A 70,810-nucleotide genomic window follows, 5' to 3' on the forward strand; every position below is an offset into this window, starting at 1 on the left:
AAAAAATCAAAAAAGGAAACAAAAACAAATACAATGCAAACTAAATCAAGATAATGTATCCTAGGCATAGTTGTGCAGTTTTAGCTGCCAGCACAGCTGCTTTCCCAAAAGATTGGGCCTTTTTGAGATTTAGAAAGTGGAGGTGAGATGCACTAGAAAGTGTGAGGTGCCTGTTGCTTTGATGCAGCATTGTCTGACCTCCCCACAAAATGAGTGCTGGTTAAATAACTGAAGTCGCCTAATCTCCCTGCAAGTAAATTGGACTGAACTCTCAATAAATGGGTCACATAGGGACCATTGCGGAACATAGCAAGTCTGAAGTCATGCATTCAGACCACCTAGGGCTGCATAAACACCCCCTAATACATCTAAAGCTCATTTCCTCCTCCACTCCAAGAACCCTGGGAACTGTAGATTCTGGGAATTGTAGCTTTGTGATTGCTAAACTAAAGTTACAGAATTACAGAGTTGGACGGGACCATAGCTGCCAAGTTTTCGCTTTTCTCGCGAGGAAGCCTATTCAGCATAAGGGAAAATCCCTGTAAAAAAGGGATAACTTGGCAGCTATGGACGGGACCCTGAGGGTCATCCAGTCCAACCCCTTTGCAATGCAGGAATCTCAGCTAAAGCATCCATGACCATCCAACCTCTGCTTAAAAACCTTCAAGGAAGGAGAGTCCACAACCTCCCAAGGGAGTCCGTTCCACTGTACCATCAGAAAGTTCTTCTTGATGTTCATTAGGAATCTCCTTTCTTTTAACTTAAAGCATTGGTTCAGGTCCTACCCTCTGGAGCAGAAGAAAACAAGCTTGCTCCATCTTCCATGTGACAGCCCTTTTGATATTTGAAGATGGCTATCATATCTCCTCTCAGTCTCCTCTTTTCCAAGGCTAAACATACTCAATGCCCTCAACCGTTCCTCATAAGGCTTGGTTTCCAGACCTTTCTTGAGGATTCTTGTGGAGACTATGCTTTTGTAGCATCCTGCAGCCAATCAGAAGCCGCGCAGGACGTTTGGCTTCCGAAAATCGTTCAAAAACTGGATCACTTCTGGTTTTTGATCATTCGAGAGTCGAAACGTTCAAGTTCAAAGGCTTCCGAGGTTCCACTGTACGCTTTAAATGTTTGGTGTGGGTGCAGCCCAACTCAGTGCTGTCTGCACCAGCCTTTACCAATGGTTGCCCTCTGCATAGGCAAAGGCTGTTCCATGCTGGCCACCAGTGTCCTTCTGGCATTTGAAACTGGGGTCACAGCCAGGATTTGCCAGAGAGTCAATCCAGGACTTTTTGCAAGAAAAACCTGCGTGTATCTCTCTTCCTTGGGACACCTGTGCGTTTTTTTAATTTTGAGCACTGGCTGAGCATCCGCCTTTCTTTTCCATTGGTTTGTTTATTTATTTATTCATTCAACCCTGTAAGAAAGAGCCACAGGGATGCTTTTCTAGCCACGTGTGGTCATGTGCGCACACGCACAACCACGCGAAAGAGCTCTCAGCTTTCTCGTTGCGCAAAACTAAACATATGATTTCACTGGAATCACTTAAGATAGTGACGCGCCGGCGTTGAGCTCTGAGGTGTCGGCTCGGCTGCGCGTGCCAAATTCCATCCCACTTAATTATATCCTGCCTTGGCGATTCTCCTGGCAAAACCTGTTCTCATTCTACTGCTAACGATCGGTTAGAGCGTGTTCCACCCCAGAAGCAGCTGCCTTTCAGAGCTAGGAAAGAAGACATGACCCCCAGGGACACAAACGGTAATTTATATCCTTGCAGGCCTTTTTTTTTCTCCTTGCCAGGGCCAACCTGTTGACTGCAGGAGGGCAGTGGCAGGCGAGGGTGTGGGTGTCTGAATGTGGTTAAGACAATTTTACCTCTTTGAGAGTTGAGTAGGCGATGTTCCAGAGCGAGAGGTTCCAAAAGTTGCAGAGGTAAAAGGTCTCAAAATGTAGAGCACCGCAATTTGGATTTGGGCGAGATAGTTGTGCTGAGCATTGTTTGGACCCAACAAAGCATTCTGGTCCTGTTAGAAGATCTCCCTCCCTCCGTCCTTTGATGATGGCTGAGGGCACCCACCTGCATCACTGCAGCATCCACAGGTGGGTTGCGTGGTGCCGTTTCAGACTTGAGTTGTTCAGTCAAAACTCTGTGCACTGGCAGGGCCGTGCAATCCTCAGGTGGAGTTGTAGGACTTGAGGTAGCATGAGACTTTTTCAGGTTGGGCCTCTGTGGCCACATAGGGCCTTCTTGGAGTGAACAGTGATTGGTAGCCTGGAGATGACTCTGCAGGATGAAGTGATGGTTGTGTTCTCTGGCATCTGTAGTGTTATAGCCACGACGTTGCGGTTTGTTCCTGTAGTGGTTTTCCAGTGGCCCACAGAGTTTCTGGAACAATCCAGAACGAGCTCCGTTGGCCAAGATCTTGTGTAGATACGCTGCCGTGCTACAACTTGTTACGAAGCTTCAGTGTGGCAAGTGAACGTGGGAATCCAACTTGGATGCACTTGGAGAGGAGATAGGTTCAAAGCAGTATCATGCCACTTTACACAGGGAAAGAATCCTGGGAACTGCCGTTTGCCTCAGGTGCTAAGAGTTGTTGGGAGACCCCCTTCTCCCATCGCAGAACTATATTTCCCAGAGTTCCCTGAGTAAGAGGGATTGACCATTAAAATCAGGCATGGGCAACCTTGGCTCTCCAGATGTTTTGGAACTACCACTCCCATGATCCCTGACCACTGGCCCTGTTAGCTAGGGATCATGGGAGTTGTAGTTCCAAAACATCTGGAGAGCCAAGGTTGCCTATGCCTGATTAAAATGCTCCAGGAATTGTATTTTTGCGAGGAGAATTGGGGACTCCTTACAACTCTCAGGGCCCTTAACAAACTGCAGTCCCCAGGACTTTTACAGGGAAGCCGTGACTGTTTAAAGCGCCATGGTGCTGGTTTAAATGCATAGAGCAGATTAGGCCTTAGGTGAGCTTGGGAGGCTGTGGCGCCTTTGCTCCTGATTTCTCTCTGCCTGGAGTTTCCCGGGTTGTCTTTCCAGTCTGGTGTTCCGCATACTTTCACTCAGGTGGCAAGCAACCCACTTAGATATTATTGAAATACTGAGTAGTATATAAATGCTTTAAAATACACACATAAGGTCTAAGAAATCAGCAGAGACAGCAAACAGATCCCCCTTTTTAAGGTGTATTCAGAAGAGAGGGGCTGTAAAGGAAGAGGAGAATGGGACTTCTGTACCTTCTGTTTAAAGATACTTGTGTAGAAGAGGGGATTCTGCGCAAAAGTGGGGTAGAAAGAGCTGGAAAAGGTTTGTTAAGGGTGCTGAGAGTTGTTAAGATGCCCCTATTCCCCCCACAGAGCTCCAGTTCCCGGAGAGGTTTAGCATTCAATCCCCCTTCCCATGGAATTCTGGGAACTGTAGCTCTGTGAGGGGAATAGGGGCATCCTATCGACTCGCCATATAGTTCCCAGGATTCTTTGGGGGAAGCCATGGCTGTTTAAAGGGGCATGAGGCTGCAGGTGAGGCCTGGGTGGAGACAGAGATAATGCTGGGCAGAGCCAACAAATCCTAGTTTTGTCCCCATCTTCCTCTCTGCTGAGTTCTGCAAAGGGAAGCCCTGAGATTCAGGAGGGAGAGGAGGAAGCTGGCAGGCAGTACCACACCCCCTGCATGGGTTGTAAGTAAAGAAGCAGGCAGATGGGGGGGCAGCCAAGGCCAGTTGGTGGGGCACTGACCCATTTCTTCTAAGGGGCTGGCCTCCACTGCCCAGCAGTACTCTCTGGAAGGGAATTTGCAAGCCCCAAAGCCATGCGGCTGGTTCGTCTCCCTGGAGCGCATTTCCCTCCGCCGCCTGTTTCCCTGCTGCCTGGCTCCTAGCCATGGGCAGACAGCCAAGCCCAGAGTTTACGCTGGGCATCTTGAAAGGCCTTTGAAAAAGAGGGCTGTTTCCCCAGCAACCAGCGACTCAGCCCTGCGAGAGCTGTCCAACTCAAAAGTAAAAAAGGAAGGAGAAGTTGGGAGGGAGACGCCAACAGGCGGCTAGCTTTGGAGAAACGCCAGGGCAAACCGCAAGGACCCCCCCCTCTGGCCTCCCCAAAGTTTCCTGCTTCCCCCGGGGGACGGTTGGCCCTTCTGGGCTCAAGGGGTGTAGCAGAACAGCACCTGCCCCTCAAGTTGACCAGACTATTCCCCCCCAAAAAAAACACCTCTCAGCGCGTCTGTTTGGGACAACGACAGCGTCTTTCTCTTCCTCATTGGGGAGCCAAGCCCCACTAAGGTACGTAAGACTTGGGAAGTCTTTCTCCTCTGTGCAGCTGCAAGTTTTGGGCCATGGCTCCCACCTGTGGCTCTTAGTGGTGGGAGCCGATGAAGTCACCATTTAAAGCCCCGCTTGAGCACTTGCGCGCTTGACCCGTTGCAGACGGATGTTTTTATTTTTGTACACTTGCTGCTTTTATCCCTTTAGCTTCCAAAGGAAAGGACTCCGTCCTATCTGCTTGGCCTTTATTCCCTTCAGCTCAAGAGAGCTTTGGTTGTAACCCTAGAGGCAGCTGCGCCGTCAGGGCAAGACTTCAGGGCGGAAGGATAGGACCCCGCTAAAAGGAATGAGAGGAGAGCTCCCCCCAACCCAGCCCCCCCAAAAAAACTTCCACACTTTGTAATGAGTGAAGTAATCAGCATTGGCTGTGTACACAGCGTACTTTGAAAGAGCATTACCCCTATCTCCTAAACAAAAAAAATGAATGCTGACAACTTAAGTTTCCCCATCCCAGTACTACAGTTCCTAGCACTCACTATGGTTCCCAGGGAGTTGAAGTATAGGAATGTGCTATAAGTATGTTTATGGTGTGTACACAGCCTGTGTTGATTAATTCACTCACGTCAAAATGTGGAAAGCCAGCTTTGCCAATTATCATCTTAACAAAACCCCTTTGGGTAGTATTCAGCATGTCATATGCACTCAGAGTAGGCCTATTGAAATTAATGGACATGATTCATTTAAGTCCTTAAATTTTAATAGTTCTACTCTGAGTATGATTAATGTTGAATGCAACTCATTAAGTCCAGGATCTAAAATTACCTAATTGCACTGCTGCTGCTGTTTTTTGTGACGTCTTTTGCAGGGCAGGGTTGAGAGGAGGCTTTTGGTTTCACTTTCTGAAAGGCACTCTGCACATGCTCTGGGATAACTTTGCCTCTTGCAGTGCTTCAGTTAAAAGCCATGTCCCAAACCAAAGCTGAATCAACTTATTATATTATTATTATTATTATTATTATTATTATTATTATTATTATTGAAATCTGTTAGGTCATCTGCCTAAAACCAAGCAGTATTGTGGAAAGTTGTGGGGTTTCGTGCAACCTAATCATCTCCCTGCTCTGCCACTTTATTCTGCTGTAGCTTATATCAATTTCTTTAAAATAAAAAAAAGTTTGCAAGCACAGCTGTGTTCCCCTGTACCAAAGCCTTATTCCTAATTTCTAAAGGTTGTGTTTTCTTCCCATTTTACACATGGGAAACTGAGAGTGAGCCACTAACTTGTTAATGGCTAACTTGTTTTATTGCAGGGCATGCATACGCTATGGGTATTATTTTATCTATTTATATAAATTTATATACCACCTTTTATTTTTTTAAAAAAAACTCAGGGTGGATAATCATGCGTGTGAGAAATTTCAGGCACACACAATGCAGACCTGCAGCTCCCCAACTCGTACGCATGAACACAGCATGAAATACCTGCATCTGCAATTGCTACCACAATAGTTTAGACATAGTTTGCACAATAGTTCCCTCTCTGTGTAGGGCAGAGGTTTTCAACCTTTTTGAGTCCACGGCTCCCTTGACCAACAGCATTCTTTCTGCGGCACCCCTGTAGGACTCAGGAGCCCAGTTACGTCAGCCTTTGCCTGCAGAGCTGGCAGCCTCTCACCCTTTTTCGAACACCGACCCTTCTGGAGTGTTCCCTCAGCTTCCTCTCCTCTCTCCTTGGGAGTCATCCGGGCAGCCACAGCTGCCACCCTTGGTCTCTGAGCTTGCCCTCCCCCCCTGCCCCAGAGAGAGGTGCCTCCTCACACTGCCCCACAGGGGCCTGGGACTTGCCTGTCCATTCCCAACAGCAAGGGATGGCGGACTGGCTGGCTGGGCTCCCTTGCCCGCTTGCTAGCTTACTCTGAGGCCACCAGCTCCTGGCAACCAGAACCCCCGGCCAGCTCCAGAGGCGCCATTCGCCTGGGGAGCTTGTAGCCGGGGCTGCTGCAACAAACAGTTGTGCAAGTCTTTGGGAGGCAGAGACATGAGGGCATCGGAGGAGAGAGGGAAAGAAAGAGAGACAGAGGCCAGCGTTGTCTGCGGCAGCCCTGACCATCATTCAAGGCGCCCCAGAGTGCTACGGCACACTGGTTGGAAACCACTGGTATAGGGAATTGGCTGCAAGTGTTCCGGAAGATACTGGTGGATGATTGACTTACCCAAGGCCTCTCAGTGAGCAAGTGCCAGAGTTAGTACTTTGTGCAACAAGCAAACGCAGAAAAGGAAACTGTAGAAGCAATTAGCCACAAAACAACAGGTTGGTCTAATGATTCATGTGGAAATAGGAGCATTTCACACCCTGCCAGGCTCAGGACCCCACAGGTGTAGCCGATCTAGTTTTCTCCCTCCTGCACCAATCAAAGCCTTCATTTATTGAGATAGCAGCCAGGCTTGCCTTGCCCCTGGGTTCCAACAGCCCTCAAATACCAATCCCCTGCCCACTTTGCAGGTGAGGAGGGAGGAGAGGCGGGACTTTGACGCGAACAGCAGGCCCAGTGGAAAAACAGCTCCTTGGCTAGAACAGGGAAGGCTTTTCCCTTCCCCATTTGCATCAAACTGGAGTTGATCCGTGCGCCTGAATTATTGATGGAGAAGCTGCTTGTGTTGAGCTGAATGGAGTAGAGGGGGCTGGGCTGCTTGCAAGGCTCCTCTAACCCCCACCCTGCAGCTGAAAGGCAAGGCCAGGCTGCGGCAAGCACATTCCTTGCAGAAAGTCCCAGGTTCAATCATCCACTTTTTTTTTTAAAAAAAGGATCAAGTGATGGGAAAGACCTGCTGCCAGTCAGAGCATGAAATACTAGCTAGGCACACTTAGTGACCTGGCAGCGTAGGAGACGGTGTCTCCCTCTGTTCCAGCCACCCCACAACCCCACCTTCCAAACACCGCTTTGAGATTTTGAAAAGATTAAGCGGTTTGTCTGTGCTTTTAAAGCAAGGCATGGGCACAGATCAAGAACGTGGCACAGAGCTTCTGAACTCGCAGGTGGCGCCAGTGCTCGCTCGAGAGCTTTTGCTAAACATGAAGACAACTTTCCCCCACCCCGAAGCCTTTTTCAATCTGCAAGTCCGCAGAAAGCACTCTATATCTTTAAAGCACACTTGAGGCACATTCTTTCCCTCAAAGGATTCTGGGAACTGTAGTCTAGCCCTCACAGAGTTACAGTTCCCAGCAACCCTTCCCAAACTACAGGGCCCATAACTCTTTGAGCGAGGAAATGTGCTTTGAATGTGCTTTAAAGACATAGCTGTATACGCAGCCCTCGCCTGCTCTACCTTCTTCACGACAGGTCTTCAGATATGTGGGGAGCCGCTATCGTATCTCCCCTTAATCTTATCTTCAGATTAAATTTACCCTGCTCTTTATAGGACTTGGACCACACATCCAAACCATACGTTTAAAGCAGCCTTGAATTTAAAAATGCTTGAAATGGGATATAGGCAAACTTGGAGCATCTACTCAGAAGTAAATTTACTCACAGCTGGCCCCCATTTGCACTGCACATTTAAAACACTCTTGAACAGCCATGACTTCCCCCAAATATTTCTGGGAGCTGTAGTTTGTTAAGGGAAGCTTTTAAATGTTTGATGGATTTCTGTATTTTAGTGTTTTGTTGGAAGCCGCCCAGAGTGGCTGGGGGAACCCGGCCAGATGGGCGGGGTATAAATAATAAATTATTATTATTATTATTATTATTATTATTATTATTATTATTATTAAGGGTACCCCCCCCCCACAGACTTACAATTCCCAGAGTGGTTTAGCAATCAATTCTCTTACTAGGGAACTCTGGGAATTGTAGCTCTGTGAGCAGAATAGGCACCTCCTAACAACTCTCAGCACCCTTAACAAACCACATTTCCCATAATTCTTTGGGAGAAGCCATGTCTTTATTATAATAGTGCTTTAAATGTATGGTGAAGATGTGGCCTGTGTATACAAGCACGCTGCTATCACACTTGCCTTTCTCCTTTGGACACGTCCCTCCCTGTCAATGTCCATCTTAGAATGGGATGCCCAGAGCTGGGCACAAGATGTTCTTGAACTACAACTCCCATCATCCTCAGCTACTGGGCCTGCTAGCTAGGAATGACGGGAGTTGTAGTCCAGTGTCTTCTAGTCACCTTAGCTTGAGAGAGACTGCCAGGAACAGCCTTTGTGATTCAGATGCATCGCCAGCAAGTGCAGTTGTGGGGGGGAAATGCATGCAGAGCAAAATAGTTCTGAATGACTCAGGCAAGTGAGTCTAGGCCACACGCTGACAGGATTAATAAAATCCCACTGAGTAATTTGCCAGTTTGGCCTGGGAGGGGGGGGAGGTGGCAGGGAAATAATTGCCCTAGATGTGACAATTGGTCAGGCCACGAGCAGGGCAGTCGTTGAGTCACTCCCCAAAGAAAATGGCCGTGCAGAGTCAGTCCCAACAATCATCCCACTGGAATGGAGGCATATTACATAAGGCTGCTAGTAACTATAACTTTTATTGTTTGGATTAAATAGAGCAAAGTGGAGTTTGAGATGGTTGAATAAGAGCAAGCACAACATCCACAATCCCTAACAGAGGGAGATGGCGGCAGCAGTTTGTGCACCAGAGAATTCCAAGGTTAGATTACTGCAATGCGCTCTGTGTGGGGCTTCCCTTGCGCTCGACCCAGAAGCTGCCGTTAGCTCAGAATGCTGCAGTGCAGTTTCCCTCTGGGGGCTGTTGGAGTCCAACTCCCATCAGTTCCAACTGCCTGGACCAATGGTCGGGGACAAAGGGAGCTGTGGCCCAAAGCCGCTGGCAGGTGCTAGGCTGTGGAAGGGCTGTGATCAGCTTGTGCCGGGTGGCAGGGAGAGTTCAGGTTTCAGCAGAGGCTGCTGGAACAAGGAAGCAAGAAGAGCAAGTGTAGCTTTTTCTGGGCAGCCTGAAAGCCAGCAGGCACTCGCATCTGCCTGCAAGGTTCAGCTGAGCACGGCGTGGGAAGATGGTGCTCGCGAGGTGGAGAGCAGAAGTGGGGAAAAGGGCTGTCAGAGGCCTGCTATTAGCAGAGCTAGAGATTTAATCTTAGGCCAGCATTGTGTTTCCTAGAAGCGACACCAGGGGGCGTGCTTCTGCATGAGCGAAGCAGTCTGGTTGGCCCTGGAAGGTAGTGGCAGCAGCCGCACACAACGCAACCTTTCAAGGGACCTGCACGGCGCACCTCGTGATTGCACATGATGGGTCAAGAGCAGGCAGCTGCGGGTCACCCTGGGTGATGAGGCGCTTGGGAAGAGGCATGAGGACTAGCGCTGCCAGGGAAAGCTTACCTGAAGGCGTCTGCAGGTGCGCTGCAGGTGTAGAGGCTCATGAAAGAACATGTCGTTCCCAGGGAGCTGTGTTTTGGAGGCAGTTCCCTTGGCAAGTGGCCATGCTTTTTTTATTTCCTGAGATAGGAAAGGCTGTGCCTTGAATAGCTGGGTGGCAGGCAGAAATTCCACAGGTGAAGCCCCCCCCCCCCCATCTCCATGCAGTCATAGTATGTGGCCAGCCTGGCAAAAAAGTGTAAGATGTTGCCTTATACCTGGCCAGACCATGGACTCATCTAGTTTCTTATTATCTACACCAGTGTTTTTTTAGCCAGGGGTCCTCAGGGGTTGGTGGATTACAAAACCCATCATCCCCAGCAGCTTTGCCAATCGTGTGGGATGATGGGAGTTATAGTCCAACAACATTTGGGGCCCCAAGGTTGAAGAACACTGGTCTACACCAGCTGGCAGGGGCTCTCCAGAATTTCAGGTGGGGGACATTCCCAAACCTATCTGGAGATGTCATTAGGGATTGAATTGTGCAAGCCGTACTTTTTCCCTGTTGAAGTTTCTAAGGGATAGGAGAATTCCTCGTAGAATTGCCCCACTAATTCAGCTGTGTTAAAGGCACAACAGTGCCAGTGTGGCGTAATGGTTAAAGCGTTGGACTAGGACCTGGGAGTGCCGGGTTCGAATCCCCACTCGGCCATGAAGCCCACTGGGTGACCATCTCTTAGCCTAACCTACCTCACAGGGTTGTTGTGGGGAGGAAATGGAGAGGAGGAAAACCACCTTGAGATCCTTGGAAGATAAAGGTCGATCTGGTACAGACAACTCTGTATTATCTGATGTAGATCACAGAACTAAAGTTCCCAGCCCCCTTAACAAACTAGAGCACCCAGGATTCTTTGAGGGAAAGTCATTTGATTTAAATGTTCATTGGATGTGCTTTAAACATATAATGGTGTGCAGTGCTTGCTTCTTCTTTTTTAAGAATAAAAGGTGCTGCTACTGTGTGCCCTTGAGTATCACTCAGTAAAAAAAAAAACACCCGCTGATGGTGTTGATCTGCCAGAAATTCTAGTTTAGAAGAGAGTCCTCAATTATATGATCGGATTGCTGTTCTGTTGCAAAGATAGTCTTGGTCAGAAGAGGGCGCCGGTGGCCTTTATGTATGGCTGCAGGGTTTGCAAATGTAAACACACCTTGGCGAAGGAATCAAGTATTGAGTTTCTGTTTATGCCACCTGCTCCTGTTTTGGAGCTGGCTCCTTGGTGTTCTAACTCTGCAACACCTGCCTTTGATTCCCACCCACTGCCCCATTTGATGTCATTTTAGTTTCCCACAGGCACCTATGTGGTTTGCATTTTTTGAATCTGTACACACACACGCAGAGAGAGAGAGAGAGAGAGAGAGATAGCATTACTAATTCCTTGTTTAAAAATGAGTTTGTTTTATTTATTAAGAATATTAGAATGAGTTAAAGGGAAAGGAAAGGAAAAGATGGAGGAAAACAACAATAACAATATGGCAGCGAAATATAATTAAGGTTAAAGAACTATATAAAACATATGTAGATGGATGAACTTACTGTTTCCCTCAAATATACACTGATTCACGGGTCACTATGCTTTCAGTAAATGTGTTGCAAAGATCATTAAATTTATCCATACATAATCTTCGTCTGAAAGCGATCCATTCAATGGTTGCAAGTTGCCACGTCATCTATCCATTGAACAAAAGAGGTTGTATTTTTGTCCTTCCAATGTATCCATATCAATCTTTTGTAGGTGTAAGGGCATGTTGACCAATTATCGAGCCCCATATATTAGGTATATAATTAAAGATAATGTTATCTTCTGACATTCCCCCGTAATATGTGAAATCAACAGGTCAAGTTCCTCAAAACACATTTCAAACCAGCATTAAAGCACAGTTTGCCCTGACAATAGTGCAGTAGCCAACATCATCTGCACCTTAGTTTTCCAAAGCATGTCTCATGAAGGTCTTAGCCTGCCAGTGGAAGGATATTATTATTATTTATTGAATTTATATACTGCCCTATACCCAGAGGGCAAAGAGGGAGCCAGTCTAGCCTCTCTTGGGAGGGTCTTCCATGATCTGGGGGCAGCCACAGAAAAGGCTCTCTCATGTCACCACCAACTACGCTTCTGGTGTTGATGGGACCGAGAGAAGGCACCATAGCTGCCAAGTCTCCCGTTTTCCCCGGGAAACCCCCGTTTTTCCAGCTGTCCCCAGCCGAAAAAACGGATTTTTTTTGTTTTTCCCCAGTTTATTCTGGCGCGACGGCCATTTTGGAACTGGGTGCAGCATGCTCAGAAGCGACTTTTGATGCTGCTCTGCCCAGTTCCAAAATGGCTGCAGCGTGACTTCTGGTGCGGTGGCCATTTTGGAACTGGGCACAGCAGTATCAAAAGTCACTTCTGAGCATGCTCCGCCCAGTTCCAAAATGGCCACCGCACTACTTCCGGTATGCTACTTCCGGTCCGGTCCCTTATTTTTCAGAGAGGAACTTGGCAGGTATGGAAGGCACTCACCTGAGGATCTTCATACCTGGGCAGGTTCATATAGGGAGAGACGCTCTTGCAGGAAACCTGGGCCCAACCCTGATAATAGTAGTTGGCCGTCCTTAGCTTAACGGCTGCCATCATGTCCCCCTTTTTTCCAGCCAATGCCACCAGCGCCGCCCCCAGTGCCCCATCCCGCAGGATGTCCCAGCTGTCTTCCACCTTGAAACGCTATGTCGACGCTCCCCGCTACTCGGACACCTCGTCGTACAGCAAGGCCTCCACCAGCTATGGGAACTATTCTCCCTACTCCTCCAACCTGTCCTCCTCCTACCCAGACAAGGAAAAGATCGGCCTCAAGCCCACCGCGCCCTCCAGCTACATTCGGACATCGGGCACCGCCGCATCCTCCTCCTCCTTGACCTACGACAGGCGGCTGCTCCAGCGCCCGGACTCCAGCACCAGGCTCAGCCCCAGCTACGGACGGATCCCGGTGAGAACCCCGGGCAGTGGGGGGCTGAGCGGAGGGGCCCCCAGCTACTCCTACGGCAACGGCCCTTCCACCAGCTACGGCGCCACGTTGGGCCGCAAGAAATCCAGCAGCCACTCGGACCTGGCGCGGGACATCACCTCCATGCACCTGTCGGACTCGTACCGCGCCGACCCACCCTCTGCCCGTGCCTCGTACATCGGCCGCAGTCGCCAGGACCTGTGCCCGCTGCAGGGATATTACCAGTCGGATTACGTCAAGGACTACCTGGAGTCCTGTGGGCGCAAGGGGGGGCGTTCCCCAGGCTCCGGCCTTCACGGCTCCACCCCAGAGGTCATCACGCCCACCCTGCGCCCCACCAGCCGCTCCTCGACTCAACCATGGGACCGGACAGACAGTCGGACGGACATCTTGGCCAAGGAGGCCCAGGTAGGGCTCTGCTCTGGCTTCGGGGATGGAAGTGGGGCAGGAAGGAGGCCTTGCATTGTGGGGGCGTGAAAAAGGGAGTTGGTGTTTTGCTGCGTGTGTTGTAGGGCACAGCCCCAGCCAGAACAAGGCCTGTGCAAGGCAAGGGGTTAGTTAGGAAGATAGGAAGCTACCGTTCCAGAAGTCCGTTCGACTTCTGAACACATTCGAAAACCAAGGCACGGTTTCCAATTGGCTGCAGGAGCTTTCTCCACTCAATTGGAAGCCACGGAAGCCGCGTCGGACGTTCTGCTTCTGAAAAACTTTTGCATACCAGAACACTCACTTCCGGGTTTGCTGCGTTTGGGAGCCAAAACGTTCAAGTCACAAGGCGTTTGAGAACCAAGGTATGACTGTATTGTGTCTACATGGGGGGGGGGGTGTTGTCCACACTTCTGCTCACCCTGTATCTAGAAAGCGCGGGTCTAAGCAGTTTTCCACTGTGCTTTCTAGGCCCGGGTTTGAGCAATTTTGCCTCCCCCCCCCCACCTTTCTCCTCTGGCAAACCTGCTCTTTAGTGCTAAATGAGAAAAGCTCTGGTCTTTAAAATAATTACTAATTACTATTCTACAGCTCCTCTTAAAACTGCAGGTGGCTAGCAAACTCGGCCCTCCAGATGTTTTTGGACTACAATTCCCATCATCCCTGACCACTGGTCCTGTTAGCTAGGGGTGATGGGAGTTGTAGTCCCAAAACAGCTGGAGGGCCGAGTTTGGGGATGCCTGTCTTAGAAGAGGCATTCCCTCTGGGGTGAGAATGCTGCTCCCGAGGCAGGTGTGTGGGAACCACAACTCCCATCAGCCCCTGCTGGCATGGCCAGCAGCCAGGGATGGTGGGAGCTGTAGTTCAGCAACCTCTGGGGGGCAGAAGGCTTCCCCGTACCTGTTCTAAGGGTATCCTCCAGCCAGCCTAAGGTGTTGTTATTGGACTCCAGCTCTCATTTTTCCTGATTGTTGGCTCTGCTGACTGGGGATGGTTGGGAGCCCAACAACCTCCAGAAGGCACTGGGTTGGGGAAAGCTGCTTTTAACACTGGAACTTGCGGACATCCCCAAGAAGCTGAATGTTGGAAGGTTCAGGACAGGCAAAAGCAAGTGACTTCTTCACGCAGCGCATAGCTAATCCTAGATGGCTCTAAAAGAGGATGAGACGTATTCATTGAGAAGAGGGCTTATCAGTGGCTAGTAGGCACGGTGACTATGCTTTGCCTTTGCAGTCGGAGGCAGTAATGTTTCTGAATGCCAGTTGTTGGAAACCACAGGAGAGGGAGAGGACTCTTGTGTTTGGGTTCTGTTTGAGGGCTTCGCACGGAAATCTCTGGCTGATCAGTGTGAAAAAAGGATGCTGCACTGGATCGGCCCCTGGCCTGATCCAGCAGGACTTTTCTTAATTTCCTATGTTCAGAAGGTGACGGCGCTTTGCTATGGCACAGCAGATTCAATTGATTGCCTAAGGTTCCTTTAATCTGGTGCCCCATCCTTCAGCGCTCTTCCAAATCCAGCACCAGTTTGCTCCGTTTTGCAGGCTTAAGTTTGCTTTAACGGTTGGCTGGATTTGCTTTGCTTTTCGGGCACAGAAGTTGCTCCTTGGCTTCAGCGAGTAAACACACCAAGCAGGAGTTTTTGTCAAGTGGAAGAGATCTGGTTCTTTTTGTTTGCTTTCCTTTCCAGGCTGTCTGTGTGTGGAATAACAGGTTTCTCTGGCTTAGCATACTGTGTGATATTTTTCTGCAGGGAGCAGGGAAGGGATGGGAGTTAGTTCCAGGTACCCACAGCCCTGTTCCCCCACTTCAGAATTACTGCTGGGCAGGGTGGGAGCATTCATGTTTTGGTCATTTTGAAACTCACTCAGAGCTCAGCGCTAGGTAAATCTTGGCTCACGTTCAGCAACTTCCCATGCACTTCTGGGTCTTTTCTGCACCTGGGAGAGGGGCAGGCCTCCGGGAAATGCAGTCATGTCACGGCGGCCTGGTTTTGTCATGCCAGGGTCAGGTCAAACGTGGCCAAACTTGAGTCACTTGTTCCCACAACCAGCCTTTGCCCCAGGCTCTCTGTGTTCCTGGATCAGGAACACCTGAGCAGCCGCAGTGAGAAATATTTCTGCAAGGAACAGTGTCCGGTCACCGACGTGCCCCTCATGTTTAGGGATGCCAGGGCCAAGGAGAAACCAACAACTGTCTGGAGGGAATGGAAAGTTCTGCCGGGCATGGATTTAACTCTCTGTGGTTTCTGTTCTCAAAACGGCAGGCTTAAGCAAAGGGTGTTCAGGTTTGGTTCTTGTAATGCGACATATAATGTGCATTGGCCAGAATGTTCATTTGCGTGACAAATGCCTTTCCTTCACACTTCTTGTTCACGTTGACGGGCCGGACTTTCTCAGAAGTCAGAGGAGGTGGGCTCCAAGGCCAAGCCATGTTAGATATATAAGCTAGGCACCAAATGCCTCCTTAAAAAGAGGGTTACAGCCACCAGAATGGAACACCTAGTAGCTATTTTGGAGGCAGGCAGCTCAAAAGTCGATTTTTTTCAATATGACTTTTTGGTTCCTGAAATTCATTCTGATTGTGCAGATAAATTGCAATGGGTAGAATTCTATAGGATGTGCTGCTGGTGTGTGCAGAAAAAAAAAGTCTGTCCGGGGATCCCCAGACATGTGCCTATAGATGGTGGAGACGTCAGGTGCCATCCTGTCACCCGGGCATGTTCACTTGGTCACAAGTGGCCAATAGCCAGGTGCAAAATGCAGCTGACAAATTGCAAGGGCTGGTTCCAAGGTAAAACAAGCTTCCCGTGTGAGGACGGTGAACCCGTGGCTCTTGCTGGACTACAGCTGCCATCTTGCTGGTTGTGGCTGGTGGGAGCTGGAGTCCAAATGAAAGATAGGACTCTGCCGCGAGATAATCTTGTTCAACATGGTTTGGATTGCTATGACTTGGTGTGATTCTCCAGGCTTTCTTGCTGGTTGTGGCTGGTGGGAGCTGGAGTCCAAATGAAACATAGGACTGTGCCGCGAGATAATCTCGTTCAGCATGGTTTGGATCATAGCTGCCAAGTCTCCCGTTTTCCCCGGGAAATCCCCGTTTTTCCAGCTGTTCCTAGCTGAAAAAACGGATTTTTTTGGTTTCCCCCGGTTTATTCTGCCGCGACGGCCATTTTGGAACTGGGCGGAGCATGCTCAGAAGCGACTTTTGATGCTGCTCTGCCCAGTTCCAAATGGCTGCAGCGCTACTTCCGGTCTACTATTTCTGGCCCGGACCCTTATTTCTCTGACAGCAACTTGGCAGGTATGGTTTGGATTGCTATGACTTGGTGTGATTCTCCAGACTTTTAGACAGGGTGTCTTCCCTCTTAAATGGAGATGGCACTGGGGATTGAACTAGCGGCCTGCCCTGCCATTCCTCCCCAACACGCAGACTAATCTCTGTTGCAGGAATGTTAAAGCGCAGCTTTTATTTTATTTATTGGATTTATATACCGACCTATACCCGGAGGTCTCAGGGCAGTTCACAGAAAAAACATCTCAATATATAAAATCAAAACAAGAACAATAACCCAATAACAACCCCCCCCCCAAAAAAAGAGCCACACTTTAAAAGGGTATAGGATGTCCATCAAGTCCTGGTTAAAAAGGAGCGTTTTTGCCTGGCGCCGAAAGGTGTATAATGAAGGTGCCAGGCGAACTTCCCTGGAGAGAGCATTCCACAGACGGAGAGCCACTGCAGAGTATTATTTTGCTTCATTCCTCCTATCCTACAGCGACTTGCACCGCGAAAGCTAAATAAACGTATCTGTGTGTATCGCATGACACACGCAAACATGAATTCTAGAGCACAATACTCCCAAGGTAGCTAAGTGCAACGAGATACTACAGCGCACGATGATATTGACATAGTTACCGTGGTTAGTTATTAACTATAAATGGATAATACACCAGTTGCGCCTAAGAGGGCAAGTTCTGGGGGTTGCTCCCTTTGTCCCATCAGCACCCTGCTACCAAGACTCCTAGATCCTTTTCACATGAGAGCAGTACATGTGAAAAGGATCTAGGAGTCTTGGTAGACCACAAACTTGACATGAGTCAGCAGTGTGATGCAGCAGCTAAAAAAGCCAATGCAATTCTGGGCTGCATCAATAGGAGTATAGCATCTAGATCTAGGGAAGTAATAGTACCACTGTATTCTGCTCTGGTCAGACCTCACCTGGAGTACTGTGTCCAGTTCTGGGCACCACAGTTCAAGAAGGATACTGACAAGCTGGAACGTGTCCAGAAGAGGGCAACCAAAATGGTCAAAGGCCTGGAAACGATGCCTTATGAGGAACGGCTTAGGGATCTGGGTATGTTTAGCCTGGAGAAGAGAAGGTTAAGGGGTGATATGATAGCCATGTTCAAATATATGAAAGGATGTCATATGGAGGAGGGAGAAAGATTTTTTTCTGCTGCTCCAGAGAAGCGGACACGGAGCAATGGATTCAAACTTCAAGAAAGAAGATTCCACCTAAACATTAGGAAGAACTTCCTGACAGCAAGAGCTGTTCGGCAGTGGAATTTGCTACCAAGGAGTGTGGTGGAGTCTCCTCCTTTGGAGGTCTTTAAGCAGAGGCTTGACAGGCATATGTCAATAATGCTTTGATGGTGTTTCCTGCTCGGCAGGGGGTTGGACTGGATGTCCCTTGTGGTCTCTTCCAACTCTATGATTCTAATGTGCCGTGTGTGAGAGCTTCCTAAAAGCAGAGAGAAAGAAAAAAGGTGAGGTGTCCTGCCTAGGAAACACATCCTGGGGCACAAGCCCTAGGCATGGAGCCCTGCCTCAGATTAGGACCCCTCAATGCCAAGATTCTCAGGCCTTCTTGCCCTTGGGACTGAGTCTCCTTGGAGGACCACTTCCTCCCAGTCCTGGCAGCGAACGGGTGATCTGGCAACAGAGCTCAGAGCCTGTGTAATTAAGTCTCCCTGTCAATCTCTCCCTCCCTGCCTGGCACTCGTCTCCTGAGTTTATGTAACAGGTATAATTGTTTAATGCTCGCTTGAGAACACACACAAACTCTTGCTATGTCAATAGGCCCCCGTGGAGCAGATTAGAGAAGGTTTGGGGTGGGGCCCGCCTGGAGGTGCTCCCCAGAGTGTGCCGCGGACTGAGACAGCTGTCTCAGCACATGGTGTGTGTGCACATGTGATATATGCACACAGGAGCCTCAAGGGTGTGCTTCCCTGGTTCTTCCTCTGCGCATGATAGAGCAATGTGCAATTAGTTCGCCTTGAGGGATGCAACGCGCACAGGATGTTTGGCGCATGAGCTCACACCCGCAGCACACCGTCAGAGCACTTTTGTGCCGCTTTTAAATATGTGTGGCTTCCCACTAAAGAATGCACAGCAGAGGACCCCAAATAGTCACGCTGTTCAGTTCCCAATTTATTTCCCCGTCCGTAGCATAGCTGTCAACCCTCCCTTTTTTTGCGGGAAACTCCCTTTATTCCAAGCCACAGCTGTCAGCCTTCCCTTTTATTGCAGGAAATTCCCTTATTCCAGCGCCGTTTCCCCCTGCTATCCAGGATTGTTAGATATACCGTAGACTGTCCCCGGGACAGGTGAGGCTGCTGCTGATCCCTTATTTTCAAATCTGAAAATTGAAGCAGGCCCTTTGAAGCAGACCTTCACCAGCTTCAGGCCCACATTTTCAGTTTTGAATGGCATACCCCAGTCATGTGAGAGTGATGGCTGAGGGTGCTGCTGAGCATGCACAGAGTGAATTCCGTTCTCGCCTAAGATACTGCAACTGGTCTCCACGTGTTTAAGATTGGAGGGCAGGACTTCCATATTGTGCTTTTGAGAGCCTGTCATGTGCTCACCCCCTTTTCACATATAATCCATGCGACGGTCACCTCCAGGCTTGATTATTGTAACTCGCTCTATGCGGGGCTGCCCTTGAAGCTGACCCAGAAACTCCAGCGGGTGCAGAATGCCGCGGCGAGGCTCCTTACAGGGTCCCGGCCACGGGATCACATGCATCCAGTGCTTTACCGGCTGCACTGGCTCCCGGTGGAGTACAGGATCAGGTTTAAGGTGCTGGTTTTTACCTTTAAAGCCCTATGCGGCTTGGGACCCTCATACCTACGGGACCGCCTCTCCTGGTATGCCCCGCGGAGGACTTTAAGGTCCACAAACAACAATATTCTGAAGATCCCGAGCCATAAGGTGGCAAGATTGGCCTCTACTAGGGCCAGGGCCTTTTCAGTATTGGCCCCAACTTGGTGGAACGCTCTTTCACAGGAGACCAGGGCCCTGCGGGATTTGTCATCTTTCCGTAGGGCCTGCAAAACAGAGCTGTTCCGCCTGGCCTTTGGGTTGGACTTAGTCTGACCCCTGTGTTTTCTTCCCTCATGGCTTGGATTTATGGACGACTTAAAATGAGGCTGCATTTTAAATTTTAATATTATATTTTAATCTGTATTTTAATTATTGGTTTTTATGTTTTATTGTAATTTTATTGGTGTGAGCCGCCCTGAGCCCGGTTTTGACTGGGGAGGGTGGGGTATAAATAAAAATTTATTATCATTATTATTATTATAAATATTTTTGATAGGGAAGGACAATTGAGAAAAATTAGGGGGTCATATAACAACAATAGTAATAATAATAATAATAATAATAATAATAATAATAATAATAATAATAATAATAGCATCAGTGGGACAGTCCAGCTAATCTAAGTACAGTGGTACCTCGGATTACAAATTTAATTCATTCCGTAGGTCCATTCTTAGCCTGAAACCGTTCTTAACCTGAGGTACCACTTTAGCTAATGGGGCCTGCTGCGCCGCTGCCACACAATTTCTGTTCTCATCCTGGGGCAACTATTTCCTGGTTAGGGGAGTCTGTAAGCAAAACCTCCACAAAGAATGTTGTTTCTGTGGTTTGGAATCTCTGTGGAGAGATTTAAAAACATATTTCATAAGCTTGTTTCCTGGTTAAGTTTCCAAGTGAAGTAAGACAAACAAAAGCATTTCGGCAAACTCTCCATCCTTCTATTTGTGCGATGCAGTTTTGTGTGCGAAAACAAAGCCCCAAAACAATGTTGTTTTCTATGGTTTGGAATCTCTGTGGACAGAGGCTGTCTATCAGAGTAATACTTGCGGAGGGGCGTGGCGGCGCATGCCCTTTTTGTGAGCTTTTCAGGGGCATCAGACTGTGGGAAGCAGGATGTTGGGCAAAGATGGATCTTTGCTGCCGACCCTGGCAAATTCAGAGCTAAGGAGGTACACAGCAGTGATGCCCAGATTGGCGTTGGAAGGAGTGCTTGGGGGCAATGCTATTTTTCTAGAAAAAAAACAGGTGCTGGAACTCACCCTTGCTCTCTTATAATGCCAGTGGCGCCCGCTTGAGAGGGGCCATAACTGAGTTCTGGTGAGTTCCAGCTGGGGAAAAAACACACACCATGGCTTGGGAACAGAAAGAGGTTTCTGCTCCTCCTCCTCCTCCTCCATCACCACTCCTTTTGTGATTCAGGATTCAGCTGTGTTTGACTAGCACCCAGAGCTGGCAGCTTAGAGGAAGGAGGAGGATCCTGGCTGGGTGGAAGCAGGAAGAGTTGGCTGCAAGAGCTCACTTGCCACGGCTGGTACATTCAGTGCTCCGCCGCCACCAACTGTTTGTGAACACAGCAGAGATGACATAACCAGGCATGGGCAATGCCAAGGATGGCAGATCCAGCTGGCGTGCCACTCGCTGGGAGCAACAAAGGTGGCCCTGCCAGTCTTGCAGCACTTGCTTTTGTCCCTCCTCCATGGCCCAGCCCCTTGTTCCTGTCCACAGAGTAGCTGAAGGTTGCCATTCTAAAAGGTAGCATAGACACTCATGGGGGACAGTGGGGGGTGCCTGCTTCATCGTAAGGCAAACCAGAGTTTGTCCTCCAAAACCTGTTTTCTCCAGTGTTGAGGTTATCAAAAGAGTCAGTGGGTGTATTTCTGAGCACGCGTGGAGCGCCACTCCCTCGCCGCTGGGCAGCAATCAGCTGCCACTTATTTGGGGCGAAGGATATGTAAGCGAGAGGGCATAACCAGGACCCGAATGTGTGCTGTGGTTCTGAGCAGACACAGAAACCGGCATCAAGTAATTGAGAGAAAACTTCAGCGTTGTAAAAAGCAACTTTCTGGTCCTCAAGATGGAAAATGTATGCTTGGAACTGTGTGGTCCAGGCTAGGTGCAATCTTAGAAGCTCTTCAGCGCCGCTGGTTTTGGTGGGGAAAGCCACTCAGGACATGCTCAGGAGCTCCATTGCAATGCAGGTGGATGCAGAGTATACAAAAAATGTCTCAAGAGCTAAGCCCTAGGGAACTATTTGTTCAGATTAAGCCCTTCAGCAGACAGCGTTGCAAGGAGGGCCTGTTTGTTTGCTTGGCTGTCGCCGGTCACTTCCATAACTCAGGGAAGTTTTCCATGTTTGCAGTAAACTCAGCTAGACTAGAAACAGGGGTGGCAGAGAGCACGTAACATTCTGGGAGACGCCTGCTTTGCAAAGGTTCACGTGCTTGCTTGCATGCATGCATTGCCTTCTTGAACTCTCTCACACCACAGCAGGTAACTTTCCACTTCAGCCTGAGCTGGGCAGGTGGGCTGCATGGTGATTTACTGCTGGTTAGACCCAGCGCTTCACGGCTGGGCACACTGAGTTGGTGGAATCCAGAGGTAGGATGGCAGAGTGGACTGTACCACTTCATGGTAGAGGTGTCAGGCCAGCGGAGGGTACCATTTTTTTCAATCAGATTGGGTAAAATGAATGAGGTAGAATAACATCGTTTATGCTAATTAATCACATAAATGACGTTCGGTACATAATTTCGCCAAACAGCAGACAGTGAGACAAATAACGTAGCTTTGGTTTGGAAGGTAAAACCGTGTTGTGTGCGACAAAGGCAGGGCAGAACAGGGAACGATACTTAGAATTATAGAATCGTAGAGTTAGAAGTGGAACCCCAAGAGTCAATGTTGTCCAATCCCCTGAAATGCAGGAATCTTCTTCCATTGTTAGTCCTGCATGGGCAGAGCACGCAGCACTTCTCAAGCAATGTGTATCTGAAGTGTTTCGTTCAAGAGGCTTGTAGCCTCTAGTCCAGAAGCAGCCATTGCTCGTGGTTCGGGTGGCCCCTCTAGTTCTGCCAACTTAACGCCTCTCTGCCCACATCCCAATCTGTAGCCATGCCCCTCCCCACCTTTGAAGATGCAGGTATGAAGTAATAGCAAAGGTGAAAGTACCTCTGAGCATGTGCAGAGTGCCTTTCCTCTCACTACTGGGGGAAAATGCAACCTGGATCCCGTCACATAAAATTAAGGGGCAGGTGGTCTTTCCAGAGACTGGTGGCAGGACTCTAAGCCAAATCTGAACCCTGGCAAAATCTCTGTCGCTAACCACCCACCAAATGCCAGCGCTGTTCCTCTTCCTCACACCCCACACCCCATGCCAGCACTCTGAGAACAACCCAAAATTATTATTATTTAATGTGTGTGTGTGTGTGTAGAATTTTGAAGCTCACCGCTTATTCTAGCCTTCCTAAAGCTAGAGTTTTGGACTACAGCTCACATCAGCCCCAGCCAGCACTGTAACAGTTGGTGGTATGAAATGTCACAGAATATCAGCTGGGAGCTGCAGGAGATGGATCAATTGCAAGCAAAGCAGGATGCCTGCCCTGGAACTTCTGCAGCTGCAAGCAGTACTGAAAGCACAAATAATCACAAATAAAAAGGAACCAGAATGTCCTGGGATGGCGAAACATTCCCTCCACTGGCTTTTGAATATTACCGTTTCAATAAATACCAGTTTGGGGTCTAATCCTCCAAATCAGTCTGTTTTTGCAGACATATATTCTTTAAGGAGGTGGCTATTCTTTAGGGGGGCAGGGAGCTCCTCTGCCCTCTCCCCTCCCTAAATCCCCCCTCTCTCCTTCACTCAGAAATTCTTGCCTCTGCCTCCCTCCCTCTCTACTCCTCCTTCTGCTGGCCGTCAGCACCATCTGGCTCGGTCTGGGACAGACACCAAGAAGGCCAGCAAAGCAGCTGGGGTGCTCCTGAGGGTCCCCGTGCAAACCGTTGTCCCTTTCACCCGTGCACAGTCTCGAGACGGAAGCAGGCGCAAGAGTATGAGACGGTGTGGATAACGGGGGATTTTGTCTGCCCCAGTATCCCTCTGACTTTGTATGCCTATTCACTAGGATTGGAGGCAATCAGTTACGTGCCGTTTGAGAACTGAAAGCAACCCAAGCTAGCAGCGGATATCAGTCACGTTCTCCAGATTGATTTCCATTGTGGACACGGGATGAATAAGCAAACATCGGTCATTTCCACTCGAACATTTCTGTTTGGGTCGGAATTCTCTGTCATCCCTTCCCACCTATATGAGAGCCTGGCATGCAACCTAGGTAAGAATGAGCACAGCAGAGTCCCAGATGATGGGAGGAAAACCCAATGCATTCTTCCCTAGCATGATGGGCCTACCAGAAAAAAAAAGGTAAAGGGGCCCCTGACCATCAGGTCCAGTCGTGTCCGACTCTGGGGTTGCAACGCTCATCTCGCTCTATAGGCCGAGGGAGTCGGCGTTTGTCCGCAGACAGCTTCCGGGTCATGTGGCCAGCATGACAAAGCTGCTTCTAGTGAACCAGAGCAGCGCACGGAAACGCTGTTTACCTTCCCGCTGGAGCGGATCCTATTTATCTACTTGCACTTTGATGTGCTTTCGAACTGCTAGGTGGGCAGGAGCTGGGACCGAGCAACGGGAGCTCACCCCGTTGCAGGGATTCGAACCGCTGACCTTCTGATCAGCAAGCCCTAGGCTCTGAGGCTTAACCCACAGCGCCACAGCGCCCACCAGAACTTTCATGCAAATATAGCCACAGATTTAGAGGCTGATGAGGTGGAGGACGACATGCATTGTCTTGAAAAAGCCTCGTCTTCGAAACGTGCTGGGATACATGGGGGACGTGCGGCCCTGTAGGTGTTGCTCTGGCCACTGGGCATGCTGGCTGGAGGAGTTGGAGTCCAGCTCCCAACAAGTAGAGGGCCACATGTTCCTTGCCCCTGCCCTAATAGATACAGGTGTGTTCAGGGGTAGCATGTCACATTTTGCCACCTTAGGCGAAACAGGAAATTGCTGCCTTTCGTGTACACCACCCTTTGCTGCTGCCACTGAAACCACTTCCTAGGGTCGCATGGCTGCAGCTTCTGGCTTCTGGTGAGATTTCGCAAGGCCTCTGTGCGATCTCACAGGGCTCTCACAAGATCTCGCTGGAAGCCGCCACAGCCACATCTCCTTGCTTTCTCGGCAGCAGCAGTGGCCGGGCACCAGCAGAGACGATCCTTGGATTCCACCACATGAGGCAGCTGCCTCAGTCTGCCTCATGGACAGGCCCTGGGTTTGTGCCTCTGTGGGACACGAGGTTCAAGAACAGATGCTGCTTTTGGATGATGCTATTGTTATAAAAAGGACCCTATTCCCCCACTTTTCACCCCAGAAGCAGTCACACCCATCTCTACACACATCCTGTAAATTCCATCTTCATATGGTGCAGAGTGAGTTTATGAATGACTTCCCCACCCTGCTGTCCTGCAGGTGTTATTGGACTACAACTCCCATCATCCCCTAACCATTGGCCATGCTAGCTGGGGCTTGTGGGAGATGGAAGTCAGAGCCAGATGGAGTTCTTCCTAAGCTCTTGCATCATCTCTTTCAAGTATCCTTGGGGGGCATACCTGCCAAGTTTCTGTCAGAGAAATAAGGGACCGGGCCGAAAATAGCAGACCAGAAGTAGCGCTGCCGCCATTTTGGAACTGGGTGGAGCATGCTCAGAAGCGACTTTTGATGCTGCTCTGCCCAGTTCCAAAATGGCTGCAGTGCAACTTCTGGTGCGACGGCCATTTTGGAACTGGGCAGAGCAGCATCAAAAGTCGCTTCTGAGCATGCTCCACCCAGTTCCAAAATGGCCACCGCGCCAGAATAAACCGGGGAAAAACAAAAAAAAAATCCGTTTTTTCAGCTAGGAACAGCTGGAAAAACGGGGATTTCCCGGGGAAAACGGGAGACTTGGCAGCTATGTGGGGGGGGGGATGAATAATTTTTAGCCAGTCATGTGCCACATCCGGTGGTTGTAGTAACCTGGCAGTGTGAACGCACTGCAAATCCCATGTGACTGGTGTGACCCACAGTGCTGTCAGTTTAATGGCACGGAACACAGCCCCGGCCACACACTCCCATAAAACACACACATGCTCTTTGGGGATTTGCATTGCAACATAACCAATCCATTTCTATAACGGTTCTTATTTTGCTGCCTGACTCCGAAAAAAGACCAGCAAATAGCAGCAGGGTTCATTAAGCTCCCCTCTCTGTAACCCCAGGGCATGCCTGTATTCAGTTACCAAATAGCTCAACCAAGAAGCATGCAGAGGGCATTTGGACTGGGCTGCCCATAACCCCAAGTGACCCAGAAGAATTGCCTTGCAGAGCTGCTCCTATATTAAGCCACCCCAGGGAGGGAGGGAGGGAGAGAGGCTGGGACTTTGCCATCTTGGGGTGGGGCAGAACGAGAGGCACTTGTTGGCAGGAGGCTCCGCAGCTGAAAACAGGACCACTTTTGAAGCAGAGCAAACCTTTCCAGTGTTAGCCTAGGCTTGTTTCTTGCATCTGATCTGAGCTGGGGGCAATGTTGCCATTTTGCTCTCCCAGCCCAGCACCCATGGGTTGCCCACTGTTCTTGTAAGGCAAGGGCGGGCAGCCTCAGACCCAGGGGCAAGTGGCCCCTGAAAGGTTGCTCAGAAAGGAATGTGGCCCTCGGGTTGGAAAAAGTTCCCCACCCCTGTTGAAAAGAGAGCTGGGTTTAACCGTGGCCCCAAATGGCAAGGTCCTTCTTCATTCGACGAAGTCACTGAGCCCATTGACAGGTCAGGTATTCCAATAATACCACGCTCCAGGTTTTTTTAGACAACAGTTCCCATCAGCCTTGGGGCTGATGGGAGTTGGTAGTCCAAAGCATCTAGGGGGCACCAAGTGAGGCAAGGCTGGTATAGATAATTGAAACAATACTGTTTTTAAAAATTAGATAAAACCACTGGAAAAGCTAAAACTGACAGCACAAGCAGAAGACTAAAGTCAGTAAGCCAGCCGACCATAAAAACGGATAGATCCAATTGGGGCCCAAATTGAGTTTAAAGGCCTTGGTAAATAAGTAGGGCTTAGCTTGTCACACAGTCTTGTCTCCAAAGCTTTTCTTCAACCCACTATTGCTCTGCTGCACCTCCAAGACCTCAGCCCCTCTCAGTCCTGCCCTCTTTCTTCTCTGCACCACTGCTACCAAGTATACACACCACTCAGCCAATTGGGGCCGATGTGTGCAGGGTGTGTTCATCACTTTGGTGATCAGCAAATTTGCCAATTTCACATTCCAGACTTAAATTCCAACCTTAAGTTCCGTTCTCCATGTTTCCACATCAGTTTGCAATTTTATTTTATTTTTTTAACCCCCATGAGAACTTGCTAGCAGCTCCCATTTCTCCTAACGTGCACATGCTGGTGCACTATTTTTGCCTTTTGCACACATCTGTGCAAAGCAGTGTCCGCTGATAAGAGTGCATTTTTGTACGCCGTTTCCCCTAACATAAGCATTTTTATGCACACTTTATCCTAATATACACACCTTTTTGTATACGTTACTTGGCTGGGGAGCAAGCACTGCGAAATTCAGGAAAGTGTGAATTTCTAAGGATGGCTGTGTGTCACTTCACACATGGTGTGGGAAAATAGGAATTAGATACTCCATCCTGACTTGCAACATCAAGTGATGACCTGCCATATGGGAACAAGATCCATCACAGGTCCTACACCACTGTTTCGATCTCATTTTGGTTCAGGGCCAAACTAGATGTTTGCTGAAGTTGTAGCATGCAGCTACATAACTTGTAGTGGGTTTTTTCCCTTCCTTCCTTCCTATTTATGGCTCTGAATGCCAATATCTGGGAATGACAAGTGGAGATAGATCTCAGTTCCCACTTGCAAGATTCCGAGAGGCAAGTGGCTATTGTGAGAGCACAGTACTGGAGTAGATGGGTCTATACAATATACAATATCATAGGTAAAGGTAAAGGGGCCCCTGACCATCAGGTCCAGTCGTGTCCGACTCTGGGGTTGCGGCGCTCATCTCGCTCTATAGGCCAAGGGAGCCGGCGTTTGTCCGCAGACAGATTCCGGGTCACGTGGCCAGCATGACAAAGCTGCTTCTGGAGAACCAGAGCAGCACACAGAAACGCCGTTTACCTTCCCGCCGGAGCGGTACCTATTTATCTACTTGCACTTTGATGTGCTTTCGAACTGCTAGGTGGGCAGGAGCTGAGACCGAGCAACGGGAGCTCACCCCGTTGCAGGGATTCAAACCCCCGACCTTCTGATCAGCAAGCCCTAGACTCTGTGGTTTAAACCACAGCGCCACCTGGGTCCCTTACAATATCATACAAACCATTAAATAATCTTGATGCAAATAACATTAGAATTGCATTCCTAAGTGAGAGGGGAGGAGATCCTTGTTTTTTTGCTGGCATCCGTCAGTCTCGGGAGACGATGGAGGAGTGTGCCTTTGGGGGTGAGGTCAAGCTGTTGGACGGTTACAGTGCCTGCTATAGCCGTAGAGACTGATATAGGAGATACATGTTTTGTTGCAGCTGGGGCAGATGAAGGCGTCTGGCTGCACAGATGCACCCTAGTGCTTCTTCTCTCTGTCCTCCTCCCAGTGGCCATTTCTCCTATGGTCACTGCTACAGATACACAACTTGACTGCCTGCCTCCAGGCACCGCAGTTGCCTGTAAGGGATTCCCAGAAGGCAGGGTTGACTGTGCCAGCCTTCATGCCATGTTTGCTCTGCCAACGGGCCTGGTGCCAGAAACCAGCTCTCCACGGAGCGCATCCTTGGGGGATCCTGCCATCTTCCATCCTGTGGGCACAACCAAGCCAGCGTAGATGTCACTGAGAGGGGAGTGCGAACATGCTGAGAATGTGGGAACAGAGAACACACAGAGAGAAGACTTGCCTCCCTGTAACCATACCTGCCAAGTTCCGGCCTGAGAAATAAGGGACTGGACCGGACGTAGCAGACCGGAAGTAGCGCTGCTGCCATTTTAGAACTGGGCGGAGCATGCTCAGAAGTGACTTTTGATGCTGCTCTGCCCTGTTCCAAAATGGCCGCCGCACCAGAAGTCGCGCTGCAGCCATTTTGGAACTGGGCAAAGCAGCATCAAAAGTTGCTTCTGAGCATGCTCCCCCCAGTTCCAAAATGGCCGCCGCGCCAGAATAAACCGGGGGGGGGGACAAAAAAAATCCGTTTTTTCGGCTGGGAACAGCTGGAAAAACGGGGGTATCCCGGGGAATACGGGAGACTTGGCAGCTATGCCTGTAACTTAGGAAGGAAAAAAGAGTTGAGCAAAGCAGCCTTCAGATTTCTCTTGCCATTGGATGGATTCTCAGCCCCATCGCAGGGTAGCTCTTTGACATTTCCTCGGGATCTCTCTCTCTCTCTCTCTAGCCTATGGATCAAGCCCCCAGTGGGATCCACCAGTAGCTCTTCACCTCACCGCCCATGTTTGCAATTCTCAGCACGTTGCCTCCTGACGTCTCCGGAAATTTCTCGCCCCATTAATCACCCATCTGCATCGTCCCAGGCTGGTGAACCCAGTGGCCGTTGCCAAGTAGGAAGATCACAGCCTGTTCTTTGGGCAACCTAAGGCCAGCTAGTCACTGCCGCGTCTGCCCCACCACCACTGCAAGAGGGGTGTGTGCCACTACGAAGCCCCCTGCTTGGAGAGTTTCCGCACTGGGGGCTGCCCAGGAGTTGTATGGCAGCCAGCTTGCTTTGATTAATCATTTACTTTTAATTCTAACATTTTCTACCCTCTTGTTCTATAAAATGGCCAGGGAGGCTTCAATAAAATAAAATAAAATAATTGGAAGTCGGGATAGAATTTTCTGAAAACCTCAGTGTTGAGCTTGACTGCACTGCCTTTTTTCTAATTCCCATCTTGATCTCGACAAGAATCAAGGCTGGGTTGTTTCAGTGTTTTGGTTTGGTTTTGGCATGTTCTGCTCAAAATGCAAATAATATATGCATTATAATATTCTGCTCTAGTTGGAACAGAGATAGTTTTTGTATCTGTATATTATATTGTTGTACTCTGTCCTGGGACAGTATGGTGAAGGACAGTTAAGAAATAATATATGTCAATAAATGTATAACGTTAACGTACATTATTATACATACATGCACTCCAGGTTTCTTAAGTAACCAGCACATAAGAGATTCATAGAACCATGCATGTAATTGTATGAAAATGCATATTCAGTTATGCTGCAGAAATGCAATACTGCACAGGGCTTGATTCTTTTATGCGCATAAGATAAGGGATTTTTGTTCCGTTTGATTTTGCACACAAATAATTGGGCTTAAATTGACAGTGCACAGGTAGCTCGGATATAAACAGGTGCTTGATGCTAGAGGAGATTTGATACAGGCAAGGCTTGATTGGGTCAGAGCTGCTAAATTCCATATATAAATCTGTTTCAAATGGATTCCCATCCCTATTCTTACCAACAAATAACAGCATAAGTCATCCAGCAAACATCAAGAAAATTACAACAATGCTTGTGAGGGCAGCTGCAATAGCGTACTGTATTTAAAACGGTTGCCCCCCCCCCCATGCATTGCTGAAATAAAGCCATCTTCTCATTATAGCAGTGCGGCTGGGCAGACCCACTTTTGGGAGACCACACCAAATTCTGGGAGCCACCACCAATAAGGCTCTGTATGTGTTGTGCTCACCTGCAGCTGTGTATCCAACAGCAGTGAGGAGAAGCTCCTCTGGAAGTGGGATCAGCCTGGGACCTGCTCAGTGCTTGGATTGGGGACCTTTTGGGATCCATGGTAGAATAAAGGCAAGAAATGTAAACAAGTCGGAAGAGCTTTCCTCCTGGAGACCCGCAATTTAGGTGTTATTTTTCCCGCAATAGCCAAAGTCCTTAAGGTCTTACACTGCCAAAGACAAATGTAGATTTTCAAGGTTTTCCATTGCTGGGCTATTGAAATCCTAGCTGCAGCTAACATCCATGTCAAAAGTTCTTGAGAGCTTTCATGTTGTCCGCCCACATATCCGAGTAATGACAGTTGTCAAGAAGCCTGAAATTTAATTACTTTAGATATTTTCTTGATAAAGTTGGGACCAGAATAATGAGACTGAGAGGGCATTCCCTCCAGAGATGGAAAAATGTTGCTTGGATCCAACAGAGATGTGTGATTCCTGAGATACTACGTTAGACTTTTAAGGTTAAGACCAGCACCTTGAATTTGGCCTGGAAACAGATGGGCAACCAGTGTGGTCCATCTAGCTCAGTATTTGCTCAGTATTGACTGGCAGCGACCCTACTGGATGTCAGACAGGAGTCTCTCCCAACTCTACTTGGAGATGCCAGGAACTGAACCTGGGACCTTCTGCTTGCATACGGTAGCAGATACTCGGCCGCTGAGCTACAGCCCAGCTCAAGTTCAGGACAATGTGATCCGAACTGCTGGCTCCACTCGGTCGCCCTGGCCGCTGCATTCTGAACCCATTGCAGATTCCAAATTACCATCAAGAGCACCTCCACACTGAGCATATTGCAGCGATCTAACCTCGAACTGTCATTTGAGAGCAACTGGAACTTTTCTCCCTCTTCTGCACAACTGGAGCTGCACCTTTGGCATGCAACATGCCACGCAGGCTCTCCGGGGCCATTTGAGGTCTGCCCTGACCCTCACTTGCCTTGGCCGCTGCTGCCCGCAGGGAGGCATTCAGCTGTCCTCGTCCTCCATCCATAAACTGGCTTCTAGGAATTCTTGGCTATCTGACACTTGGAGTGAAGGATGCCTCTTGCTCCTCCCCTGGTGGTCAGAGAGCCATCCCAGCAGCTGCTTAAAGAAGCCACAAACCCAGTAAAGTAAATATCTCCCTCTCCCCTTCCCCCATTGCTCCAACTGTGGCAGCTTTCATATCACACAGGACTCTTCAATGCCCTTTAAAAAAGAAAAGAAAAATCAGGCAAACAGATTGAGAAGAGTCTTTTGACACCGGGTTTTTTCCGGTGCTTGTCAGACTCACTGAAATTAATAGACATGGCTAACTTAGGCCTCTTAATTTCAGTGGGTATACTCTTAGTGGGCATTAATGCAACTATTGATTGACTGACTGCCTGCCTGCCTGCCTGATTGATTGATTGATTAGATATGTTTCCCATGAGGCTTCATGGAAGCAATTTACAGTAAAGAAAAAACACACAAAATAATTACGTGCATTTAAAAAAAAAAGCTGATGAAACATTTACATATATATAAGCAATGGGTTGCATTAAACTGAGTTCTGCACAGAGTAGACCCATTGAAATGAATTAGTTGTGCCTATTGACTTCCATGGTACTGTTCTGAGTAGGACTAGCATGGGATGCATTCCAGTTATGTGCTACCCAAGCACCTTAGGGACTCCACGCTGGATTTGTGTAAGGCAGGCATCCCCAAACTTCGGCCCTCCAGATGTTTTGGACTACAATTCCCATCTTCCCTGACCACTGGTCCTGTTAGCTAGGGATCATGGGAGTGGTAGGCCAAAACATCTGGAGGGCCGCAGTTTGGGGATGCCTGGTGTAAGGTTTACTCCTTAGCCTTTTCTTCTTCCAAAGATGTTCCCGCAAGGCAGCAGGTATGGATTTTACCTTGTGGTTTACACCTGAAGCCTTTCTCATGAATGAGTAGAGCTGCAACAGTGGCACATTTATAAAATCAGTTCAGGCTGCATCTGCACTATACATTTAAAGCGGTATCATACCATTTTAAACAGTCATGGCTTCTCCCCCCCCCCCAAAAAAAAAAAGAATCCTGGAAACTGTAGTTTGTAAAGGGTGCTGAGAGTTGTTTGAAGGGGCCTATTCCCCTCTAAAGTTCCTAGCTCAGTCCCTCTTCCCATGGAATTCATTCTGATGAGAGGGAGATGATATGAGAGATGAGATGATGTTGGCCATTTAATGAGCATTCTTTCTTGATTTGTTGATGGTGAGAAATTAGGTGGTGTTGCGTCAAAGCAAGTGTTACCTGCACTTTCCAGTATATTCCCACGTCACTTCCCTTATTGCAAAAGCCCAATCTCCTGGGGAAAGTGAGTTTGTTGCGCAAAACCTCCCAGTCATCTAAAATTTCAGAACCAGGGTTTGCCAATATAGGCCTGAGGGCTTATCCACACCTTATTTGCCTCACCTCTTTCGCGCTCCCTGGGAAAACCCCCAGTTTGGGCCAAATGGGAACAAACAAGAATCTGGTTTTCTGCAGATTGCCACTGTTAGTTCTCATGGAGCGCTAACGAGTGGGTTTTCCAGGGAGCAAAGGCAAAGCCACTCAGAGCCATGCCCAGAAAGCAGGGGGAGAACAAAATACACTTGGATCTGTGCTCTCTAGGGCCCAGGACAAGAGGAATTGTGGACTCAGAATCCCATCTGGAAACAGTGACAACCTGGAAGCCTCATGTTGGAAGTTTGGGTGCAACTCAGCTTGCGGAAGAGGCGTTTGCATGGGGTTAAGGCAGGTCCCCAGACTATCTCTGTACCTTTAACCTAGTGCCTTACTTCTCTATCACCTTGTTGATTGGCCTGATAAGTCTTGGGCTGCATCCTGCTTGCCATTTCCTCTTCCTCCTCCTCCTCACTCTCACACCTCAAGGTGAGAGTTCATCTGTGGCTATCCTCTGAGAGAGCAATGGAGCAACCATGGCTGCCATGCTCTCCTCTAGACTAGTTGCTCAGACTAGAGCGAGAAACTGTTCTATTCGTGTTAGACACAATGGCATCATGCCAGTTGCTGGAGCCAAAGGCGGGTGGGTAGGTGCCAGGCAGGGGGAGGGGTGCCAGCCCAGCCCCTGCCACCAGAGCAGCACACACCCGAGAGTAAAGTGGGGCCAACCTGAACTGCCTGCCTACTCGCGCAGGGTGGAGCCTGGCCGGCATAGCTGCCAAGTATCCCGTATCCGCCGGGAAAACTCCTTTTTTCTTACTGTTTCCCGGCGGTCTCCCGTTTGGTGATAAATCCCGGCATTCTCCCTTAAATTCGCTTCTTCCCGGCGGCCATTTTTCTGGTGCCGCTTTGCCCTTCTATGGGCACCAGAAAATGGTGACGCCGGCGTCGGAAGTCGCTTCCGCGCATGACCGGAAGTTGCGTGACGCGACTTCCGGTGGCGCTTCGCCCTTCTATGGGCATCAGAAAATGGCGGCGCCGGCGGCGGAAGTCGCTTTTACGTGTTTCCGGTCATGCGCGGAAGCGACTTCCGGCGCTGGCACCGCCATTTTCTGATGCCCATAGAAGGGCGAAGCGCCACCGGAAGTTGCGTCACGCAACTTCCGGTCATGCGCGCGCTGCCGATCCCGGATCTTTACGACCCGGACTTGGCAGCTATGCTGGCCGGTTGATGCGGCCCTTGGCGACCAGAGAAGAGCACCGGGGCCACCTGGTTTGCACCTCCTCAAAAATTGTGCACCCAGGGCCACGCCACGCCCCCCCGGTTATAGTAAACATCTATAGTAAACAGCTTCCTTACTTTCTTCCCTACAAGCATCTTCTCTATGTCTGTGATTGCGAGAGGTAAACTCAGCTCTCTAACCAAGGTGCCCTAGCTGAACGCTGCTCACTCTGCCTATGAGAAGGGCTTCCATAGGTGATTGGACCCCGTTATTTCAACCCCGCCGCCTCTGCCTGTCTTTCTGCGCAATCTCCTGATAGCTGAATGCTGGGTTGGCACTGTGTACTTCTGGACTCTCAGCTGTGTGGGTGTGCAGCCTGCCTGCGTTCCAACTGTGTTCATGATTGCAAAAACACGCTGAGCGCAGAGCAATTTGGGTACAGTTATAGAACCGTAATTACGTTTTCTGCTGTCGCCTGGGTCTGTGTGTGGTATAACAATGCGCCGTTCCTATCGCCTCTGTCTCGGGCACGAATGGGAGCATTTGCCCATCCTCGTGCGTCAGCCTTTCCCATTCCTTACTATTCCCGTGTGCTTTTATCTCTGCATTCGCAGATTGCGTTCCCTGAAGTGACAGTGCCATGCTGATAAGAGGCTTACAAATCCTGTAGAAAAATAATGCTGCGATATATGTATGTATGTATGTATGTCTCCCTGGGTTTATTTTTAACGCTACCAAAAATAGCCCTACCTCATCCAAGCTAAAGTTAGTTCCCTTGCAGCGTCTGCACAAAGAGATCTGGTTGGAGGGTGGAAGAAGGTTGGAAACAGTGCAAAAAGGAACAAGCGGTGCTTGGTTTATTAAAGAGGAAAGGAAAGCTGTTCATTCTTTTTCTTTTCTTTCCTCTCAGAAGCAGTATAGCATGCTCCACAGTTGGAGGCAGCAGCGCTTCTGAATACCAGTTGCTGGAAACCGCAGGAGGAGAGAGGGCTTTTGTGCTCAGATCCTGCTTGTGGGTTTCGCATAGGCATCTGGTCGGCCACGGTGAGAACAGGATGCTGGACTGGACAGGCCACTGGCCTCATCCAGCAGACTCTTCTTAGGGTCATATGCTTTGGCTTTATGGCTGCATAGATACGTGGGAATAACAACCTCGAGTGCAACTTTCCAAAACTTCATCCTGACTCTTGAAAGCATCTGACGTAAACAATGGAAAGTTACTGCCAGACAATGGGTCTGTTGTGATGGCTGTGGGGAATGCGTGGTTTTGCAGGAGAGTCTGGGATCCCGGGCAATGTTGTTGCTCCGCCTGCACAGAGCTTCCCCTTTTATTTCTGTGCCTCAGTTTCTCTCAGTGTGTAAAGAAGTATGTTTGTCAGGCAGAGAATTCTCCGTCAGGGGTGCTTCATTGCAGAGGTAATACTTGTCATTGAAATCCAAGTCAGTGCTGGATTTGGCATCAGACCTCAAGCCCCTTGCAGAGTGCTGACACCAGCAAATTATCTGGAGGTCAGCCAGTGTTACACAAAGTAGGTAAAATGCCACCCAATAGCCATAGCTTGCCTTGCGATACCATGCGTTCCATCTTGTCCTTTTGTACTTCAGTGGCTGTCGCTCCTTTCCTTTTATTTTCAATGTTGATATTTTATTGAAAAGTTTCAATGACAAAAGAAATAAAAGTGAAGTGCGTTGGTTGCTGTGCATGCAAATAGGTCTGAGAGGTTGGTGAATGAATGCCTTTGGGTGCAAGACGGTTTGGACTGGGTGGTCTCTTGAGTACCCCTTCTCTAATAAAGGCGCAATGTCACAGTTCTGCAAGTCTAGACACCTTGGCAGGATTGGAGTTCAGCTCCCAGCAGATTACACAACCAGATTGCACCAAGAGAGCTCCCTTCTTTCTCTTCCCCGCTACTGGGATGTGGGTAGTTTCATGTGTTGGATGGGAAAGAGGGGGCCACTGAGAAAAGCTATGCCACTTGCGGGCATTACTTCAGGGAAGAGGCACTGCGTGGTCTCGGTTGGCTCACTTTGGCAGCAACTCTGTGCAGGGCAACCAACTTTCCTTCTAAACTTCACCATCTGGACTCAGAGAAGTCACTTCATCTCGCTATTGGGCGTGTGAAAAAAAAGGGGTTTAAATGTGGGGCTCTTCCAACATCCTTCCCCTGCCCTGACTCAAAGACAGACTGACAGCTCACAGATAGCACTGAGTACAGTATTTCTGTCTGGCTGAGATGAGAGTCATAGTTCCATCCGGAAAAGTTTCCATCCGGAAAAGTTCATCTGCTGCTACACGCCCCCAATGCCTGCTCTGAGCATGTGTGTGCCTTAAATTGCTGGGCCTGCATAGCTGGGTTGCTATGACGCTTGAGCGCCCTGCAGGACCAGGCAGAGCCACCCGTCACACTTCCCCTTGGCTTCCCCACCCGGCACAGAAAGTTGCCTGCAGCCTTGGCCGTCGTACCTCCCTGGAGGGAGCCCTCTTCTGTGCAGCCTTGCCTGGGCGTCTGTTCCACCTCCCCTGCTTGATGTCAGAGTGATTCAGGTGCCAGCGGGGAAGGCAAAAGCAGCAGCGGCAGCTTTGCCTGGAGTGACAGCTTTGAGGCAGACCCTGGATTTTAAAGACGAGAGCCAGAGCCGCAGTGTGGAGGGTCGCCTGTGCTCTTCCACACTTCCATGTCCAGCCAGAAGAACCTTTCCAAACTTTTCCTCTCTCCTGGAGAAGAAGCACTTGTGGTTCCGCTTGGGGCAGAAGGCACGCCAAACTCAGCCGCTCCTCTCCTTGTTTTATTCCACCGGGTCCATCTACGCTTTGGAGGAACGCTGCCTTGCTATCTGAGCAGGCGGAGGAAGGGGTTGAGAGGAGCAGACCCCTCCGAGTCTCACCGTTCTCCACAACTGGATCTCCTACCGAAGGAAGCCTGTGGGGGGAGAGAGGCGAGGGGTGCCTCCTTGCAGCATGCGGAATTCCTACACGGTCACCCTCCCCGAAGAGCCCCCCACCTCGCCTTTCTCTGGCATGCCAAAGGAGCTGCGGACCAAGACTCCCATGCCAGGATCCCTGCTGGTCTCTGCCTTTGTGGGTCTGGTGCTCAATAAAACCAAGGTACAGCTCAGCTTCACCCCAAACAAACACACACACACACCATCCTCATGGCATCTTTCTAAGCTGGGTTTGGCTAGGGGTTTCCCCTACCTCGCAGGGTGAACCAGCCACAAATTGTGGGGTGGGTAGGTGGGCCTTGCACTGCATGTGTTGGGTCTGCACGAGCTTAGAGCTTAGCAATTTTAGCAGTCAGCTCTGTTGCTGCCTGGCAGGAGCCCTGGGACCTTGTCTCTGCTCTGCTCCTGATTTCACTGTATGGACTTGGGGTGCAGGCTGAACCCTGCTTTCAGCCTGGGAGGGGGTTAAAGTGTGGGTGTTGCCCACCCCATAGCAAAGCCAGATATCGCCTCGTTCCTGTTCTTATTGCACCTTTAAAGACAGTTGGGTGGGTGGGAGAAGCTAAAAGTAGGGAGGTAGTTAACTATCTGCTAGAACAGAAGACAGTTGTCTGTGTGGGTGCAGACGCTCGCTGTCAAAAAAGCAGGAGGTCTGCAAGAACTAGAGGCGACAAAGCGACCTTCCCCCCTTTCCTCTAAAAGATGGAGTTTGCAAGAGCAGCCTGCGATATTAAGCAATAAGCTGTTAACTCCTGCTTAGGTCCCAAGAGTTTCTGCTGTGAGACCAACCTTTTGGGTGCCGCTCACCCATTTCTAAGAAGGGGCACAGTTGGAGAGGAGACTGGAAATCCTCTCCCCCCCCCCCCCGCAGGGAGCCCCAGTAATTTAAGGGGCATGCTCTCAAGATAACCGAGCAGTTAACCTTTCACCTTTTGACCTTTCCTTTGCTCAAACCCTTTCAGTGCTTATTTATGGGTGAAAGTGTGTGTGTGAGAGAGAAAGAGAGAATCTGCATTCTGAATGCTGGGAGAGTGTTGGTAGAGTTATTCAGAGTGAATAAAAGCAGAGCATGCAGGAAGGATCTCATGGGATGTTTTGGGGGGAGGGACGGACAGGCGCCAGGACGCCTGGGTCTTCCCCCCTCTCCACGTGGCTGTTCGGGGTTTCCTTTCATCCCTCCGCGAAGCCAGTACCGTTTTTTGACCTCGTTGGGCCAGTGCCCTTCGGGGAGCGCCTTTGTTCCATGCCGTTATGTAACAGACTCCCTTCCGCCGCGGCACCTGTGGCTCAGGGCAGGTCAGCCCCTTTGTTCAGTCGATGAATGGAGCTGGGCATGTTATGTAAGAGTTGTCTGTGCCTCTCTCCCCACAGGCAGCTTGAAACCTCCTTGGCTCCGCTTGCTGAGCTCCAGCAGCTGAGGCCAGCTAGGGAGCTGTGATCCAAGCTGGCCAGGGAAGGGAAAGGAGAGTTCAGTTGTCAGGGGAGGGGAGGGGGAGGGAGGCAGAGCCATTTGTAACCAGGTGGCCGCTCCTGGCAGCATGTTCAGAGAGAGAGAGCTTTTCTCTCCCCGCTGCTGCCATAGTGGGTTTCATTTTGCTAGGGAATGTCTGTTGTTGTTGTTGTTGTTGTTATATCAGTGTTTGGTTTTTAAACCACAAGTTGCAGAGTTGAATCATAGAACAGTAGAATCGGAAGGGGGACACAAGCGGTCATCTAGTCCAACCCCTGGCAGTGAAACTGAAGCTGGTTTTACATGATGCCCTGCATCCTACAGTTGGATAAATCTTGATGGTGGGGTCCGCGATCTGTGTCAAAATCATTCCCAATCCAAGGAACTTGGGCAGGGAGGTGGGGCATCACGAGTCCTTTCCCAGCCCAGTGGCGCTGCAGGGTTTAATCTGTCCCAGCTTTGTTCGCTTCCAAACTGGTTTTCAATGCCCCGGCACATCCTGGGGCCTTTGAAACAAGGGAGTTCCGCTTGATGAACACGTACAGAACACCTTTCCCAGGAGAACTGCCATGTAGACACCGCAGACCTAGATGGACCCAGTAGCCTAACTCTGTATAAAGCATATTCTGCCTGTGCTCCCATGGAGACCTGGGTTTCTGGGTCAGAATGGGAAGCATCTGGATAGGTCCCAGATAATGCATACATGTTCCTTCTGTGCCTGTGTCAGACTGGGAGCGCTGCCTGTGAGGAGTTTCCTGGAACAAGGTGCTTGTGCTCCAGGGCAAGCAGTGGCTTTCCCCATCTCTCTCTCTCTCTCTCTCTCTCTCTCTCTCTCTCTCTCTCTCTCTCTCTCTCTCTCTCTCTCACTCTCTCTCTCTCTTCAACCTCTCTCTCAACCTCTCTCAACTCTTTCCTCTGGATTCGCGTGGGTGGCTGTTCATCTGGGGCCTGCCTCTTCCTCTCCATAGCAGAGGAATGCCGGCTGGCTGGTCCCGCATGCTTTGGCGATGCGCCATTCCCCAGCACACTCTCGGTTCCTTGTTCTCTCCTCGGAGATTTTTCTGTCTACTCCCTTGGCTGGGAAATGTTTTGGGAAGGATGTGTGTAAATTAAGCAGGGCTGGGCCACCCCAGAGACCTCAGCGCATCAGGTCACCTCCGTCACAGCCTCTCCAAACCTCCTCGCCCTTTGACACACATTGTAGGCACCTCTCATGTCCTTGTCGCTGCTCAGAAGAGAACACGGTTCTTCTGGACCTTGTGTGATGGCCAGATCCCGCTAAATTTGTTTAGGTTGCCACCAAACACACTTCCAAGGAATTGCCTTTAGGGTGCAAACCCTAAGGTGATGCTATCAGGATCCTTAACTCGGTGCTTGCTTTCAGTGTAATAATTAAGTGGTGGTTAGTGGCTTGGTTGCCATTCAAGATCTAGACGTGGTCGTTGAAAAACTGTGCTTATGGTGCCAGGATGCATCCCATTGTATCAGCACACAAAAAAATGCAAGGTTTTGATGCAAGGATGGGTGAGGAGGAACAGCTCAGTTCTCAAAACTAGTATTCTTTCTCTGGTCACCTGTCAGCTAGCATATGCCTCTGGGTTTAGTTATTCAACTAGGGCAGAGGTGGCTAACCATTATTCAGCTTCCACCAACCCAGCTTGCAGTGGGTCTCACCAGTGATCTATTGGTCCAAGGTAGCAGGGTGGGTGGGTTGGTGTCAAAGACCCATTACTGTTTCTGCAGGAAGGTCCCTGTCTCCAGTGACCTAAAACCACCCAGTCAGCATGAAAGGGAAGATTTTTTTAGCCACTATCTACTCCAAAGCCCAGCGTTTAGGAGCACTGAAAACTCAAGATGTGTCAGCTTCAAGGGAATAGTGTGCAAGTTCTGTTGTGTACAGGGAAATGTCAGGGAAATGTGTAGCTTCAGGTGGCCAGAAGAAGATTTTGGAGCATTCCAAATCATTTGCCAATGAACGTGCACAGAAAATAGATCTAGCTGAAGTGCAACACATGGAGATCTGCACTGAGCAATGCAATGCATCCCTAATTATTATTGTTGCATAATTACAAGATTATTGTATAAACTTGGAAAGCTGCATAATCTATATAAAGGGTATGGCTGAGTCGTGAAGGGACCTTGCCATACACTGTTGCTTGTGACTGTTCAACACATACCACAACCTCAGCGGATCCAGGCAGACCAGATCAGGAGGGAGGGTTACTGCCTGCTCTCAGTTCTTCAGATGTTTTATCTCAAGAGGTATTTCGGACTACAGATCCCATCATTCCTGACCACAGGTCATGCTTCCTGCGGCTGATGGGAACTGGAGTCCAGAAACATTTTGGAGGACAACATCACTCTCACATTGATCTGACAGTCAGAGAGGAGGGGAGATGTTCTCCTCCACCAGGGTGCTAGACTAGATGGAGGGGTTAAATTTGAGGCTGTTCTGTTCCTAGCATCACTTCTAGTCTTTACCTGTCTCACAGGTAAGCATCACAGCTGGAGAAGGATAGTGGGGTGGCTACTTTTCCACAACAGAAGCCCAAAATACTCTGCATCAAAGCAAATGTAGTGACTTTAATTACTATCTTAATTTCTGTTTATTCTACCTTGCCCTCAGAGTCGAAGGGCTGGGTCGTTGGGTGTGTTGTTTTTTCTACACACATTTTGTCCTTACAACAACCCTATAAGGTCAGTTAGACTAAGAGAAATATATACTGGCCTTTGATCACCCAGAATGTTTCAAAGTGAGGAGTTTGAACCTAGATTTCTCCCAGCTGAGTCAAACGCTCCAACTACAGCACCCAAACTGGCTGTGTCAGCAATTTTTAATAGCATGGTTAATAATAAAAATGTTGATGATAATAATAATAAGAGGGTGGGTGGGTGGGTTTCAGCTAATATTTGTGAAATTCAGAGAAGTGCAAATTTCAAAAGGATGGATGTGTGTTTCGGTTCTCGTGCGCAAATTGGGCTGAATCGCCTTTTAATGCAAACTGAATTGGATTTTCCCACCATCCTTTATCATGGCTTGTTATTTCATTAAGGAACCCCAAACCCCTTCCTTCTCTCTCCCCTCCTCTGCAATTCTGTCTACCCTCAGAGACTGAGAATAGGGTGTCCACTTGTCCCAATCCCTGTCCCCACCCCACCCCCCGATGTGACACGAGGCTGTGTTGCCAGAGCAGAAACGTGTGCTGTTTGAGCCGGTCTATTTTGGGCTGTTGTCAGGAACAGGAGAGGAGGCTGCTCTCCCTCCTACAAACACATGCCAAGTGCTGCTATTTTGGAGCTGGCGAAGCAGCAGGGACCTCCCCCCCCCTCCTCTTCAGTTTCTAGGGTGCCAGCAATGTAAGGAGGTAAGAAGGGTTGGCGCTTTAACCCACTGAACCCCAAACCCAGTCCAGCCGGGGTGGGGAACAGGGGCATCCCTCCATTCAGCCTGCAGCACTAAACCATTTCATGAATTTATATAGTGCATACACACACACACACACACACACACACACACACCAACTCTGCACCCCAAAAGGCTTCCAGAACAGCTTGTATACAATCAGTTGAAACAAGGCAGTCTCTGCCCCCTCTCACGCTTACATTCTAAAAGACAAGGGACAAAAGGAAACAAGGAAGTGGAGGGCAGAGGGGAAAAGGCAAGCTCAGGCTCCAGCTCTTTAAGCTATTTCAAGTCCAACGTTCTCTGTCGGCAGCAGAGATGCCCCACAGGGGAGGTTTGCGGTAGAACTAGAAGGAAGAAGCCCTCATTGCGCTGCTTCTTTTGCCTTAATTTCTGTTACCCAGGGCTATGCTGCCTCTGCCCATGGAGGCTCTGTTCTGCCATCATGGTCAATAGCCATTAATAGGCGACAGCCTCCAAGACTTTGTCCAATCCATGACAACCAGAACTGACACAGACATTGCTGGGCAGTTTCAACGAGCTCCCTCCGGTGAGGATTCTAGTCAGCTATATGAGAATAGAACTAGATATACGATTCTGGGTCCTTCTGGCCTCCCCCCATTCTCCTCTGTGCCTGATCTGGTGTGGGGAGGGGAGTTTTTCTGGGGCAGTGTTGCTTTCCAAGACAGGCATATTCTACCTCGATAGAACTATATAGCTGCATTATAAGATCTGTAACTTTAAGAACTGGCGCCCGACCTTGAGCTTCCCCTCCTCCCTCCCCATCCCTCTTTCCTCATGTGTTCTGTCCACTCTGAGAGCCTTCTTGGCTATAAATGCTTCAGATGCTATGTCCTTGATCCTTGAGATTGAACCCGGGACCTTCTGCACCCACAGCACATGCTCTACCAGGAGCGTGGAATGAAGGCTGTCACCAAGCTCAATGCTTCCAAGCCACCTTTTCTCCCTGTGTCTCGCCTTCTTACAGGCAGGTCTCTGAAGCCACACAGCAAGCAGAGAGCTCTTAGTGGCTGTTTGCAGTTTCAGTAGGAAGCCTTTATCCAGAACAACGAAGTTCTGCTTTCCCCAAGTTGGGAGCAATGGAAACTGCCTTATACTGAGTCCGATTGCTGGTCCATTTAGCTCAATATTGCTTGCATTGATGGACAGTGGCTCTCCTAGGGTTTCAGCTGGGGGGTGTCATGTATTCCCAGCCCACCTGGAGATTGAACTTGGGACCTTCTGCATTGCAGAGCAGATGCTCCTTGCATTACCTATGTCAGAGGTGCAAAATGCAGAGAGGTCTCCCTTGCAGAATGAAGTTTGTCCTCCCTGCTTTTCCATTCTCTCTTTCCCCTCCCCCTGAGCAATGCCCACATGACCTCTGTCCCTCTGCTGGGTGCCAGCTGGTTCCATTCCAAGCCCTCTGGGCAGGATTCTGTGTTCCAGGCCCAACAGACTGCCAAGGTGCTGCTGCTGAGGAGGAGGAGGAGGACTTGCCAAGTTTGGTTACTCCTCTGGCTTCTGCATTGCCATGTGTAGGGCACCACAAATACAGGAAATGGGACTTTGCCTTCCTGGGATTTTGCCCTCCTGAACATAAGGTCAACTGAGTGCTTTGCAAACACCTCCATGGGAGTTGATGCAACACTTTGGGTGGCTCTCTCTGCTGTATGTTCCGCTCTTGTTTTTCTTCTGCCAAAGGCCTCCCTTTGCTTTCCCTGGCTTTCTGTTTGCTTAAAGTGGTTTTTGCAAAGCAGTTCTCCAGCCAAGAAATGCATACAAAAACCCACCTGCTAAGCTAACATGCGCATGAGGATGCATATATTCATTTTAAAAATGCTTTATATTAGGGGAAATTGCTTTGCAAAAATATGTATAAATGTATTAGACGAAGTTTCATGCCAAAATGTTCAAGTAAATTGGTGACCCGAGTTTTATTCACTCATTCATTCATTCATTCCCTTCTTCTCTCCTTGGCCCTTTTCCCTTGTGCGCTGTTGTTGTTTTTTAAGATTGTACATAAGCCACTATGGGAGCCTTCTTTTGGCTGAATAGTGGGATGCAAATGCTCAGAAAAAGTGTAATTAACAAATCTGCACTAAAATGCCTCATGGATTTTTATGAGGATTTTTTGCAAACTACTGTGGAGAACTGAATTTAAGACTAGAGAAGTTAGAAACGGAGATTGACAGATTCTTTCATCCGTACTTCCTACAAACGACATTATGATCATATACGCACCATCAGGGAGTCCTGAATTTATTTGTTTATTTGCCTGCTTATTTGCCTGCTTATTTCATATTTAATTTGTCTGCCGCACCTTTCTCCCAAGTAGGAGAGCTGGTGTAGTATAATGGTTTAGAGTGTCAGACTAGGACCTGGGAGACCAGGGCTCCAATCCCACACTCAGCCATGAAGCTCACTGGGTGACCTTGGGCCAGTCACTGTCTCTCAGCCTGACCTACTTCACAGGGTTGTTATGAGGATAAAATGTGGGTGTGTGGGAGAGAACCATATATGCCACTTTGAGATCCTTGGAGAAAAGTTGGGGTACATTTGCAGTAATAAGCATTGCTTTTTTCTGGGGGTACGCAGAGGTACGCATACCCCGAAACATTTTGTGAATCTTTGTACTTTTGTCCATTTACTATATTTTCCCCGATTTGAACTATAAAATGGTGATTTTATCGAATCAGAATGAGAGTACCCCTAAACATTTTTTTTTAGGAAAAAAGCACTGGTAATAAATAAATGCAGTAAGTTTGCATTCATTCATTAGCCTTTTGCATTCATTTAATAGGTGAGGGGAAACTCAGGGCCATGCTGGGAGCCCAGGGCCCCCCAGTTCTAGATGAGACAGAGTCTGATTGCCTTAACTTACTTTTAGAAAGGGAAAGCTCTTTGCACATGCACAGAAGCACCTTCTCTGTCTCTTCCCCACTCCCTCCGCCATGACTTCCATATTCTAGGACTGAGCCTGAACGCTTGAGATCTCTTGGCGGAGCCCAAGGTATTAATACCCACAGAACCTTTGATTCTGTGATAGCAGAAATTTCCCACGGGCTTTGTCGGCTGCTGCTAAAGTTGGCACTCATTCATTTCTGGCGCTGAGAGTAGAAAGAAGTGGGGCACTGGCTTTGCTTTGTAGGCTCTGTTTCTTCCTCCACCACCACTATCCCCCCAGTAGGGAACCTTCCCCTTAAGCCTTGCTCCTGCTCAGCAAGTATTGACAAGGGATGTGTCAGGGGTTTGAGATTCCTTGCAAGCTGTGGGTTTAATGGCCTGAAATCTACAGTATATGCCCGTTATCCCAAATCTTTGGGAGGATGAATCCCCTTTCTCTTTTGCCTTTGTTTGTCCCCCCACCTCCTTGGATTTGGCTGTGTTTGCATATCTACCCGACCCAGAGTTGCCGCATTCTCACAACCAATGCATGTTCTTCTCTCTCGACAGAATTCCAAAACCGTGCAGGGCCTGACCGGCCTCCGGAACCTCGGCAACACTGTGAGTCCACTCCTCTCTCTTTCCACTTCACTTGGGTATATCTGCACTGGGGCGGGAGAACTGAGCTCACATTCACACTGTGAATGGTACCAGTTTAAACAGTCCCGTGGCGCTCCCTCCAAAGAATTATGGAAGCTGTGGTTTGTTAAGGGCCCTGAAACCCATATTCCCCTCACAGAGCTACATTCCCTGAGTTCCCTGGGAAGAGGAACTGATTGTTAAACCACACTGGTAATTGTAGCTTGGGGGGGAGGACGGGACAGGGAGGTCTCCTAACAATTCACAACACCCTTAACGGACTGCAGCTCCCAATAATTATTTGGGGAAAGCCATTGACCTGTTTAAAGTGGTATGTTGCTGCTCTAAGGGTATGGTATGATTGAAGCCTGAGATCTGCTGATAGGCCTCAGCAAGATCCCAGCTTGGGGGGGGGGGGGGGACTTGGGATGGGGTGAACCAGAAGTGGGTTTTCACATGAAAGGATTTGTGAGTTTGATAGTGGCACCAATCACACACTCCTGAGCTTACCCTATGCTCTGTGGCACACCCTGTTCCTTAATTCTTAGTTTATGTATACCCAGTTAGGTCACTAGTTTGCCTTTGGCTCCTGTTGGCGAGCTGTGTGGGATTTCAGCATAATAAAAAACCAGATACGTATATGGATTGTTTGCATTGCACTTGCAGTGATAGATCCAGACCACCCCTTCAGTTTGCCCACAATTCCTCCTCCCCACCCGGAAAACTGCTATTTAATTCTCAATTGGAGCAAATGACAATCTGGGTCTTTCCCAGATTGCCATTTGTTCTGATCTATCACTAAAGAGCGGGTTTACCCTGGAAAAGGAGCAGGGCAAAGGAAAAACTTTGTTCCTCCTCCTCCTCTACCACCACCTCCTCTTCCTCCTCACTTTATTTCAGCGATTGCCCCCATAATTCAGATTGCAGGACTGAGGCAGAGCTAGAGTGGCTTGTTGAAGCCCACCTCATAGTGAGATCACGGCAGAAGCAGGCTTCGAACGGAAAGCTTTCTGATTCATATAGCTGAGCCTCTGAATTGCAAGACTGAACCAAAGCTCTCTGAAATGAATAATTTAAAAAGCAGTGCAAGGTTAAACCTAGTCTCTGTGCGGGTCAAGCACAGAGGTCACCCTGGTCTTATTGCCGGGCACTGCTGCTGCTGCTGCTACCTCATTGCCAAATTCAAACTGCTAGGCTCACCTTGCAGGGAGAGAGCATGGCATAACTGCACCACCATTCAGCTATCTCTCAGATGCTCGCGCATCAGGCTCTTGGAGCCCCAGGGTGATAGCATGCATGCGCTAATTGGTATGGCATAATTACCGCCATTGTGATTCGCATGCCGCTTCCTTGTGTATAGAATCATAGAATTGTAGAGTTGGAAAGGGACTGTGAGAATCACCTAAGCCAACCCCCTGCAATGCAGGAATATGCAGCTGTCCCCACATGGGGATCGAACCTGCAGCAACCTTTGTGTTATCAGTGCCACGCTCTAACCAACTGAGCTGTCTAGGCCCTACACACACACACAAATGTAAGAAGAGCCTGCTAGATCAGGCCAGTGCCCATCTAATCCAGCATCCTGTTCTCACAATGGCCAGCCAGATGCTTTGATGCAAAGCCCACAAGCAGGGCCTGAGCGCAACAGCGCTGTTCCCAAGACGGGAGCCCCAGCAACAGGCGTTCAGAGGCCACATTGCCTCTGGCACTGTAATGAGAACATAGTATGTGGGAAAGCCGTGCACACACAACGCCAGCTGAGCCACAGCAGCCTGACGGTCACGGCTGGATTAGTGGTGTGGCACTTCTCCATGCCCGGTGGGTGGGTACCCCGCCAACGCAGGAAATTTCGACAGCTCTTTCCACCGCTGTTTGTCCCTCAGTTCCCCTTTGCTGATAGTTGTGGTGGGAATCCCCTGCCCTTCTAAAGGGCCTTTTTGCAACGGTCTCAGGAAGCCTCAACTGCTCAGGCCCATACTCATGAAATTAAATGCTCTTTTAGGTTTCACATGCAATGCTTGTTTAGAGTTGTTTTAAGTGCAGGCGCAAACACCTACATGTTAAATTCAGAGGAGCATTTAACCTCACAAGGCCTAGTTCAAAGCCCTAAATGGCTTCGGTCCAGTATACCTGAAGGAGCGTCTCCACCCCTGTCTGCCCGGACACTGAGATCCAGTACCAAGGCCCTTCTGGCAGTTCCCTCCTTCTCAGTGGTGGCGCCTGCCCTGTGGAATGCCCTCCCATCAGATGTCAAAGAGAAAAACAGTTACCAGATTTTTAGAAGACATCTGAAGGCAGCCCTGTTTAGGGAGGCTTTTAATGTTTAATAGATTGTTTTGTTTTGTTTTTCTGTTGGAAGCCACCCAGAGTGGCTATGGAAACCCAGCCAGATGGGCGGGGTATAAATATTATTATTATTATTATTATTATTATTATTATTATTATTATTATAGTTTGGGCCTGAGCGGCTGAGGTTTACCCATCTGATAGGTTTCCACACCTGAGCCTTTCAGGAAGAACATTCTTCTCAAGGCAGTTCACATGATGTGTGAAAGCGCAACGTCAAATGACAATAAATGTGTTTTTGAAAATGTTCCCTGTTAATAAAACTAGGAGCAGGACATTAAAAATGCAGCCACCTCACTATCAGATCCCTAGTCACATTTAGGTAAAGTGATAACTGTTAAGGCCCATTTGGAAATATAAGGGCCTGTCTTACACGGATGTTTTTATTCCACAGCCTCGCCATCTCAGACACCCACACTATATGCACATATTTATGACACTTGAACAGAGAATCTTGGGATCTGTAGTTTACCCCTCTGAGGGTTATAGCACCCTTAAGAAACTATTGTTCCCAAGAGTCTTTGGGGGAAGCCATGTGCTTTTAATGTACAGTATGGTGTAGATGTGATCACAGATATCTTAGTACAGATGGACTTATACAGATTTTGGTGCTGGCCTCAAACTCAGGGTGGGTGGTGATGGTAGAGGACGGGACAGAGGGGCAAGGCTGACTGATAACAGAATCGCAGCAGGCATGGAGGGAAGTTTTAACCCTTCCCCGCCCCCGCCCCCCGCTGCAGTCCTGGGGGGAAAACACCTCATCTGAAGCTGCTGGTAGGTAGCCGTGTTGGTCTGAGTCGAAGCAAAATAAAAAAATTCCTTCAGTAGCACCTTAAAGACCAACTAAGTTTATATTTTGGTATGAGCTTTCATGTGCATGCACACTTCTTCAGATACACTAGAAACAGAAGTGTCAGAAATCTGAAGCTGCTGTTTGCTACGTTGGAAGCAGCAGAGAGAATCCACCCACTAGGACAGATGATAGCTTTCTTTCCCATTCAAACAGCACCTGCAGAAGAGGGTTTTTATTAGCCAGGATCACAGCAGGTGGAGGGAGGAAGAATTAAGTTATCAGTCTGGTTAATGACCAGCTCAGCCTCACCCGAGACAGCTGATGCGATTTGCATTTAAAAGCAATGCAGATTTGTATCTCCTTACCCCAGAAGGAGGAATCTTGGTTGAAAGACACACACATCACACACAAAAAAAAGACTCAAGAGAATTATATGAAATTATTTGTAGCATGATTTTCAGCCATTAAAAGAACCCTGGCCCCAAGGGAGCTTCAGCAATCATAAAACATGCATTATCTATGCTTGGGAACTCCCTCCCAGGGAAGCAAGCTCATCTCTCCCACCATCTCTTTAATGGCTTCTTTGTATATGCTTTAAAAGAAAAAAGAAAAAAATGAACCCTTCCCTTTTGGGGAAAGCATTTAGACTGCAAACGGCTGGGGTTCCTTTACTGACCTGATTTGAACATTCTCTTGTATTTTCTTATGGTTCTTACTGCTGCTGGATTATGTCATTTCCTGCCTGCTGTTTTGGTGCTTTGGCTTGTAAAATTGCAAGCAAAATGTTAAAAGGGTGTAATTTATGGTCTTGTTTCTGTTAGCTGCCTAACAGAGCTCTTGGTGATGAACGGCAAGATACATAAATGTTTTACATAGCTAAATAAAGTTCTTAGTACGGAAAATCGCTTGCAAATATGTGTATAGTAGGCAAAATTGCATACCAGAGTGTGCAAATTAGGATGAATGGGCACTAAAATGCGGACAGATATTTATGAAATGTGGGGATCACGATCTGATGCAGAAATGTGGCCAGCTGAATTTGAAATTAGAAAAGGGGGAAAGGAAAAGAAAGTTGACCTATTTGTCTGTCCTTACACTCCATGCATGTTCATTTGTTTGCCTCCTGTAGTGTTTTATGAACTCAATCCTGCAGTGTCTGAGCAACACCAAAGAGCTCCGAGATTACTGTTTGCAGAACCAGTACGTCCACGACCTGAACAACAAAAGCCGCATGCAGATGGCCCTCATGGCTGGTAAGGACTGCGACACTTCACACACAGGGCGAGCAGCCTTATACCAATTTGGCCCTTGGTCCGCTCGGCTCCATATTGTTGACACTGACTGGCAGCTGCTCTCTCCCCAGAAGTTTCAAACCAGGGTCTTTCCCAGGGGCAAAAGGGTGGGTGGGTTTTTGAGGCAGAAAGAAATTCAGTGCTTCCTCCACAGCTGAGCAAAAAGAGAAGCATGCCTCAAAACGATACAGAAATACAATAATAGGGAACTCTGAGGAAATGCTAAATGGCTTTTCTGGGTTTCGGTTTTACCCTCTTTGTTTTTCTGTCTCCTCTGCAGCAGGAGATAAACTCCAGTCGTGTATGGTGGGCTTGACGACTCTCCTGAATGCATTTCCTGCCTGCCAAGGAGTGCCAAAATGGGGGTGAACAGCCAGGCATCTGACGGGGGGGGGGTATTTCTCCCTAATGTGGGATCTCCATCTGAGACCCAGGAGAGCTGCTGCCAACCAGAGTAGACAGTAGTGAGCTTGGTGGACCTCCATTTATCTATGGGCTCCTCCCAGATGACCTATTTCAGGGGTCCCCAAACTACGGCCCCCGGGCCGGATGCGGCCCAATTGGCCTCCCAATCCGGCCCGCGACGACCCCCGCCGCCCGCTGCCACCGCCCGCTCTTACGGCGCGCGGCGCGGCGGCGATCTTCAAAATCGGCAAAAAATCGCCGAAAATCCTTTGTGCGCATGCGTATGGGCCTCTCCCGACCCAGAAGAAGTCATTTCCGATGCACTTCCGGGTTGGGGGAGGCCCATACACATGCGCACAAGCGATTTTCGGCTATTTTTTTCCGTGCGTGTGCGCATGCGCACGGGCACGCACTCCCCCGCCCTCTGGCCCACTGCGCGCGCGCTCCCTTGCCCTCCGGCCCGCCGCGCGGTCGGCGCGGCGGGCACCGGCCCGAAGCCCGGTAAGTCTGGGGACCCCTGACCTATTTACTGGCCAGTCATCCTGATTTGCTTGCACAAAGCTTACACAGACGTTAGACTATATCCTGACTGTATTACGCATTCGCTCTAATTTGTTTGCAGGATTACAGGTGGTATATGCCAATGAGCCTTTGTCCCACATCCTGATTTGTTTGTAGGGTGTTTATACATCTTCCCATGAGTCATTTGTTCATCTCACGCTTTCCCCTCTCACCTTCCAAACAGCAAACAGTCTGAACCTTTTTTTTACAAAGTGAATTCGTTGCACTTGAGCAAGAGAGAGAGAGACCATTTTAATCCACTTTAATTGTGCAAACCTAAATTTCCAGCGTGCACTTGATTCTCTTCTGCAAATTAGTCCGGAGGCAGCCTAAATATAATTATTTATAATATATTGCATTTATATCCCAGCCTTTTTCTCCAAGGAGCTCCCTCCCTCTCACTCTCCATTTAATCCCCGCAACAATCCTGCCAGGTAGGCTGGGCTGAGAGAGGCAGCAACTTGCCCAAGGTCACCCAATCAAGTTCATGGTCGAGTGGGGATTTGAACCCTGGTCTCCCAGCCCTCTAACCACTACATCACACTGTCTCTCCATATCATTGCAACTATAGTACTGCACTACTTGGGAAACACTTAGCCATATTTTATGACCTCTTGGGGTTGTTGTTTTTTCCAATTCACCACCTACCTCTGTTTTCACACTCCCAGCTGGAATTGTCCATCCAATTTTGGCATAGGGAAATTGTTGTTGGCGTAGTTGTTCAGATTAGACTTTAGAGTCTTTTAGATAACACTTTGTGAAATAGATTCCATGGCAAAGCCATTGCCCTTCCCTGACGAGCCTAACCTTCAAGTATTTTCTCTCTTTCTGCCCCCACCTCCCCCCTCCACTGTCCAGAGTTTGCCAAGCTCATCCAGGCATTATGGACATCATCCCCCAATGAATCCGTGAGTCCTTCTGAATTCAAGACACAGATTCAAAGATACGCGCCCCGCTTTGTTGGTTACAAGTAAGAAATGTTTCCACCTGCTCATTTTCCAATGGACAAAATTATTTGTTGGGGGGCAGTGGGTTGGTTAGTTAGTTGTCTCCAGATGTAGCCCCTCTGGTCCTTTTTATTGTGCATTTGTGATGCTTTGTGCACATGATGGTATCAGGGTAGTTATACATAATCCCACTTTCAATACTGTCTGCGCCTGCAAAGGTTGTCGAGCGGCTATCCTGGTTCATTTCCAATTGGTGCATGTCCCATTACTTCTGGCTGAAATCCTGGGACCTACCACAAATGTTCCTACTTTTTATTGTGCTGTAGCGCAAGACCACCCTTTCAAGTGGCAATAATTCATCAGCGTTGGGGAAACCATTAAATAATAAAGTGGAATGATGTGCAGAAGTTCCAGTATAAATTGACTGCTAATTAACGTGTCAATGGCATGTTGCAGAATACACCTGCAAAAAGAAAAACCAACCTCAAATATGCTTTTAGCTTGCACCGAGCTTTGGGCTCCTTTATACCCACCCACCCAAAATAATGTGATGCAGAGTTAAAGTAAGATTCATTTACCGTAATAGGAATTGCTTCAGTGCAAACATAGCTAGTGTCATCTGATGTGAAAGGATGTTTGCAAGGTAGGATCACAACCTTAGGAACCATGGCATTTAACCCCGCCTGCGCCCACCAGTTCTTCCCGCAAAAGGCCTCAGTTTGCCCTGAATTTTGTCTCAGAAGCTGGCTAGGACGCTGACTAGCCAAGTGGGGGTTAAGTTTCCAGCTCTCGTGATCCTGTCTAGAAGACCTTACCTGCATCTCTGATGGGGATTAGTTAATGCTTACCTTTCTCTTCTTTGCAGCCAGCAAGACGCACAGGAGTTCCTGCGGTTTCTCCTTGATGGGCTCCACAGTGAGGTGAACCGAGTGCTGGTGAGGCCCAAAGGCAACCAAGACAGCCTAGACCATCTCACGTGAGTCGCAGTAGAGTGTGAAGGAACTGGGAAGACCAGGCAGAGAAGGGGGGGGCATTGGATTGCGGGTGGCACTGGTCTTATGCACCTAGTCTTATGCACGGAAAAGTACGGTATTTTATTAGGGAAAGTTGCTTGCAGAAATGTATATGTTGGTCAAAACTACATGCAAAAGGGCTTAAAAAAATAAAAGCTGCCAACTGATGTGGAAAATGTGGCAGACGGAGCTTCAGATTGGAAAAATGAGAAATTGTAACTAGGATATAGTGCCTGGCTTTTCTTTTCTTTTTCTCCATCGCAATCCCTTTTTTCATTTTGTGTTGTGCCTATTAGATAGTAAGCTTGAAGGCAGGGAATGTCTTATTATGGACAGTTGGCTGTTTGTTTGTTTTTGCCAAAGAGCAGGATGAAATTATGCTTTAAGATACACAGTTGCCCCCATACCTCCCAAATGTGACTAACCCAAGATCACCCCATAAGCTTTGGGGATCTAAGCTTCCCCAGTTGTAATCCAGAGCTCCACACACCCCTGCAGTCTCTCTCGTGAGTTCCCTTTGACCCTGGAAGAGCCTTGGATAGACTTTTTCTATCTCCTTTTTTGCAGAGATGATGAAAAGGGCAGGCAGATGTGGATGAAATACCTGGCAAGAGAAGACAGCCGGATTGGGGGTAAGTCTTTGCCAGGAGAGCAGTGCAGTGGGGGACCTGTGGCCCTCCAGCAGCAGCTCCCAGCATCTGAAGGGCCAAAAGGTTCCTCACCTTTGATTTAAAGTGCAGCCCTTGAGACTCCATAGCCACCACAGGATGAATTGGGAGTTAGGAGAAGGCATCAAGATCCCAGGTACAGGTGGTAGTGATTTCAGCTCAGAATTCTGAATGAGACATGAGCCTTATCCTGGCATTCCATGACTCAGCAGATTTCCCACAGCGCCAAGCATTGTGTGTGTGTGTGATTTCAGTTAACATTTCAAATTATTTTTAGATCTTATGCCACATATCTGCACCATGTATTCAAAGCGCCGTCCTGCCACTTTAAGCAGCCTTGGCTTCCCCAGAGAATCCTGGGAACTGTAGCTTGTTGAGGGTTTTGAGCGTTGTTAGGAGGCCGCTGATCTGTTTGCAGAGCTATAATTCCAAGAGTTGCCCAGGAGGAGAGGTCGATGGTTAAACAACTCTGGAAGTTGTAGCTCTCTGGGGCAGAAATTGGTCTCCTGACAACTCTCGGCACCATTAACGAATGATGCTGCTTTAAATGTCTGGTGCAGATGTGGCCTTAGATAGCAGGCCACAGGAGATGGCATGTAGCAGGGAGTGGGGAGTTAACCCTTCCACCTTCACTGCAATCACGTAAATTTACCTGCCCTTCTCCCATTCCAGTGAAGCTGATCTTAGCCTAAGAGGAAAGCTTCATTTTGTGCCAAATTTTTAGAAAATGATCTCACAGCAATCACCCTCTCTCGCTCGCTCTCACACACATTTGCGTTTCAAATGTTGAAAGTGAGATAGTTTAACTGTACTCAGCATCTAATTTGTCCCTTAAGAGGCCCTTTCAAGTACAGTTTTGCACAAAATTGAGCCTTGATGTGGTTACTTAAAATTTGCACACAGAGAACAAAGGCTGGCTTTACGGTTTCATCTTGATCCATAGTGATTTGGCTTAGTGGGGCTGTTTTATCAGAGCAGCTTGAGAAGTCCTTGTATAGAAAGATAAGGTGACCTGATTCAGGCCCAGGAGTTGAGAAGGCTTTGATGGTCCATCATAGAGTCCAGAAGGCTTTCTGAGTCATTAAAGCTAATTGGGGAGGCTGGATCAAAACCTCAGCCTTCAAGAGGCATGTGGGAGAAGCCTCTCCCCAGGATGGCATCTGAAGTGCAAAATGGAACCCCATAAATTTGGATTCCACCTGCCACAGATGAGCCGCCAGGCAGATCCAAGATATTTTTCTGCCTGAGGCGAAGGACTAGGTGGTGCCTCTGCCAGGCTGGCAGTTAAATCTTACTTTGGAACTGGCAACAGGATGTGGACCTCTATCGCTCCCAGAAGGCAGCAGGATAGCTTGGCAGGCAGGCGAGCAGAACAGGCCCTTTGACACACACAGCTCTCCCTACCCCTTAGCATCTGCCTCCTGAGGCAATGGCCTCACTCTGTCACATGACTAGCAAGATTCCACCCAGAGGCCAACACAGAATACCAGTCGTCTGCTGTGAGTAAGGCAGATGGGTTGGTAGAGATGCCAAGTGCCATGCAGAATGGGATTCTGGGACAGGTGTAGCATTCAGGCTACCAGTTGCCCAGTCTAGTTTAGGAAAGAGGTTGAGTGTTTGGATAGCCTTTGCTGATTGGTCCAGCCAATAACAGTGCTCTTCATTTCCCCCAACTTTTTGCCTCTTCAGATCTCTTCGTTGGGCAACTCAAGAGTTCTCTGACGTGCAGTGAGTGTGGCTACTGCTCAACAGCCTTTGATCCCTTCTGGGACCTTTCACTACCCATTGCTAAGGTAACCATGTGCTCTCCATTGCTTCCTGGCCACCTTGGTGCTGTTTTTTTTTTTTTTTTTTTTGACCAATAAATTTTTATTGATTTTCCATTTTCAGCAACTTATACATTACATATTAGTCCAAACAATACATAGCTGTCTCCAGCTCGGACTTCCCCCCACCCCACCAACAGGTATATTAGTTCTCACTTCTCGCGTATTTCAACTATTCTTGATAATCAACAATGAAGAATTTAACTCATTACCGCCAACGTTTTCATTCCATTATAGTTCTTTCTTGCATATTCTACAAACTTACTCCATTCTCTATGGAATTTCACCTTGGTGCTGTTTTGTCTCCTGCACCCCCACCCTTCCCGATCCCCAGCATGCCAGCTCTGGCGGAATGCTCTTAACTTCCACCTCTTTGGTGTGTCTTCCTCTTTTTGCAGAAGAACTACGGGGAGGTGAACTTGATTGACTGCATGTATCTCTTCACCAAGGAGGACATCCTAGACGGAGATGAGAAACCAGTAAGGGATATTCATGTGCCTTTTTGTTGGCATTTCTCCCAATACAGTGGTACCTCGACTTACGAATGACTTGACAACCGAATTTTTCGACTTACGAATGGGGCAAATGGCCGCACACTTACGAATTTCTCGATATCGGAACGTAAACCGCAGCGGTTTTAGATAGGGTTTTTTCGACTTACAAATTTTTAGATGGGGTTGCTTCGACTTATGAATTTTTCCGTTTCCAATGCATTCCTATGGGAAATCGCGTTTCCAGTGGCGCTTTTCGACTTACAAATTTTTCGACCTATGAAGGTGCCTTCGGAACGGATTAAATTTGTAAGTCAAGGCACCACTGTATATGCAGTTTCCCTGAACCTTACGTGGGTTTGTACATTATTTTCACTAATATATGCACCTTTGTACACAATTTTTGATTAGAGAACTGCATCACAAAAATTCAGTGTGAATTTTGAGCAGCAACTGTGGGGTTTTTGCGTGTTTTTCATTTACTGGCTAAGGCAGTGCAAATTTGGTAGGTTTTCTTTAAAAGGCAAACTGAATGAATCCTGCCACCTACTCCAAGCAAATCCAGCCAGCATTTGCTGCTCTTTATCTCTCCCTTTCTCCCTAGCTCTTGGTGGCCATTGGTGCCCCCAGACTTGTTGATAATGTTTCCTAGTGGTGCTACTGCACTCCTGTGCGCATATAGGCGTAGGTGGACTGGATTGCAGGCAGCTGCTACCTCAAGGGGTAGGAGCCCTGGCCACCAGGATGGAGAGGAAGAGGAGCTAGCCCAGCCGCTTCCCCGTGTCACAGCACTCTAATGATATCTTCCCACTAATCAGGATTCCCTTTATTTTTCAGACCTGCTGCCGCTGCAAAGCCAGAACAAAATGCATGAAAAAATTCAGCATCCAGAGGTTCCCAAAGATTTTAGTGTTGCGTATCCTTTCCCTTCCCTGTGGCTGTGTCCTTATTCTAGAGAGCTTATAGACGGCAAGTGAATCACAGGTGGGGGTGGTAACTGTTCTGCAATAACATCACACAGGGGGTTTGTATTGGGCATAGAATTCAGCATCTCAAGATACCAGCTTTTAATGTTTTGATTTTAAATGTGCAAGATTCTAGCCCTCATGCTAGCCACAAACTATGAGCAAGGAAGTTTGAGCTGGGGTGGTGAAGGCGGATGGAGTTCCAGTGCTGCTTCCTGTAACTTGAAATCCAGTTTGTTGGATGTGTCAAATGAGGGCACCCAGGTTCGAATGCCCAGTTGGCTGGGAGGCTTCTTGTGTAACCTTTGCAAGTCTCTCTCCACCCCCTTAACCTACCTCGCAGGGTTGTTGTGAGAGGAAGCGAACCGTGTACACCACCCTGAGCAACTTGGAACAAGAGCAGGATAAAAATGTGCCATTAAATTTTTAAGCACTCAGAATAACAGGACTGGAATAAATTCAAAACTAAGCAAATGCACTTGATTGGAATGGCAGTGTAGGTCACAGAGTCCAGCTTTGTTAGAACTTTAATACAGTAAGGCACACGCACAGGCCTGATTATGCACAATAGAGTAGCCCATTTTCCACGGGTAGCAGGTCGCCTCAGCAGAGAGCTTCCAGGGAGCCCAGACCCTTCAACAATGAGAAATGGGTCGGACAAGTTGCCCAATAGTCTCCTTTCTCTCCCATAATATATCTGTCCTGTTAGTTCGTTTGCTCTTCTTCCTTAACTTCCTATCCCAGACCTGAAGCGTTTCTCTGAAGCAAGGATGCGATCCAGCAAGCTCACCACGTTCGTTAATTTCCCACTCAAGGACTTGGACCTGAGGGAATTTGCATCCCAAAACTGCAGTGAGTGTTTCCCCCCCCCCCTGCAGGAACTAGAATGGGTGAGAGGAGCCTGAGAGGGGCAAGTGGGCACTGCAGGTGGGAAGGTTGCGTCAACAATATGACTTTACATTATCAAGTGCAGCTAAATGGAACCTCCATATACAAGGGCAGTCCATCTCCTAGTGCCAGATGCTGGAGACAAACAAGATAGCCATCACCACCATGCCCTGTGTGAAATCATCCAAAGGCTTGGCAGTAGCTGTTCAAAGCAGAAGTGTGGACTAGAAAGACTTTGGTCCATTCTAGCAAAGCAGTTCTTAGTGCTCTTGTATACACTATAAATCAAATCTTTATTGTTGCGCTCAATGAGCAGCATTTTATGTACGCTATAAAATGAAGCTAGTTTGAAACTGGTTTAACAGGTGTTTAAATAAGACTAAAGCAAAATTTCACCAGGGTTTGCCTATGTCATTCATGAAGTCCTGGTGCCTGTGTTTCTTCCCCTATTTACACACTGATAAGTAATGTGTAGAGCACAGAACATAAAAGTGACGCTGTGTGTGTCTGTTTTGTTCTCACCCTGCAGATCATGCTATTTACAACCTGTACGCCGTCTCCAATCACAGCGGGACCACAATGGGAGGTCACTACACAGCATACTGCAAAAACCCTGTGTCCGGAGAGTGGCATGCCTTCAATGACTCACGGTATATCTAGGACTTCTCTATTGGAATGGGGCTGCAGCTTTCACATGGGGGCCCGCAGGAAATTAGCAGCACCTGTATCTCAAATCTTAGGTTCTACAAATGCTAGAAACATTCTCTTTTTTTACAAAAAAGTGAAAACTGGGAATCCAAGCATTATGGTTCTTCCTCACCCCCACCGCCGCTGGACATCCATGCTTAGTGGTAGAGCATATGCTTCTTATGCACACATGCCCATCGCCACAAACCCGGAAGTGGCATGAAAAGGAGCACAAAAATGGCAAAAAACGATGCAAAAGTAGCATCTAGCAGTCCTACAAACATTTGCAAGGGCAATCCCAGGAGCCTTTGCACAAGCCTTTGAGGTCTCTGGAGAAGCGATTGTGGTGGAGTTTGGTGGGCAGATGTTTTTTGTTTTGTTTTTAAGGGTTTTCCAAGGGTTTCCAGAGGTTTAGAGGGCATTTGCAGGCTTTCTCAATGGTGTTCCCAATTTTTGCAATTTCACTTAAGCGCGTGGTGCCTCGGAACATAGTCCCCGCATAAACGGGGAGTTGCCCATGCTGGAAAACGGGATGCTGGACTCGATGTTCCTTGGTCTAGCAGAGCCCTCCTTTACATTCTTTTATTATATACATTCCCTGATGTTCCACCCCACCTCACCCCAGTGCCAGACCTCAGCCCCCTAACTGCTTTCTCCTCTTTCCCCCTACAGCGTGACACCGCTCTCCTCAAGCCACGTCCGGAGCAGCGACGCCTACCTGCTTTTCTACGAGCTGGCCAGCCCGTCTTCGCGCATGTAGCTTCCACATGCCCTCCCCTCCACCACAAACCATTGAGGAAAAAAGGAAGAGAGCCAAGCATCAGCTCTCTGATGAAAAAAAAAAAGGAAAAGAAAAAAAGGAGGGAGGGACAGAACCCAGGACAATGGTGACTCCAGGGAATTTTTAAGCCGGGGTGTGTTTTTTTGTTTCGTTTTTTTTTTCTTAAAAAAAAACAACCCAAAACCAAACAAAAAAGGGGGAGAAAGAAAGTCCTAATAAAGCATTGACTAAAGCTGCCGACTTTTACGGGAAGGCCTTTCTCCTGCTCCAGGGCTGTCATCGAAGAGTAGCGTGCCCTTCAGCCTCACGGACGCCGGGGAGAGAACGCCGGAAATGGAGGGCCAGGGGCACCCCCCCACAGCTCCATCACTCCCCTAGTGTTGTCAGGGGTGGTTTTTAACGTTTTCTTTTTTTCACTCTCTTCCTGCCTCTCTATCTCCCTTTCCCGTGTGTATGATTCTCTCTTTTATTTCCACCTTTCCCCGCTTTAATAATAAACCGTGAACAGCAGCTCTTGATGGGGCAGAAATCTGTCTGTCCGGTTTTATCCACACAACCCCCCCACGGCTTGCACCCCTTCGCCGGGTTCAAAAGTGTGATGAGAAGGGATCTCGAGCGCTGGACCTGGGCAACGGAAGGAGACACACCTGTTTTCTCTCCTCCCCATGGAACGGCACCACCCGGAGACGGGCATTGCACCTGGGGGAACTGTTTAATTGCACTTCGGTTATGGAACCCAGCCTTGGCGTTTCTGCACCCGCCCGGCACCGTATTGCCTACCCAGTTGGAGGTGTGAGGCAAAGGAGGCCGTTCATCCAAAGCTGTGAACAAAATGACTGGTTAAGCACTTGAGGTGCCTGCTTCCTGGGACTGTGTGCTCATGCCACTCAAGCTCTGCAGCTCCACCGATGGGGCACGGGAGTTGGTTTCCTGCTGCAACCAAGGACCTTGAGTGACTCTTCCTTTGCTCCCGGCCTGCATTTTGAGGGATGCTTCTTGGTTCCGTTTTTGTTTTATTTTGAAACGAGCTTTCTTTTCTTCCTAATAAAACCCAGGAGCACTTCTGGCTGGACTTGACGGGCTCCAGCAAGGGGCGGTGGGTGGTAGATTCCTACCTATGTGTTCTCACAACAGTGCCTTAAAACCTTCCAGGTGAAACGTGAGGTGTTTTTATGTGGACAAAAAAACAAACAAAAACGTCCTTTTTGAAGGAGCGTGAGGTGTAATGCTTTCTTTGCAGTTCCCCTCCACAAACGTCCACGTGCAAACACACACGCTTATCCCTCTCTCCTGTCCTGGGTCAGAGTGAGGCCTGTTCAGAAATGCTTTGGGAAGTTAGTGCTGAGTTTCCAGGAAAGCAGTTGCTTAAGTTTTTTTGGTTTTCTGAGGTAACAAGCCCCCGGTACAGGCTGCGTGAGGGCAATGGCTTCTCCTGCCAGCAATGTGCTTCTCACAAGGAGGCAAAGGACTGGATAACACAGCCTTTGGTCAGCCGACAAATGTCAATAACCTTATTTAAACTTTTATTTATTATCTCCTCACACACACATGCACACACACATGCACGAGCGTTTCAACCCATGTTCAAAATATGATGTACATGAGAGGAACCCAAAGGGGCTCTTTTAACAGCTTCACAATAGGCAGAAATTCAGTGGGGTGTGCTCTTTGTTCTGAGTGTTGGACCTGCACTTTATTTTTAGTTTCTTCTATCATGAAGCCTTTAAAGGCACCAAATCTTGGTCAGGAAAGTAAGGAGGCAACCTAACACCCCACCCCACAATATTGAATCAGGCAAAGTATTAGATGCCTAACCAGGCATACCGAATGAAATTATTGGCCATGCCCAAACCACAAATGGCTTGTAGCATTGAAAATCCCTTTACCCTTCCTTTTTCCTATGAAGTCCTCCCTCAGGATCGCACACAGTCACACACCCACATGACATTCAAAGGGAAGCTCCTTTTTCAATTTTTTTTATTAAAAAAAAATCCTCGTAGCATTTTTCACTCCATTTCAAGATGGCTGACGCTAAGGCCCCAAAGTGGGGAAGGGGCTGGATGGGCAATGCAAGATGTAAATGGTTTGTGTGAGGAGGACTTTCTTGTTGTTTTGTGTGTGCTTCCCCCCCCCCCCGTTTGACTTAATGGCTTGTTTACTGTGTAAGCAAGGATAGGGGAGGGACTTCCTTTCACTCATAAGGGAGACTTGTACAGAAATAAAAATTGTAGCTTGACGAACACCTCCGTGGATTCTTTATGTTTGTGTACGTGTGGGTGACTCGGGGTGGACGAATCTTTCATACTTGTTCTTCCTGCCTTAGCTTCAGTTCTCCACATTTCAGCAGATTTTTTTTTTAAGAAATCCACATGTAACTCCATCAGCATTTAAGTGCACATTTCTCCATGTATATATATATATATATAAAATGCAGTTTGGAGTTAATACACAAGCAAATTTGACTCATTTTCCAAGTCAGGCTGGTAGAACACATAGCTCAAATACATTTTGAAGCCTGAGACAGAGAATCCAAATTGCACACACACACCCCACTGTTGATAAAAAATATAGTAAGGTGACTGTAATACTATAATAGCTTTCTAAAGGTGTCACCTAACTGTAAGGTAAACACATGGGAGGGGAGCCTCTATTCAACTTGTGTAGGGAGATGTGGATGATAATGTGGAGTGCAGAGTTAGCACAATCATCCACAGGGTCCTGAGTCACATGTTTATTGCACACAGAAAAGGCCAAAAATAAATAAATGAGGTCCAAGATTAGCCTGAAATCTGATCTCCGGCGTGGGCTGTCTTGCCTTTCCTTGGGCCAGACCTAGTGGCAATGGGCCAGCTGGAGACTGTATTGAAGCGGCTGCCAACATTTTAAGGCCCATAGACGCAGTGCCCTAGGTGCCACCCTCATCTGGTCACTGCTCCCTCACCCTGGACAGGCCCCTGTTCTCCAAACAGACAAAAAGAGAAATCGTGCATGTACACATTTTGATTTTTCAGGGGGTCTGGGTAAAACTTGGATCCAGCAAAATAAGTCCTGAGCCTCGAAGAGCACATAGATTGGCAAGCGGGAAAGAGCTTCCAACTTCCTCCTTTTTAAGTGGAGGAAAAAGTTTAACTACCCTCAACACCTGAGGGCAGAGGGGCACTCAGAAGCTGTGTGGGTGCCAAGGAAAGACTTTGAGGGCGCTACAGCTTCCACATTGGTGACACCCTATTGTATCGTCTTTGCTAAATGAAGCTTGGCTCTCTTCCACAAGCCACCATGAGCTGCTTCTCTTTTCCTGCAGCGCAGCTGATCTCTTTCAGTGGCGCACTGTGCCACTTTCCATGTTATGAAAGATCCCCAAGGCTGCCTCTAAGGCTGCGGGGGGGGGGGGGGGATGTGCCACAAGGCTTCCGAGTAATCCCTCAGAAAACACACTTCTCTGGCTGCTGAGGCCTACGAGAGGCCCAAGTCCCTCCCTGCCTCCCCAGCAACCCGGCGCTCAAACAATGCCCCCTTTCTCCTCTGCTTTAGTAACAGGGCAAAGAGATTTTGCGCTAAGAGTGTTCTGGAATGTACACGACTTAGCAATGGGCCTAGAGACTCCACAAAAGCCGGCTATAATGCTGCCGTTATTGGGGAGAATATGGGAGAGATGCAAGAGAGATCTGCAAGTCCACTCTTCGTCTTTCTTGCTTCCGGTAGTCAAATTTAGGTGGCAAAAATCAAGTTATCATTGTTGTTAAGGAACTAGAAGTCCATATTCTACAAGTCACCCAGAGATCTTCCAGCAGATCCTGATCTTCCTTCTGTCTACATCTGTGATAGAGAATAGACACCTCCTGGGGGGGGGGTGATGCTGGGAATGAGCACTGCATGCTCAGAGTGGTTGTTCTCTGGCTTTGGAGTTTTGGAAAGGACTTTGCAGAGGTCACTGCAGGGCAGGATGCCAAGGAGTAAGAGGGGGTGAAATAAACCTGGAGGCCTCTGAACAGCAGTCCTTTCTGCTCAGTGCTCAGTCCTTTCTGCTGGCACTCAGCAGACAACTGCTTCAATAACTGCTTGCATCTTCCACCCATAATGTACATGGCAGGGGGGAAATGCAACCGCTTCTGGAACAGAGCACAACCGCTGCCACTTTTAACACAGCTGCTGTGTTGGAAAGCGAAAGAGTCTGCTTTGGGGTAAAATAAAAGAATTCCTTCCAGCAGCACCTTAGAGACCAACTAAGTTTGTCATTGGTATGAGCTTTCATGTGCATGCACACTTCTTCAGATGCATGCGCACGCAAGCTCATACCAATGACAAACTTAGTTGGTCTCTAAGGTGCTACTGTAAGGGATTCTTTTGTTTCAACTACGGCAGACCAACACGGCTACCTACCTGTAACTAGTGCTTTGGGGTAGTGACTCAGACTCTCACTGTTCAGTTCCAGGCTGCCTTGGACAGAGAGAAAGAGTTTGGCAATCCTGTGCCTTTAAAACTGAAGTCCATGCCAAGGCCTCTGACCTCGTCCTCCTCAGCTGAGTTGGATTAAGAAGGGTGGGGGGGAAGGTTGGTGACTTTAATGCTTGTAAATTCTTTCACTTCCCAGGAGCCTGGCAGGCCTCTTGTCCCATGAGCCTGCCTGCCACGAAGCCAATGGTCTTTGCTGGTGGAGGCTACGACAAGCGCCGTTGGTTTAAGTGCCCCGTCAGGCTCTCTGTGTTAGAAAAATCAAGCCTTCAGCACAGTCCCCACTGTGGTCCTGGAAGGGAGCCCTCACCACTGTCCTCTCCTTGCCAATGTGGTGAGTATCAGAAGGCCAAAGGAGGGGGAGCTGCTGTGCAGCCGCGAACCGGATGCCGCAAGAGGTCGGGGGATGCAGCAGCCTAGGAAGGGCAGGGATCCTGTCCACGTTCCCCACGCCTTCTCCCACAACCATGAAGGACTACACAGAGGTCATCTTCCAGCCGGAGGAACTGGATCAGAGCAAGGTATGTACAAAGGAAGGCAGGGCATCACTGTTATAGGCACTGCCAATGACACCAATAGCTCTTATTTACCAAGGACAGCACCCAGTGTGTGTGTGTGTGTGTGCGCGTGTGTGTGCGCGCGCGCGCCACCCATCCGACTAGGGTGCCCCAGCTACTCTGGGCAACAAAATATTAAAACACAAAAACTCTCAAACAAGGCTGCCTTCAGAGGTCTTCTATAAGTTGTTTTGTTCTTTAGCTCCTTGACATCTGACGGGAGGGCGTTCCACAGGGTGGGTGCCACTACCGAGAAGGACCTCTGACTGTTTAACTTCACTTTTCACAACATGGGAACTACCAGAAGGCCCTCAGAGCTGGATCTCAGTGTCCAGGCTGAATGATGGGGGTAGAGATGCTCCCTCAAGTATAAAGAGCTGGTCTCTGTGCCTTGTAAGAAAAACACCATATTTTTCCGTGTTCTTATTCTTGCCTATTGGGAAGATTTTGGAGTGCTTTTGCTAATGCATGAATTGCTGAAGCTGCCTTGATTCCCACTTTCAGCTCCCCCTCCTCCCCACTACCTGGGTCTCCAAAAGAGTTGCCATCAAAGGCACTGTGTAGTGCAAGAGGACCATTTTGAAAAAGGTAGATAATGGACTAGGGAGTTGGACTGGATGTCCTACAGGATCCTTTCAAACTCAAATAAATAAATAAATAAATTTCTAGATCTTTAGATCAAAAGCAAATCCCCTTTGTGCTTTCGAATCTGTGCAATATGTAAATGAATCAACTGTATTTTTTATTATCAGTATCAGTATCAGGTTTGGCAAACTCTTGCTTGTTGGAGGATGTGTGTGTTTTTCTCTAACACAGGGATAACCAACACAATGGCTGCAGATATTGTTGCATGACATCTCCCATTACCCTGATCAATGGCCCTGTTAGCTGTACTGAGGGAAATGGAGGTCCAACAATATCTGGAGGGCACCACATCGGCTAACCCTGCAGATGTGAAACATGTGGGAAGTGGTGGGGAAAGATACATGTTAAATGTGTATTTCCCAACTGAAGTAACACACTTGACCATCTAAAGCAGGGTTTCCCAAACCTGGTTCTCCAACTGTTGCTGGACTACAACTCCCACCATCCCTAGCTAGCGGGACCAGTGGTCAGGGATAATGGGAATTGTAGTCCAAAAACAGTTGGAGACCCAAGTTTGGGAAACCCTGATCTAAAGGGTGAGGGGAATGAGACCAGTAAGTCCAGGGTACAAAATGGTCTAGCTGCAGGTGAATTGGGAAGTTAACAAGTGCATCCCTATTTACGTCTGTGAAATATAAGAGGAAATAGGTTAAAGATATTCGGAAGACTGTGCACCAGTTGCTGGGAAATAATAGTAGGAAGCGGGCTTTGCCTTCCCACTCAGCCTTCCCACACTGGGCTTCCCAGAAATATCTGGTTGGACACTCCAGAAAACAGCATTTTTGGACTAGATAGTCCGTTAGTCTGGTCCAACAGGCTCTCTTGATGCTCTTATGACTCACCTTAACAGCTTGGGATCAGTTTACTTGAACACTTTGATCTTCGTAACTTGTTCCGTCACAGGTGCCTTGTAGTGCTCATTCTGCATTGTTTAAGAAATCAGTCTTCTATTGGGGCAGCACCCACGCTTTGGAACTCCCTGCCTATTGACATCAGGCAGATGCCTGAACCGTATGCTTTGGGAACCTACTAAAACCATTTTTTTGTTTAAGCAAGCCTGTCCAGAATGTTGGCACATACTTTAATCTGGTTTGTAGCTCATAATTGATTTTAATTATTGTTTGAATATTTTAAGTAGTTGTTTTTTACTTCTTTTCACTGATAATTTTAGTGTTTTACTCTTTTGTAAACTGCTTTGAGGATTGGTTACAATCAAGTAGTATATACGGTAAATATTGTCAATTAATTAAAAATACATTTCCTAGTTATGCATTCTCAGGGGTTGTGGGGTTGGCAATTTAAAGGGAGTTTAAAGTCTTTTGGAATTTATTGGAGTGAGGACATTGCTCACTGAATTATACCTAGGGATAGGAAGAAATTTGATTCAGCTTGCATTTAAAGCAAACCTGCCTAATGGACAACTGAAACACAGTCATCCTTTGAAGTTTGTACTACTCCGAATTTTGCAGTGCAGTTTTCCAGCCAAGTAATGCATTTAAAAGACATATATTGGAGTAAAGTGTACATAGAAATGCATATATTTAACATACAAAAGTGCATTGTGTTAAGATTGCTCAGCATAAATTAATTAATTTGCAAAATTGCATGCAAAAATTTGTATGTTAGAAGAAATCTGCACTGACATGCTGATTTACTTTCATAAGGACTTTTCCGTGTGTGTGTGTGTGTGTGTGTGTGTGTGTGTGTAAACTGGGCATGTGGGTGTGTTTCCACTTTTCACCAAAACCACTTGACCGATTGAGGTGAAATATTGACACAACTTCACATGTGAATGTCTGAAGGCTATAGGAAAGTTTGCTAAGACAGATGTCACACCTGTGCCCGATAAAAACCCCAAAACCCCGTGTTTCAAAACACACCACTCAGACGAAAATGCATGCTGGAAAAAGAACGAGGTTGCAAAACAGCACCCTCTAGCGGCGACTACACTGGTACTGCACCTATAAAAACTTCCCTCTCAACAGCACCTCGGCTCCCATTTACATACCAGGCTGAAGCTTTTACAGACTAGGCCAAATGGAAGTACTGACTCCCCTGGGTGGGGATTAGGGGGAGGAGGGGACGGGATAGGTCAGGACACGGTGGGGCCAGTCACAGGGATGAGCCGGGGGTGGGGGGAAGAGGGGGTGTGATATGTCATAGGTTGGGACAGGGTGGGGGGAATCACACGGATGAGCCACAGCAACGTGTGGCAGGGCCAGCTAGTGTGTGTGTGTAATTGCCAGCTGATGTGGAAATGTGGAGAGCTGGATTTAAGATTGGATAAATGAGAAACCAAGATAAGATTAAATTGACAGAATCACCCATTCCTATTATGCACACACGTAGGCTGGTGCACACACTAGCATATGCCAGACTAGCATAGCTGATAAAAGTGGACTGGAAAGAGCCTAGTTTATATCTCAGTTCATGGTTTCCCAGCCTCAGCACACACACACACCCCACCCCGTGACATGATTGTAGCAATTCTGGCCCTCCTTGCAAAGCAGTTGTAAGGACCACTGAGATCACGGAAGCTTAGTTCTTTGAACAACTCTGACGTACGAGTGCTGTTACTGGTTGGAGCGGATTGTGCCTGTGGATATAGCTGATATAGCAACATTATTATTCCTTATGAGCTAGGGTTATGTAAAAGCGCTTGCTTGCTCTCATTCCGATTCCCCAAAACAAACCCAATTATCACATTGTGAAAGTATGCAGGAAGAGATCCCGTGCATTCCTTCCCTGATGAAAGCCACAATCCCTCGGTTTGAAGAGCATCTGCCAGCAAAGAACAGCAAGTGAGATGAAAGTGTAGTTTAGCATCAGCACACTCCAACTGCATTCTGTTCACAAGGCCAGACTGGCTTGCTTTGTAACCAGAGATTCCAAACTTTTGGAGGGAAATTCTGAGCTGTATTTTGGTTTTGCATCAGACACGGAAAAATGCTCAGAGTCGCATTTTTGTTTAAGTATTTACAGCTGCTTTACTCTTAGTTACATTTAAAATAAAAATAAAAAATTGCTCTGCCCTTCCTCCATAGACATCAAGGGGGCCTAGTGGTTTCTCCTTTTGCTGATCAGAAGGTCGGTGGTTCGAATCCCTGCAACAGGGTGAGCTGCCGTTGCTCAGTCCCAGTTCCTGTCCACCTAGCAGTTCAAAAGCACGTCAAAGTGCAAGTAGATATATAGGGACCGCTCTGGTGGGAAGGTAAACGGCGTTTCCGTGCGCTGCTCTGGTTCGCCAGAAGCAGCTTTGTCATGCTGGCCACATGACCCGGAAGCTGTCTGCGGACAAACGCTGGCTCCCTCGGCCTATAGAGCGAGATGAGCACCACAACCCCAGAGTCGGACACGACTGGACCTGATGGTCAGGGGCCTCTTTACCTTTACCTTTTTAGCAGCACAACAACCCTATGAAACATCCCAAAGTCACCCAGGTTGCAATCCTAAATCCACTTTCCTAGGAGTAAGTCCCATTGAACTCAGTGGGGCTGAACTCCAAGGACACATGAACAATGATATGCTGCCAGTACGATACATAGGTGAGTAAGAATTCGAACCCAGGTCTGCCCTGATCTGAGTTTGACATTCTGTCTACTACACCAGCTGGAGTTAGACAGTGGCCAATGGCTGCCAGTGGCTAGTCAACCGCCTAATGCCAGGATTCTCACCAAGGACCTTGGACTAGCTGGGCTTTGGTGTGATCCAACCAGGATCTTCTACTGCTATCATTATCAATGTACGTGGAACTAATTAAGAGGATTAAGACAGCAGTCAGGGCGAGAAACTCAGTGAGACAGTGATTCAGCATTGAGCAGGAGGCTCAAGAGAGTTTGGAATTAAAGAAAGCTTATTTAAATAAAGTTCTTTGTTTTATAATACTCCTGCCTGATCCTTAACGATAATCAACACCAATTGAAACATGATGGCAGCGGTTTGGAAATAGAACCCAGTTGAAGCAGCAAAGAAAATAAACAGGGGGAAAACCAAGGATTTTTAGATCATGGAGAGAGGCCTGAAACCCCCAGCACCACTGAATTTCACTGTATTTAATCTAGCCCAGGCATGGAGGCGCTGGAGAGAACAGTTTGAATTCTATCTGGATCTTGCCTTGGAGAGAGAGGAAAACAAGCATAAGGAGTACTTAATGCCAACTTGGGGTGGGGGGTGGGGAGCAGTGGCTGCAGTCCAGCACAACCATGGCAGTGTCTGGTGGTCTTTTCTGACTTCAGCGTGGCCAAGAGAGGACATCACTTCCTCCACCACCGGCTGTGTTGGCTGCTGGGGCTCGCTCCCGGTTGCAGCCAATCGTAGGTGAGTCCGGGGGCGTGGTATGGTAGAGTGGACCAGAAGGAAAACTTATTCCCTCTAGTCCACTCCCTGGCTGTAAAAGCCAGCTGCACCCAGGACCCAGCCTTAAGTGGACGCTGGCTTCCCCGCCCACCCTAAGCCATAGCACTCCTCAAATGGTGACCATGGAGGAGTAGCCCCAATTTGATGTACATAAAGCATGGATCAGTTATTATCTGGAAACCCTCAAGAAAGCTGTGCATTTGTATCAACCCTAAACCGTTGAACGGAGCACTAAATCACAGGCATTACCCTCTACCAACCATTGATGCTGCAGTATGTGACCTATCCTGAGCCCAAGGTTTTATCGGTGTTTGATGTAAAAAATGGATTCTGGCGCGTAGAGCTTGACACAGAGTCAAGCTATCTGACCACTTTGGCAACTCCTTTTGGCATATATCGTTGGCTGTGAATGCCAGTGGGCATCAACTTCGCCCCTGAACTATTTCTGTGTCGGCTGAATCAGGAGCCTGAAAATAATTGCTGGTGACATACTACCGTAATTGTGGGAGAAGGAGATAGTGGAAAGGCGGCAACAAAAAAATCATGACAAAAAAGTTCAGCATGTTTTTTTGGAGAGGTGCAGAGAGAAAAAATATAACACTAACGCCTGGTGAAGTCAGGTTAGGACTAAAGGAAGAGTCTTTTATTGGCCACCTGTTGAAAGCAGGGGGTCAGAAAGTGGACCCAGCAAAAGTAGAAGCAATCTGGATGATGCCAAGACCTATGTATGGATGTTGAGTTCAAAGATTTTGGGGAATGGACCACAGTTTGTCTCAGAATGTTTCAGGGCATTCCAAAAGCAGCAGGAATTTGATCATCTGGCATCTTCACCTACCTATGCCCAGAGCAAGGTGATAGCTGAATCAGCCATCAAAATAGCTAAGATAATTTTGACCAAAGCCAGAAAAGCAGGGACTCTAGCTATCCTGGACCACTGGAAATAACCTTCACAAGGTTTGGATGGAAGTCCAGCACCACAGAGATTGATGGGTCGAAGGACAAAGATTTTTATTACCAATGAGGGGCCACTTATAATGCAGCCAGAGGGCTGCAGCAGGGGATATGAACTGACTGAACAGAAATTAAGACAGGCATATTAATATGACAGTGGCAGAGCATATGCACCTGTCTGCCACCCAATAGCCTTAAAAACTGCTTTCCCCAAAATTCTTGGGAAAGAGGAAAGTGTGTGTTTTAAGTATGCAGACATTTAGCTGGATTCTAGAGCCAAAACAGTACAGAGGGCCTTCCAGACAGGTGTTTATTATGGGAAAGGTGCTCCTCACCTATGCCATTTTTATTTTATTTTTATTTTTGCAGTATCCGCACAACACAGTTGACATCAAATGCCCGCCTCTATTTAATCCAGATTTACCCTCTCTGGGGGAGATCAGATAAATGGAAAAACCTGTTATCAGCATCCTGTTTGTCATACCTGTGTGAACTGTTACAGTATTAAGCCCCACCCCAAACACAGCCTCGAAGCACCTGGATCATATAAGACTAAAGTCAGCTCACCCTTGGGCTATAGCATGTTAAAGAAGCTGGTGCAGAGAAGGTGAGGGGGCCCCATCCCCTGCGGCAGCTCAGTGGTAGAGCACGCAAAAGGTCTCAGGTGCCATCCTCAATACCTCCAGGTAGGACTGGGGAAAACTCCTGCCTGAAAAACCAGAGAAACACTGCCACTCTCAGCAGACTGAATTCAATTGGCCAGTGGTCTGACTCAGTAGTAAAGGCATCTTTCTATGGTCCTAAGTAAGGTGCTGTATAATCTAGGCTGTATTGTTCTTTGCTCTACAACTCACTACTAGAGGTGTCTTAGGTAAATGCAGGTAGAAGAAATGCAATTGAGGGTCAAGTTGGATATGATGTTAATAAATTTGTCCTTGCTCTTAACTGTGCAGGTGTTTGTTTGTTTTTTTAAAAATGCAAATCGTATTAGATGGGGGCAGCTGATCATTAGAAGAAGGCAAGAAGGAAGGACGTCATCCTTTTCTCTCCTTCCACTTGCAGATTGGGGTGGCTTGCAGCAATATATATGTATATCTCACTGGTGCTTGGTTTCCCCCAGGAAAATGCCAGCCCCCTGGCTCCACCTTTGCCGCGGTTCTTGCTAACAGAATTCTCCAACCCCGTGTTTGAGGAGGATGGCGAGGCACCAGCCCAGAGTCAGCCGGACGTTGAGAACAGAAACAGCACCAAACTCTCTGCCAACGGCTTTGGTATCACCAACTGGGGAAGAGGGAGCGGGTGAAGACATTG

General features: G+C 48.3%; 2 protein-coding genes across 3 annotated transcripts in view; both read left to right on the forward strand.

Annotated features, from left to right (window-relative positions):
• The first annotated feature begins 1,439 nt into the window (after window positions 1-1,439).
• USP2 (ubiquitin specific peptidase 2) lies at window positions 1,440-58,649 on the forward strand. Of its 2 annotated transcripts, XM_035139390.2 has the most exons (13): window positions 1,440-1,752; window positions 12,269-13,026; window positions 44,807-44,857; window positions 49,144-49,267; window positions 51,131-51,242; window positions 52,085-52,195; window positions 52,800-52,864; window positions 54,590-54,693; window positions 55,125-55,205; window positions 56,055-56,133; window positions 56,927-57,034; window positions 57,600-57,720; window positions 58,430-58,649. In XM_035139390.2, exons 1-13 carry the CDS (start codon window positions 1,731-1,733, stop codon window positions 58,515-58,517), a joined length of 1,824 nt encoding a protein of 607 aa, XP_034995281.1. In that variant the 5' UTR covers window positions 1,440-1,730; the 3' UTR covers window positions 58,518-58,649. The 2 variants fall into 2 exon arrangements, with proteins under 2 accessions (XP_034995281.1, XP_034995291.1); XM_035139400.2 differs by lacking the exons at window positions 1,440-1,752; window positions 12,269-13,026 and adding an exon at window positions 34,528-36,660.
• A 4,702-nt stretch (window positions 58,650-63,351) lies between these two features.
• The window catches only part of MFRP (membrane frizzled-related protein), a 21,017-nt gene continuing 13,558 nt past the window's right edge, over window positions 63,352-70,810 (forward strand). Inside the window, exons 1-2 of the mRNA XM_035139728.2 lie at window positions 63,352-63,511; window positions 70,620-70,770. Of these exons, the coding sequence (XP_034995619.1) occupies window positions 63,377-63,511; window positions 70,620-70,770 (286 nt within the window). The 5' untranslated portion in view covers window positions 63,352-63,376. The remainder of the gene's footprint in view (window positions 63,512-70,619; window positions 70,771-70,810) is intronic.

The sequence above is a fragment of the Zootoca vivipara genome, chromosome 15, assembly GCF_963506605.1.
Source record: "Zootoca vivipara chromosome 15, rZooViv1.1, whole genome shotgun sequence".
Classification (NCBI taxonomy): domain Eukaryota; kingdom Metazoa; phylum Chordata; class Lepidosauria; order Squamata; family Lacertidae; genus Zootoca; species Zootoca vivipara.

Excerpts from the sequence above, each read along its gene's own strand:
- USP2 (XM_035139390.2), top strand. The coding sequence starts at position 1,731 with ATGACCCCCAGGGACACAAACG. Across the intron at positions 51,243-52,084 it reads CCCCGCTTTGTTGGTTACAA|CCAGCAAGACGCACAGGAGT; the intron begins GTAAGAAATGTT and ends TCTTCTTTGCAG. Across the intron at positions 52,865-54,589 it reads AGAAGACAGCCGGATTGGGG|ATCTCTTCGTTGGGCAACTC; the intron begins GTAAGTCTTTGC and ends TTGCCTCTTCAG.